This window comes from Cupressus sempervirens, chromosome 3, assembly GCF_028749045.1.
Source record: "Cupressus sempervirens isolate cs-2001-9-10 chromosome 3, ASM2874904v1, whole genome shotgun sequence".
Taxonomy (NCBI): domain Eukaryota; kingdom Viridiplantae; phylum Streptophyta; class Pinopsida; order Cupressales; family Cupressaceae; genus Cupressus; species Cupressus sempervirens.
This window is the reverse complement of record NC_143120.1, coordinates 412,834,036-412,895,692: the sequence shown is the minus strand read 5'-3', so window position 1 is coordinate 412,895,692 and position 61,657 is coordinate 412,834,036. Positions and strand designations below refer to the sequence as shown.

Sequence of the window (61,657 nt, the reverse complement as noted above, 5' to 3'; positions counted from 1 at the left end):
TTAAAAATTATCTCCAAAATATATTAAATTATTAAATTAAATAAATGTTATTGCACTCTCAAACTAGATTATAATTTTTTCTTTAAATATAATTCTTTTTATTTAATTAATTTCTCAATTAATTAAATATAATTAAATATTGAAAATATCATAATTTTTTTTATTAAATTAAATCATTAATTAATTTTTAAATTTGACTTAATTAATAGAAAAATCACCAAAGACCTATAAGATGAAATACAAAAACCCATCATAAAATACCACATAGAATATCAAACTCAAGGGTCATACTCATCAATTTATTTTATACAACACATTGGAAGGGTAATGATCTTAGAAACTTGTCCTAATTTTCTAGGACAAATGGGTTTAAAGGTTAGGATTTGGACTCAAGAATTTATCTCCGCTCTCTTACCATTTAGATATTATGATAGGGTACACTCATCCTAAAAATTCAGGGAAGTCGATACCTAGTACCTACAATCTGCATAAAATCCACACATGTACAAACACATATATACTAAACTAAATATGCAATGGCAGGAAGTGGTGCATTGTGTAGATCTTGACTACTAGGTGACTATGACTCCCTTCCTTCACAACATCAGAACTGTCATACATAAAGAAAACATACACACACACCATACACATGTAGTATGGGGTAAGTATCCATAAGAAAACATGTATGATAATCCATCTAACTAATATCATCAACTAACTAAAATCATTGTAATAATCATCATCAAGGTATAATCATGCATACATGAAGTAACTAGTACCAAGTAGTCTCATCATACAATCAACTAAGTATAAAATAATATCTGATAATCTAAAAGATAGTACTACCAATCATCAAGCATAAACTGGCCTAAAAGAGTTTGACAATATAAAAAAAATTTAAACTAGGCGCAGGCACTACATCCATTCCCCTAGACTTAGGCTTACTTCTAGAAGCCTATAAACAAGTAGAAATATAAATCCCATAGACTAGATGCATCCTCCCATGTAGTTGATGACTCATTAGTAGGTTCCTATTCAACCCTTACCTACTCTATGGTTTGACCCCTAAAGGTCAACTCGTACTACTCTAGAATGCGAACTGGCTCCAAAGCCAACTACCCATCCTCTACCTTAGATAGCTCTCATAGTCTCAACCATGATCCCCTAATGGTCTTCTTGATGGTTATCCACCACCACAAATACCCTGTGAGCTCTACCTACATCTTCGACCGTGGGCTCTGAAACTAGATGTAATGCCCTGCCAAGGGATCCAAATAATTAACCTAAAGTTTTACTAAGTTTGCTAAACATTTTTTAAAAAATAATAACATACACAACAATGATAAAGTAGCAATCAAATAATTGAAATCACTATAATAATTATTATCAAGGTATAATGATGCTTACATGAAGTAGCTAGTACCAAGTAGTGTCATCATAAAATCAACTAAGTCTAAAAGAATATCTATTAATCTAAAAGATAATACTACTAATCATCAAGCACAAACTTGCCTAACAGAGTTCAACAATTTTTTAAAAATGTAAACTAGGGGCAGGCACTACAACATATCATTCCGTCCAATAAGAATTTTGAGAGTGTAAAGGATAAGATTCCTAAAGACCTCTAGGAGAAGATGACAAATAGAAGAAAAAGAGTTGTTGAAGAAGATAAAAATATCAAACAAAGTCAACTCAACAAACTATGCCAAATTGACAGTGGTGAACATATGACTAGGTTATAAAAAAATCTAGAGCCATATCTTAAAAATAAGAACAGAATCATATTGGTAATGGGAGGCAATTATCATGAAGTCAATGAGAAATCTAAAAAGGCAATTTAGAAGATGATGAAAGATCTAAATAAAGTAGTAGCATCAACACCCTAGATCACAATTGGGTCTAAAACCATGAAAATTGGTGCCACCAAGGTTACAGTTGACACCACTGAAGATCCTTTTAAGGATCATGGGCAAAACATTATTGGAAATATCTCCATTGACCCTAGATTTGAAAAAAAAAAAGGTAAAGAAGTATAGAAAATAAAGATATAAGAGGAGAAGAAGAATAAGGAAGAATAGAGAAAGAAGAAATTGGAATAAGAGAAGAAGAGTGAAGAGAAGGAAGAGAAGAAAGAGAAGGAAGAAAATAAAAATAAAGAGGAAGATCAAAAGAAAAGGGAGGATGAGAAGAATAAGAAGGAAGAGGATGAGAAAAAGAAGAAGGAAGAAGAAGATGAGAAAAAGAAGAGGAAGAATAAGAGAAAAAGAAAAGGAATTAGGAAGAAGAATAAGATAAAAATAAGAAAGAGGAAGATGAAGAGAAAAATAAGAAAGAGGAAGAACAAGAGAAAAGAAAGAAAGAAGTACAAGAGAAAAAGAAGAAGGAAGGAGATGAAGAAAAGAAAAGAAAAGAAAAGAAGAGGGGGACAAGAAGAAAAAAGAAGAGAAGGATAAGTAGACAAGTGCACCAAACACATCTCTTACCCTTGTAGCTCTAATAGGCTCAAATGATGATGATCAAACATAGTTTATATCATCTCTATATAAGATATTAAACAAGAACAAACAGGTGAAAAGTTTGTAGAAAACTCTAATGGATCTAAGTAAAAGGTTATAAAGTGCACTAATAGTGAGATCATTAGATCCAAATCCAAAGGATAGAGCTAAGGTAGTGATTCAATAATTTTATTTTGGATTCACCAACTTAAGAGGTGGCAACAACATGGGTGCAAGAAGTGCATGATGCTCAGATGTTTGACACTGTATGTTAAAACATCAAGAATGACTTAGGAGCTATTGATGCATGAGTCAAAGAGTTGAGAGGATGCAATGTTGAAGGATAGAAATTATATGGTAAATGCACCATGTACTTCAACTTCACTAAGGATATTGATAAGGAGCTAATAGGAAATCATGATGAAGTCAAGGCATTGGCAAATCAACTCATCTAACCTGTTATTAAAGTTGAAGAGATTGAAAGGAAGGTCATAAACACTTATTATGGAATAAGTCTAATGGAAATTAGGAAAGAAAGGATTACAAAAAGGTTCTCACTTTTGAGAGAACATCTATTAGTGAAGATAATAATTCACAAGCACCAGGTAGAGGAATGTCTATTAGCAAAGACATCTTTTGATAAATTTATTTACACATACTTGAATACAATAGAAATTGAATCTTATGGGTTATGTGCTCTCCTCAGCATATTAGAGGGTGAGATAAGTACAAATTTTTTTTATAGAATATGATGTAAGTGGGAGTAATAGTAATATACTAAGGGGGAGTAGTATTATATAGTATTAAGAGTTATAAGGAAATATGGTTATAAATGAATTTTGAAGTTTTTGTAAACTTTTGAAGGCCAATTTTGAAGAAAGTTTTTTTGCACAACATTTTGTGACTTAGCCAATTTTCCCATATGTTGACATCAATGCCAAATGGGGAGATTGTGGGAAATAAGGCTAACTAGGACAAGTTATATTTTTCATTTATGACAACATATATCTTAGGATGAGAAGGCACAATGTATAGATAAAGATCTCATTGCAGTATAGAGAAAATTTTGGTATATGCGATCTGTAAAGTGATATTCAACATGTGTATAGTTGAATAAATATACTATAGATTATTTTGATGGTGTGTGAAAGAGTGCAGTATAGTAAGGATAATACAATATTAGATATTTAACAATTTTATTAATAAAGGCAGTGAATAAAGTATAATAGAGCATGCCAATAATTTGGTATTTATAGATTAAGGAATTACTTTGGAGAAAAAATAATTACTTAATTATTAAGGGATGATATCCTAGATGTTAACCCTAAGAGAGAAAGAGTTATTTTTGTAATATACCAAGCGTGTGAATTCTTGAAAGCTAGTAGGACAAGGTTTGTAAAATGTAAGGCTATAAGGAATCATATTATGAAAAGTTGTGAGTGTGATATATGTGATGTGTCAACTTATGTGAAGGATATATGATGTGAAATATGATGTATGATTAGAGGATTGAAAAGTACAACAAATAGAAGTAAGAGGTTTCTATTTCTAATTCTTTTGTATATATGATTTCCATTTTATAATTGCATGTTTGGAAAGTGAACTCATCTTGCATAAATTTGTATTTTTTTACCAACTACTAATAGGGTTAAAGAAACCCCTAATAGGGTTGAGGCTATTAATAGGGTCTAGTCATCTTACAAGGACCGAGACACTATATCTACTTCATAGACTCCTAACAGGGTCAATATCCTTAACTAGATTCTTTTGTTTAGTTAATCATCTTGTGGATACCATCCCCACTAAGGTTTTCCCTTGGCCAAGGTTTCCCTAGTTAAAAAAAAAATGGTGTTATTTACTATTTAGCATTGTCATTTTACTTTCATATGCATGTTATAAAGTAATTAATAATATTTAGTTTTGGGAAAAAGTTTGTAGAATGTTGATTCACCCCCCACCCCCCATCCCCTCTCAGTATTACCTATTTCTAAAATATCCCCCTAATAAGAGGGTTTTGGTGGATCAAAACTTTTCCATTCTTCTAAAAGGTTTGGAGGCATGTAACCAAGCTAGATATTATGCAATTGAGGATGCTTGTGTCAACTTGTACTCTAGCATTGTGACTATAACTACTCAGGTTGATGAGCTATAATCTAATCGCATTGGTGGGTATATGCTATGATCCTAGACTAGTTAATCTATTGATGCATCACATCCATACTATGATCCATACATTCATTATGATCTTCCTACATTGGATGAGATATCAAAGCTAGTTGAGGGTTGTTTATGCATGATGAGTAGTATTCTAGTCAGAGATCTCCTTCAGGCATATTAAACTATTAATATGTTCCATGGGAGTAGTCTATCTAATTTTCCTGACTTTATTAGAGGAGTGGTTAGGAGAACCTCCAATGGTAGTAGTGAGGCACATGGAGTTGAAAGGGTCAGTGGATCTAGACAGGAGTACATTTTGTTGTTTCCTATAACTCTGAGACCTCCTCTAGAGCAAAAACCTCTTACGGTATAGTCCATACCACCTTGAACATAGTCTACACCACCTCTAGCATAGTCTAGACCACCTCTAGTATAGCCTACACCTCCTTATCTATAGTACACAGCTAGCACCTCTCAATTCATGATTGGATTCATATCTCTTCTTATGGATGTTGCCATTAATCTTTATGCAATCTCCATACACTCTTCTGAGTTATTTGAGATTCAATGTTCATTCTAGGTATGAAACTAGTAATTGGGATTAAAATTTAAATCATGTTAAATACTTTTTGTTTTCTTGTATATATTATATATAAATAATTGGATATATGTTTTGTTCATGGAGGGTCATAGCCTAATGATTTCATTTGCATATGGATATTTATAGGGATCTGGTGATGCTATTGATCAAGATACATAGGTAAGATAATTAATTTAACTTATAAATTTATAATATTTTGAATCAAGATGTATTTATATTCTAATGTATATGTAATTTAGTTTTCAATATAATTGACAGATCCTTGCAACAGGTGCACCATTAGGTGAGGGTAACAAGAGACATATTGATTCTATTAACCAATTACACAAGTAAGTTAATTTTTATTTAATTTGATGGATTTTATTTTAACAAAAGAATTTAGATTGTTCTCTTATTTAAAATTTATTATTTAATGTACATATTTAATGTATTGAAATATATGGTTTATGAAGACCCCTATAGTAGGTGCACCATCAGGTGAGGGAGTAGGTGGTTCTAGGGCCACATGAGTTAGTCTGTACATCTAGAGATAACTTTAGATATATGTACTTAGATTTTTTACATTGGTGATACTTGTTGATACATTTCTTGTTCACATTGATGATACTTATTGATCTACATTTAGTTGTTGATGCATTTAGCACAATACTTGTAGGTCCATGTATTTAGATATATTTTGGACATTGGTCTTTTATAGTTGATACATGTATGCATATTTATTATGTATATATTTATATTTAGATCTATTTCATTTGTTGTAATGTATTTTTTTAATGTTAATGATTAAAAATTAATCTGATATATATCTTTCAAATTTATGATTAGACACATAATCTAAATATATACATTTCTAGTTTATTATTAGATGTGCATGATTGGTCCAATTTAAGTGATTTAAACTATAGGATTAATTGATTACATGTGATTGATTTGAAATTTTAGATGATTACAAATAAAATATAAATATTCATTGATTGCATGTGATTAATGATTCGAGAAATTCAATTGTTTCAATTGTAGATAATTTATAGGATTACATGATTAAATGAGATTCATTTGAAACTTTAGATCTAACATTGATAAGCATATAAAGGAAAACATTAAATAAAAATATATACATATATAAGTCATAAACATGAAATGAACATACACATAAGAGGAAAGTTAGAAATGAACATGTGTACATGTATGTCTTTAAGTCCTAAATAGGGCATTATTGGTTCAATAAGAGGAAAACATACAGATGTAAGAAGAAATGTGAAATGAACATTTTTTATGTATATATAATTCCTAAGAATTAAATAAAATTACTCATCTAATAGGAAAACAAGAAATGCACATGTGTACAAATACATCTATAATTCCTAAGTAGGGCATTATTGTTTCAATTTATGTGAATCAACATATATAAGTCCTAAAAATGAAATGAACATGTATACATATGTAAGTCCTAAAAATAAAATGAACATACACCATGTTACCCTATTTGTATCTATATGTGGGAAAAAAAAATATAAGATACATCCTAAACATGTATAAGCATATAAAGGAAAACATTAAATAAAAATATATACATATATAATTCATAAACATTTATAAGTCATAAAAATATATACATATATAAGTCATATACATTTAATGCTTTCTCTAGCAAAATATAAGATACATCCTAAAAATATAATTGACAGATCCAAGGAGCAATTTTGCACCAAGATTATAAAATGAATGCAAATCTTACATTGAATCTCTATTACTAATGGGTGTCAGAATTGACACAATATGTGAGCAACACTACTTAGACCATAGTCTAACTAAGTTGATGAATAAAAGAGATGCATGTTTATTGAGAAAAGATGTATTGAATGCATGGAAGAGAGTGTGATCCCTTCAATCTTAGAAAGATGAAGATGATGCTAAAAGTGTAAGCTTATGGCATGTAGAGGATAAAGATAATTTTTTCTACTACAAGAGGTCAAACAATATAGAAGATGTTCCATTTGTTATAGGCATCCAACAACCATGGACACGAGAAATGATGGTGACACATTCACATAACTCACTCATTGCAATGGATTCCAAATTCTCTACAAATAAATATGGTGTAAGTAAAACATTGATACCCTTATCTATGGATTATAAATTTATCATTGATACTACTTATAATTTATAAATTTCATAAGTATATTTTATTTATTGATATAGTTTAATTATGTGCAGTTTGAGTTATATATTTTACTTGTATTTGATGAGCAAGAGGCCAGTGTCCCTATTGAGTGGGCAATATCCTCAAGAAATAAAGTTGAGGATATCAATGAATGGTTAAGTGAGATTCATAAGAGAGAGAAATAGTCCAAAAAAGATTGGAATGTTAATGCATTCATGATAGATGATGCTAGTGCTGAGATTGAGGCAATCAAGTTTTTATTTCTTGATATTTAGTTTACAAAATTATATTTTCCATTTTGTTTGGATATTAAAATTTTATTTTCTTCAAATAATATTTATGAACTACTATAATTGAACTTGTAGGCTATCTTTCAATTTTTGAATACTTTTACGTATTTGGCATGTGCATAGGGTATGGTTGAAGAATGTGTATAAGTAAGTGAATTTTAAATTAGAATGCATCAATGCTACATGTTTGAACATCATATCTTGATATTTTACTTTATGATTTAGGCATGTAAGAATTCAGGACATTCTATAAAAAAATATTCAATAGATAGGGTAAGATTATGTATGCAATGAGTGACGATGAAGACATTACTACTCACCTAATAAAGAATTTCATGGAGGAATTCAAAGAAGAGAAGACTTCTATTGATTATTTTCAAAAAACTTGGTGTCATCATGAGAGTCATATTGGTAAGATCATGTGATTATTCATTACATTTATATAAATTTACACCGTGTTATCTTCTTCTTTTTTTGACATCATTAAATTTGTTTCTATAGAAATGTGGGCCAAGAATTTTTGAAACTTTTTTCATTCAAATCAAGAGACCAATGCTTGAATAGAATCATAACATTGTCACATCAAGAGTCACTATTTATGTGACCGTTCTAGGAATTGCACAAGAATGGACTGGCTCATCCATGTACTTCTTCATAGAGTAGAGCCATTCTATAAAAATAGAAGATTTCTACAATTATCAAGGTTTCTAACAAACTTCAAAAAATAACAATACTATAAAATTGCACTAGAAAGATTTAAAAAAATACCAAATACTAATTGCTATGCTTATGATCACCTCCATAATGTGTATAACATATGAAGCCAAACAATTCTAACAAAATGGTATGTTTTTAGAAAATGTGGACCTGATTTGCATGTGTGTGATTGTTAGTGGGGAAAAAAAGGAAACACATGCAAACACGTATTGAAGATTTTAGATCTTCTAGGGAGAAACAAAACAAAAGAGAAGGATCAAGTTGTAGGTATGTTTCATTTCATACATATGTTTAGTTATGAATTTTTTAAATTATCATTATTATTAGTGTCAAATGTAACTAGTTTAATGTCATATTTAAGCTATAGAAGCTGTTGGTCTATTGCCTAATGGTGCCCATGATGATAGAGGGAGTCTTAATAATGAAAACATCACTACTGGTAATCTCTACAATATCTTTATAGTTAGACATTGCATCATTTATTGGTTCTCAAAATTCATTATTTTGAATTATGAATTTATATAGATAGTTATGTTCAATTTGAAGATCATGATGCTCGTAGACTTATCATCAATGAAGACCAAAAAATAGGTAAATTTCTATATCACAATTTGATAATAAATTATTTATTCTTGTAAGTATTTTTTGACTTACTGCAACTTGTTTCTAATCCAGATAACATATCTAATGTTTCAAATGAAGACTTAAAAAATTTCACTAATTATCTAAGTTCATTGCTCCAAAATTTACCAACTACAGCAAATGAGAAAAACCATCTTAGTGAATGTATTAAGAGATTTAGAAAAGATGTTGAAACACCTCTCATTTCTTCCTCCAAATTTCAAGCAATACCTGGGTTAGATAACATTCCTATGAAACAAATACCACCATGGTTCAGTCCAAGAAAAATGTACAAATGCCATTCTACTCAACGAAGGTGTATTACAATTTCTCAAAACTTAAGTGGAAGAGTTGAGTAGGAAACCTTTCAATTCCCCACTAGAGGATCTAGAAAGAAAATGAAAAAGAACGAAATTAATCGCTCAGGTATAGCAATACAAAAAGAAACTCTTATTATTAGGAAACAAAAAGATGCCTACATTTGTTTAAAAAAACTTTATTAATTGAGTGAATTATGACTTTTTATCATTTCATATATTAATCATATGTTGGTATAGGTTTGTATGCTCAAGAAAACACTTTACGACATCAGTTACCTTTTTCTATTGATCTAAACCAAACAATAATAGGTGAAATACACCTCGTTGATGGTATATGCGAACTAATAAATTTCTTTTTCTTTAATATAAATTACTTTATTATGTATCTAACAAATTTTCTATACTAATTCAAACAAATTAGATACAATTTGTGGAGATCAATCATCAATGGTGAATGTTGCCCCTGACCAAACATTTCAAAAATCCATTTCAGGTAATTGACATTTTAAATATTTATGTAATAGTTACATTATATATTTTTACACTTAAAAATGTTTCTTAAGTTGATAAAAATGGAATGTGCACTTGTTTTAGTTTTAAATGTTAAAAAAAAAAATGGACCAATGTTACCCTTTTGCATGGATCTCAATGAAATACCAACAACAATGGATAGGATGCAAATTGGATATGGTAAGAAAATGATCAAATGAATTCTATTTTAATTTTTAATTTGTATTTGGTTCATTAAGTTTACATTATAAATGTGCATGTTTTTCTAGATTTAAATGATAAAGTAGAAGAGCACATATTTCCCCATTTTATTGATATCAACTATACACCAATGGATGATGTGATAGAAATTGGAGATGGTAAGAAAATTATAAAGTGAAATACTCATATTTTAGTATTCAATCTATATATTGGTTCTAATTAAGTTCAATTGTGAAATGTACATGTTTTTGCAGGCTTAACTAATCACCAAAATATTCAGCAACTATATTTGGATCTTAATCAAGAAACATCAACAACAAGAAATATAATGTGAACTAGAGATGTTTAAAACATTATAATATAAATTCATTCAAGTTTGAATATTTCTTTTCTAAATTAATTTTATAATTGGCTCATGTGTTTGTAGGTATGGATCATACTATAATGGAGGGTCATGGTCAATATCTTTCTGGATAATCAGTTTGAATTACAATAATATGAGTTATCTAATGAGTGTTTAACTCTATTTAAAATTTGATTCTCAAAGATAGTACCTTGTACGCGACTAAATATATTTTATATACTTTTGAGTGGGAGAAGTATTGAATCTTTTAAAATGTGTTAAAATTGCATAAGAAAAAAATTACAATCTAATTCCATGTCATGTTGTAAAAATTATATAAATAAAGTAAATAAAAAATAGTTTAATAATATGAAATTATATACATATCATTAAATATCTGAACAATATAAAAATGAGAGATATAAAGGTACAATTTCTTTTTTTTAAATATTATTACAAGTAGATGTACGATATATTGTTTGATATTTTGTATTGCCTATTATTTGATAAAAGATAATTCAAGGTGGACTTTAATGAGCTCGCAATAATAATGAATGTGAAAGGGGATTTGTTTTAGGACATTCTAATTTTGGGAAATTGACTAGATTATATGGAATGATTTTACAGCTATTAAATAAAATTATATTAAATTCTTATAATATTTAATAATTGATATACTCAAATTGTAGAAAACCTCAGACATACATAGATAAAAATAAATAGTTTTAATTTACCAACCAGGTGTATGTGCTTTTCTCCTTTGAATAACCTTTAGCCAACAATCACCCAAAATCCTAGAATTTAATAGATTTTATTTTAGGCATTTTAAAATACAATCTTGAGTAAAAAATCTTCATTTTCTATTGACTGTGAATGTAAATCCAAATGATCGATCCGAATGAATTAAAACAAGAAACTACATGTGGAGTCAAGAATTGTTCATATTGTATCAAAAAATAATATTTCACAATGCTCCAAAATCTTAAAAAATATCAAACCTGTATATTTTCTTCTTACTATAATTTTTTTATAAAATTTATTTTATCACAATCAAATATTCTTTATCATCATTGAATACAAAACATCATATATTTAACTCATTTACATTTTCAAAACAATCCAAATGTAAACATAAATCAAAGCTTTTAAAACCAAGATATATATCTAGCATAAACAAAAAAATCTAAATGCAAGAACAATATATAATAACTCAATCCAAATGTAAAGATAAATCAAAGTGTTTAAAACCAACGTATAAATCTAACATTAAAAAAAATCTAAATGCAAATATAATATATTATAACTTATTGAAACAAGTTATAGGAGCTCTATTCATCGCTGAAAAGTTTTTCTTAGAGAATGGAATTCTATTACAATTCAATCATTTTCGTTTCTATTTATTAAGATTTGTTATTTATTTTGACACCAAAATTAATTGCACATACAATCTTTGATGAGATTTTATCCAATATTTTTATGAGTTAACTCACAGCCAACTGGAAGTGTTTTTATTTCCCTTCTGATGTATGGCATGTATGGGTTGATGTAATATGTAAAAATGTTGGGAAATGCATTGGCTACATAGCCAACTCATTAATCTTGTAGCCCCTCAAAAAATTTCCTACAGGACCTCTTATACCTACTTGAAAATAGACTTGAAGCCCCCCCAAATGGGACCCCTGCCTTAGTATTTTCTATAGGCTATAATCTATTTAAACAAATCTATCACCATCTAATTTCTTTTTCTTTTTTTTAATAATATCATCACAATTATTTTTAACTGGTGTGAGAAAAATAATTTATATTATAATTATTTTTTCAAAATCTCAATATACAACTTTTAAAATTATAATAATTCATATTTAATTATAATATTAATAATATATATATGTGCAAATTTTACTTTTTTTATTTACCTATAAAACTTATAGATTTATACTTGTACACAAATAGTCATAATATTCTTAAATAAGTGTATATTATAATTATAAATTTCCTTTTTATATTTAGCTATAAAACCTAAGTACACAAATAAAGATTTATCATTATTATGTTCTTTGATGAATTATTATTATAATTTATTAAGTTGTAGATTCAAACCAAGACCTCCCACATAAGAGACTCACAATTTACCATTACGTTGAAGGCTATTGCCTTATAAATATTAAAAATTAATATTATATAATTTTGATTAATAAAATTATTATATAAATAATTAGTTTTATTTTAAATCAAATCATATTTTCCTTAATAAAATAATTCATATTTTCACACTTAAATTATCAATTTTCAAATTAATTATTTGATTTTGACTAAATTATTATATTTTGCAAACTTATATGTTACTATACTTAAGTAAATTATATTAAATATTATGACTACATGCAAAAAACAATAATATTAATTATTATTCTTTCATTACTTTTTCTCATGTTTATCCCGTCTGTGTTTTCTCTTTTGTATGAAAATTTTGTGTTGTCTCCACCCTTACTAATCATTAATTTATTCATATAATATAAGATGTTGTACTCATATTAATTATGACATGAAAATCCTTGCAATGTGTTCCTTAAGCCATTTCAGGCCAAAAAAGATGCATGCATAGTTACAAGGGCATTTCAAATAGGATTGTAGATATTGTTTCTCTACACTAGTCCCTCTATATATCTTGTGACCATTCTAAATTGAATTCTCTCACAATGGATACACTATTCACATTAAAATAGGTACAAGAAAGATGTCATTCTGGGGTGAACTTTTAATTGAGATTATAATTGATGATGAATGCAAAGCATAATTAAGACTAACACACATATTGTAGTGGTTTTTGTAACCACCATTCTACATGGTCATAGAGATAAAGTGATAATCTTAGAATTGTGTCAAAGTTTGTTCAAGAGACAAATATTAATCAAAATGAATTTGGTTATGGATAATGTAGATGAAAATATATGCATTACTAAGAGAAGCGATTATGGAATTTGAGATCCATTGGTGCCCAAATTGATTGGTTGCAAATCCTATGAGTTTTCCTACTCAATCTTGGGATCTTCCAACTCAATTTGGACAACAAACATGAATGATCCTCAAAGACCAAAATCCCTCTCACTTTAGGCTCTTAAAGGGTTAAAGGATTTTTTTTGTAGGCTAATCCATCAAGGATTTTTATTGTAGGCTTCAAATGATTTATCTCAAGAGGAAAATAAGTTCTCGAGATAAGTCAAAACCATGACTAAAATGCTTTTGGGATGCTTGATAAAAAATTAAGAGTATGAATGATAATGATAAAATGATATGAATATGCATAAGGTAATGATCTTGACCAACTACAAAGGTATATGTCAACTTAAATGGAATAGGCAAGACCGGTGCCTTGTCCAATTGTGGACAAACAAATTCTTTCTTACATGGACTTACTATCATCAACCTTTCGGAGACAACATGCACAACCATCAAAAACTGCCTGAGGAGAACTTAAAATATAAAACCCTAGTCTAAATGAATATAACTTTAACCAAAGAAGATTAATTAGATGAATAGTGCATAGCATACAACTTTCATGATCAAGAGAATATATTAGGTTAAATCTATCAAACAACAATAAGGAATACAAGAGGACAATATTTGATGCAAGTAATTGAAATTATTTTTCCCAAATTGAGATGAAAAGACTAGTCCTTAAATTGCTTCAAAATAAGGAAGTACAATTATGTGACGTTCAATTTCAATACATACCTAAAACTATAAAGTCATTTGTTCTTTATATGTCTATTATACTCTAATGTTGTGTATCTTTTTGTATCTCTATTGCAAACAGTCTTGGAAATCTTTATAGAAAATGAAAGGATTCATACAAGCTTTAGACCATTGTGACTAGCCTGACTATTAACTAAGTACAACTGAATCACATTAATTACAATGCAATTTAAACATCTTAAAACATTAATTCCAAAGATTCAATTCATGAACACCATTCTTTTCAATAGTGACATCCTTTAATTTGAGAATTAAATCTTTGATAATCAAATGTGTTTTATAATGTTTCTTTGATTCTCATTTATTTTATTCAAAAAATACTCCCATGCTCTTGATCACCTGAGAAACAAATCCTACACAAAAAATAATATAGTAAGATAACTTAATTTAAAATAAATCAAAACCTTACCTCAAGTTTTATGTTTATCCCAGATAATTTATGCATCCTTCCTACACACAAAACATTGTCAAAACAATTTATTTTTGATAAAATATTTAATTGGACTTTAAACATGATTTAAAGATATATTTTCAAACTAAAACTATACCCTAATATTGACTCTTATTAATTTAAGGTAGGAAAGAAATATCCCTTAAACATTTCATCATGAGGAGTGTATATTTTTAACCGTGAAAATATGTTCCTCATCTAAAGTTTTAACATAAAAATGAATTAGAATACTCTCTTTAAGATGCTCTAATACCCTCAAAGATATACCTTTTTCCTCAATTTTATTATTACCTTCAAATTTTATTTTAACAATAAATGCTAAGAGAAATGTATGAATGATATATAATATATGCACTTATACCTTTGAAATAAAAATGTAGCATTAATATATCTCCCTAAATAACTCATTTTTTCTCAATATTAGAGATTTAAAAACTAAATTCAAAAATAAATATTTTCTCACAAATAATGCAAAGTAATGTATAAAGAACATTTTTCCTCACTATATATAAATATGTTAAGTTTTAGTTTGATGGTATTATGTTTAAAATATTGCACTTTCATAAAGATCCAAAAGATTTCCATTAACTTGATTTCTCATTATCATTTTTCAAAACTTTAATATCTTCATGAAATATTCAAAACAATGTGAAAATTAATTTGAAGGTATTTTATAAAATTTCATTGCTTCAATGCTCATCTTTTATTTTGAAAATTGTAAAAATGAAATAAAGATATGACAAAATATTTTTGATAAAATAATCCTCATATTAATATTAAAAATATCACTTTCCTTCTACTTACCTTTTCCTTAATTCAAGAGGTAGTGTGAAATTCCTATTGCAGCCATTGATTATTAATCCCCTATTGTAAATGATTATTGAATTGCTGAAAAAATAATTCACATCTAACACAACTACAACTTCACCAATAAAATATGGAAAGAAATTCACAACACAAAGAACCCAATTTTTTGGACAAATCATCCCTGGATAAAACCCTAAGGGAAAACCACTTATGCAGATGGAAAATATATTAACTTTAGCAAACCAAGAGATACAAAAATTCCTTGCCTCTCACTGGCAAAATTTAGACAACCTCCCTCCTACTGATATTCCTCATTGCTATGCCCAACGCTATCACTATGCCCTTCCTAACATTGCAAGATCATTTGCTATCACTATAAATGCTTCTACAACTTGTGTTCCTATGTTATGTTCTCCAAATGCCCCCCCTGACCCCCCTTTTATACTACCTAACCAAGAGGTTTCTGGTTACTTCTTGATCAAGACAACCTAACCAAGAAGTTTCTAGTTGCTTCTTGATAACAACCCAACCAAGAAGTTTCTAGTTTCTTCTCGATTAAAACAACCTAACCAATAGGTTACTAGTTACTTCTAGAAGGAGTCAATCAATTAATAAATATTTGCTAATCAATTACATAAGGATGAATAGCTATCCAAGCTACCTAAAACTAATACTCTCTCTTAGCGAAGAAGTTGTTCTACATGACACCCAACTTATCTCCGAAGAAGATGAATTTTGCCTTTGTTAATGAGTTAGTCAAAATGTCTGCTACCTGCTCCTCTATAGATATGTATTGTAGATAAACAATCTCTCATTATACACAATCTCTGATGAAGTGATATCTAATGTCCATATGTTTAGACCTATCATGAATTATTGGATTCACAAAAAACTTGATGCAACTCTAATTGTCGCAGTGTATAATAGTAGTTTCAAATTTCTAACCAAACAAGGCTACTAACAACTTACAAAGCCATATAGCTTCACATGTTGCCATGCTAGCTACTATGTATTCTACTTCTATTGAACACAGAGCCACATATTTCTTCTTCTTGCTAAACCAAGATACAATGCCTGATCCCAAACTGAAACAACACCCTGAAGTGCTCCTTTTGTCCATTGTACTACCTACCCAATCTACATCAGCATAGCTCATAAAAAATAGAAGCAATGTTAGTAATTGAATTTCCTATTGGACTACCATAGAAGAAGGACTTATCAGAGCACTAAATATCTTATTGAAGTAGCAAGAAAAGTCAAAAGTTAGCATTAGATTAAAGCAAAGAAGATTGTTCTAGAGGTTTAAACAAAAGGATGAAATCATGGTATTATGATTGTTGGAACTAGGTTTAGGTTTTTCATGACTCATGCTATACTTAAGTGAAAGAAAGAAGACAAGTTTTTTTATCATGACCTGAAGAAGTGTGGTTGGAAAAGGAAGAAAAGTAGAGGTTCTTGACAAAGCTATGTAGAAGCAGTAAGTGAGTTATGATCAAAGTTGAAGGCATGATGGTATATTATTATGTTAAATAGCTTTAAGGGATCTGATATATCAAGGAAGTGAAAATTACAGATCATTTTGTTTATGTTACCTTCTTCCCATTGTAATAGTTGAAATCCCTTGAAAGGGTGACCCTAACAAGTCTATTGCAAAACCTTTAACAGGGTAAAATTCTTAGATTATAGTGTTGAAATCCTTTAGAAAGGTTACTCCTAATAGAGTAAATATCATAATATATATAGAGGAAAATTCTTTAACAAGGTGTATTTGACAGTGTTTTGTAACCCATAATCAAGCAAGCTCCTAACATAGTGTATTCCTGAAGAGTGTAGTGTTTGGGAGGATTATTCTCACACTATGCTTTTCACCTAAAATAAGTTTCCACAAGATAAATATTGGTCTTACTATTTTGTGTTTGCTTTTATTATTCTATGTGAATTTTAATGCATGTAATCAATAATAGTATTATATGTAGAATTGAATCTGATTGGTAAATAATACTAAAAATTATAAGATCTGAAAATAGGTGATTACTAATTCACCCCCCTCTTAATAATCAATCCTATATCTAAATAAGTTACTAATTAGATAAATATGTATAAAAATATAAATAAAAGATAGAAAAAAATTGATATTGAAAAAAAAGTTGAAAATATAAGAGGTAGGTCCAAGTACTATCATATGGGCCAAACATTAGCACAAAATGCTAAGCCTCCTTTTATAGATGTCAAGTCTGACATATCTGTTTAACTCCTATCAAGAGGGGAGGAGGTGAGATGGAGCATCCAATGGGAACTGGTAGGGAGGGAGATGATTGATGTCTATCCCAACCGATTTCAAAAGCATAGCAGCTTGGGTGTACCAATAGTGGGCCTTAGAGGTGGGATAGGAGTTTGTAATAGCAACTAAAGAGTAGTATGCCAAGTAAGGGTATCTATGTCATTCTTCAATTGAGCTAGTAACATTGTGGGGGGTGGATTTTTGGCATCTAATAATCTGATGGAGGAGAAAAATATGGATACTCTTGATTGAGGCCCTATCTAAGTTTAAAATAGAAGGCCCCCATATCAGTAAACCATAGAGCGATGTAGGTCTAACTAAGGAATTCAAGAGGGTTAACTTAGTTGAGGTGTCCGGAAAGTGATGTCTAAAGAATTGTCTCTCGAGCATGGCAAGGGAACCCAATGCTTTACAAATATGAGGCTAAATGGCTTGTCGTAAGCTAAAACAAGGCCCATAAAACTTAACCTCAATGTATGTGTAAGATTAAGCAATCTTGACTTCTCAACCTTGGGTGAACCCACAATAATGGGTTCCACTCTTATGGGATGAAGGAAATTTTAAAAAAAGGCAAAATTCGCATATCAGATTCACCACATGTTTGTGCAAACATTCAAGTTATGTTCGTGCAAACATAATTATAATATATGTTAACGCGAACACATTTGATATATATGGGGCATATTTGCACAGACATGCCCCACTAATATGTATGCCATTTTCTCCATTTTACTATTTTTTTGCATGGTAAACTTAGCCCCACAGGTTCCCATAAACATATGTTTGCGCGAGCACCTTTAACATATTTGTGCGAACATAGTGTTCACGCGAACATGTGATTTTAGAAATTTTTTACCCTCTTTTCTAAAAAATAAGTAAAATTGGCTCTTTTGATGACAAAAATTGAAAATGAATGATCTCCTACTATAAAATAAAAAATACCAATTTGTGCTGCTTGGAGAAAGCTTTCCAATGACTATAATTGTAATACATATTATATTCATTAAGACTTTCAAATATGAGTTTGAGTCATTATAGGTTCATTACCGATTGAACATCAACTAACTTTGACACTTCGAGAAAATTAGTAAATTAGGTCAAATTTTTTTTGAAAAATATCTAGGAAAAGAGTATTTGAGATAAATTTCTATTCAAAAAAAAAAAAAAAAATTATGATAAATTGAGTTCAAGTTATCTATGTCAAAAGGAATGTATGTCTGAATTATGATTGGTGTCACTTCAAAACTTCATAAACTATACAATATTCAACCAAATTGAATAAAATCAAATGCATCCTCTAGATATTGATGTTACAAATCCAACGCCAAAAGAATTATCTCATTATCTTTTCTAGAAAAAAAGTTGTGTGTCAAACAGACTGTCACTCTTTAAAAATATTGAATTTTAATATGTAACACTTTTTAGAGGAGAAGAAAAAATTGACTTCAATCTTTTTTTTAAAAAAAATTTAAAAATGGTTAGAAAGTAGGAATAGAGTACTAGAAATCACTAGTTTACATCATATTGAAATTATTCATAGTTTTAGAGATATAGTCACTTGAATCTAAGGTTTGTTTCAAAAATATTGATTTCAGTGTCAAATTGGTCAAAAAGTGGAACTCATTATTGTGGCATCACCCCCTTAGAAGTGAAAATGGAGATGAAAGATCTCCAAACCGTTGAAGACCATAACACAAGTCTTATCAATGTTCACAACCAGATATCTCAAGTCACAAAAATATGTGAGGAGAGAGAGAGAGAGAGAGAGAGAGAGAGAGAGAGAGAGAGAGAGAGAGAGAGAGAGAGAGAGAGAGAGAGAGAGAATGATAAAAGGGGAGGGAGACAATAATGCAGGAGAGAGATATATAGAGGAGAGAGAGGGTATTAAACAAGTGATTGCAAAGGGTTTATATATTAAAAAGCTATAAAAGTTTGTTACACCTTTAATAACGATATTAAATTATGTCAAGTTAGGCTTTCACACTCCATGCATAAGTCAAAATCCTCTATATTCTCTATATTATTTCTGCTTCCTCTCTGGGTTTATACTCATCCATATCTAGCATAATTTCTTCCTCCTTTTCCCCTTCTATATATGTATTAAAGAGCATATAGAAAACTTGATGTTATTGTATTTTTGTTTTTCTTTATTAATTTTTTAATGTGTAATGAGGTGACTATTCAAGATTGTTAATTATCTAAGTGATGACTTTTTACATTTAATATTTTATTCATTCTCCCCACTCTCAATATTGGACATATTTTCAACAGATACATCTATGTATACCTCACACAATTTCTCTTCATTTATATACAGTGTAGGTGATTAGAGAAATTTTTGTGCATATGGATGACTTGCATTATGAAATTGATTTCTCTATTGATAGATTCTCAAGTGTGGGAGAATGTGTTGTCTATGTGATAACTACCATTGAATTGTAGGGGTGTTCATATTGGTTACAATTATACATCGACATGAGATAATAATTTTGCTCCAAGTTTATGAAATGCGAAATTTATTCAAAGAGTTTGTGCATGCATAATAATGCTCTCTTCATTGGCATAGGCTTATTAGTATAAGTGATTTAGGCATCCTTGAATATATGGACATATTACATCTTCCTAATTATCTTCCTATTAGTAGGTTACCAAGAGTAAGTAATGTGGGGTTATGTAGTTAAAGTGTAGCATATTTAGTGTGATCTTTTGAGCATTATACAATTTTTCACGTGACTTGGATGATACATTATACATTATACATGATTCTCATATGTGAGAATTATTTTTTCTCAATCTAGAATAGTGAAAAATTAAGTCAATTAGATCCCTTATACCAATAATTGACTTAATGTAACATATCTCTATATAGAACTCAAGTGGAAGTACTAGAAATGTATATTCAACCAAATCCTACCTTTTCAAATTATCATTAATATGATCTAAAGATAATGTAGGATAAATATAATTTTTCACATAGTAGACTCATCTAATCCTAGTAAGAAAAAACATGCACACCTTCGTTTTTATTATCCAAAAATCTACGAGTAATATTATGTATTAGATGAAAAAATGTGAATATTAAATCAATAGTTACTATCACAATAATTAAAATATATTCAAGTATTTAATTCTTTCAACTAGACCATATATAACCTTAAGAAACATAAGTTGTATGATAGATAAATCTGCAAAGTTTACAAGATTAATAGGACATGTGAAAGGATACATAAATGTATATCACAACTTTCATTGAATTGCTTTTGCAAAATTTATCCAATCCACTCATTTTAAGGATAATGAAAAAATATCAAGCATTCTTGTTCCAGAAACTTATTCAAACACCATATTAATATTTTTTTCTTGATAGAAATTTGAGTTGTGAAACATAACAAGGAGAGTAAAAGGAATAACATTTTATTGCTCTTTTACCATTGTAGATTAGGCACACAAGATTACGATTTATGAAAAACAACATATAGCTTAAGCAACACATTTCTATTGTTTGGAGCACTTAAAATCTGAATTAAAACAGTTCACAAGAAACAAATAAACACTTTCTTCTTTATAGTATTGTATTATTGTTAAAGTTAGCAAAACCTTTGAAGAAAAATGGAATGGCTAGAACAAAAGCTTGATATGATTTTGATTAGCATTGATCCTTCATATTATTGCAGAAGAGTTATTTTACAAAGAAAGTTATTCACATTACAATGATTAACTTAGTAGAAACAAAAGAACTGTGGAATCTAGATGAAGATTTTATATAACCCATACAACATTTGTTAAGATAGTGTATAAGCCACAAGGGCATATTTACAAAGGCTGCAGGTAGACTATCCAGAAAGTTGACTATTGTATGTCATTCAATGAGTACCGATTCAAAATTTTAGTGAGGCAGTGGAGCATGAGGCGTGGAACAAGTCCAAAAAATCAGTAGTCCAAATGTAATCTTCACTTATAATCTCCATTTTCATTCTTCAAAGAGCGTGCAATTTTAGTGAAGTTGTTTGATTTATATATTAAACTCAACATTTTCAATCCACCAATGTATAAGGAAACATTAAACCTGCACCTTCTCATTTGATCTCACAATGAAACCTACCTTTCCTAATGAAAAATAGGAATTCATTATGAAGTCAAGTAAAATCATTTTAAAAACAAGCCATCGGGGTCATTGGGCAGATCTATATTTAGAACCATGAAGAATCGTTCCTTCTCAAAACGCCTAAATCTCTCTCAACTTTTCCTTCTTCCTCTGTACACGTTTTGTCCAAGGCATTGGGCTTAACCATTGGAGATCGTAGCCTCAAATGGCTTCTGAAGTTGATGGCTCTCTCTATTTCTATGCAACAATAGAGAAAGAAAAAACATCAAAGCAGCATTCTGTTTCGGCAGGTGAAGCGAGTCAAGAGAAAATATTTAATAGAACTGAGCCCGACAAATGTATCGTGAGTGGCCTGGGCAGGAGACAGAGATTTGAAATTCAAATTCAAACGTAACCGCCAGCTTTAAATTTGAATGGAGTGTGAGTGATAACTGGATGGCGTAGAAGTTGCAGTGACCGTCACTGTTAAATGTCAGACGAGGGCAGATGCAAACGGAACTAACAGAAAATAGAGAAGTGTTGCGGAATAAGTGGTCCGACATTGTATGACACACTCCAAGTCAAAGCTTCGAGTGTGCCGGTTAAGCCCGGCCCGGAATGACTATTTAAAGTAGCCGTAGGCACGTGAAATTACACCTGCATGTCTGCTATGGTTACATGCACCAGGGCAATATTTTAGTCTTACTCTTTATTCAATTCGATGCCCGATTATTGTAATTGGCAGCGACGAATTGCAGGGAAAGCCTTCAGAAGAATAGGGCTGCACATAAATATGAAATAGTAGAAGTGAAACCAGCGGTTCAAGGTAAAACCTTGCTTACAGAGGGAAAAATAAATTTAGAAAAAAAAAATCCATTTATAAGTTATGATACAAATGAATCAATGGATTATGAATAAGATTTCGATTTAAAATCCTGCCCATGTGATAATGTCTGCTATGGTTGCATCCACCATGGCTGTTGACAGGGAGCTCAGCAGCTATTTAAACGGAAGATATCCTCCTTTAGTTGGTATCTCTGAGATCATTAATCATCTTGCTTGTTTGCTTGTCATCTAACAAGATGAGGGGTTTAACTGTTTTCATTCTTCTCATTGTACGTTTTTCATTTCATAAAAATTCATGTAGATAGTTTGTAATTGATTTCTCTTCGCTTTTACGTAGTGTTGTACTTTTACTTTTTCTCCTAAATTTTAGTAATGTAAGTTTTCAAGATATGGGTAATTGGAATTCATTCATGATCATATTGACTGATCATGAATGCTTAACGATTCCTTGCATTTACCGATATTGGTAATTGGAATTCATTTTAAACCAGATTAACTGATCATTTAATTGTGAAGCTGTTAGTAAAACAAGTCATCTCTCTTTCATATTTTATAGTTTACTGAGTGCGTGAGTTGTTTGGAATTGACAGTGAGTAGCGGCGAGCGGAGCGGTGAATATTTTGGAAGGCAAAAGGAAAAGTGTAATAGCTCCATACTGACGGGAGAAGCTGCCTGCGACACCCATTCTACAGAGTGTTTGGGAACTTATCTTGGGTAATGATGAGAAAGAAACAGTGAATGAAAGAGTTGGAGTGGCATCTTTGATACGTTTGGTGCAGGAAATGGCAAGCATTCCCAAACATGAGAAGATGGATTCTCTTTTGCGCGTCGTGCCAGATGAATTGCCTTCCAATCCGGGCTCTTACGCTGTAGAATATCAGGTTTTAAACTGTGGTGGCTACATGAGCTTGTTTCTGCTAGAGAAGAATTTGCAGTGCAGAAACAAAATCTCTGTGAACTTTTCAAACAAGCAGAAGATGCGTCTTCTTCCCCGTGCCGTGGCAGACGAGATCCCCTTCTCCTCGGACAAGCTTTCTCTGGCGTTGAAGGAGGTCAACATTGCCCCCGATTCCCTCACCGCACTGGCCATGAAGAGGGCGTTACAGGCCTGTGAAAGACCTGCTGTGAAGGGAGAAACAAAGTACTGTGCAACGTCGTTGGAGTCCATGATCGACTTCACCGCATCGTTGGAGCAACCGTTTAACTGTTCTGGCGACGAATGTTCCGAAGATGTCAAAATCTGGGAAGCAGGAGTACACCATCGTTGGGGTGAAATTAAAGAGCGAAGCGAACAAGCCAATGACTGTTTGTCACCTCGTAAAGTATGCGCACGCGGTGTATTACTGCCATGAATTACACGGGACGAAGGCTGCAAGGGTTTGGGTGAAGGGGGAAGATGGCAAGGAGATGAAGGCAGCGGCCATCTGTCACACGGACATCAGCGCTTGGAATCCGGAACATGCGGCACTGCAGAAGTTCAAGCTGAAGCCAGGCGGTACTTCAGTTTGCCATCTTACTATCGAGAACCACCTTGTGTGGGTGGGAGCTAACTAGGACCCACACTATCACGCTTCCCTTGCTCTCCCAGTGTATATATAAATAGATAAATAAAGATGTGTTGTGTCGTAGGGGGTTGGCAGGACACCCTCTGTTGTAGTTTGTTGGTGTGAGGAGTAGCAGCTCTCTTTCTGTCATCTACCACTGTATCAGTGCGTGGCTGGCAGGGTAATATAGCTGTGTTTTTTCAAGTGATTTTTGTTTCTAGTACTTGATATTTATAATCTGTGGTGAACTTCTTTTTATTTCTACGTTATTGGAGCGGTTAGAGCATTATTCTAGGGCCGGTTCTATCAGTGTATGCTTTTATGCCATCCTGTATACTCTATCAGACCACCACCCTATTGTGCTCACTATCTTCCGACTTAATAATTCACTACTATATGTCACTACTACAAAGAGGGGGTGTTACTCTACCAGACCACCACCCTATTTTGCTCACTATCTTCTCACTTTTTAATTCACTATTATATATCACTACTACAAAGAGAGGGTGTTAAAGACAGAATTTTAGAGAATTTTTTTATAGATTATTTTTATCTCAGAGAAAAAGAAAGTTGTGTATCATCTTAGACATGTCTTTAACCGAACATCTTAATATATTATCTTAATCAATTATCTTTATAATAAGATAATAGAGAACAAAAGTATATATGTCTTATCAAGACAGTTTTCAAACAATATATCAAGACACCTAGTTAAAGGCATATCTAACTTTCTTTTTGTCTCACATGAAGACAATTTATTAAATATTTGTCTCAAAATATATTTTTCACATGTAAACTATTGCATTCCACTTTTTGACATTATTTCTAGCATCTTGTTCTACAAATAAAGATCACAATTGAGTAAACATTGGAAATGACAAAATAGCTACACACAACTAGATTGGAAGTGACCACAACATCTTTGATACCCATCCACTAAAAAACCCGAAAAAACTAGAATTGAATTAAAGGGATTTAACTTATCCAAACAAATATTCATAGAAAGCTAGTTCACCCTTCTTCTTGAAACATAACATATATGAATCACTTAGAAATGCTCCTACTTGAGAAAACATGTAAGTTGCTTTAGTCAAATTTCTCATGTTATTTATTGCCGATACATGACTCCACTTTAGTACTCTTGTCAAAAACATAATCAAATTTGCACCAAATTCAAAGGATGCTAGTGTGTCAAATACTTCATTTTCTTGTAAACTCATGTAAAAGTAGAATGACTCAGTTTATCATGATGTGCAAGCCACATAACTTGTATGAGCAATCAACTTACAATTTTTTCTTTTTTGCAAGTTTAGATATATAAAATAGGAACATTAGAAAGGAACATGATCTCTATCCCATAATAAGCTATTGAGGAAGTGACACTTGGAAATGAAAGAGTATACACAAATAAACTTTGCAAAAACTCAATAATGAACATAAAAGTTAAGTAATTTAATCAAATTTTACATTATGACTTTGAAACTCAAAATTACACAATAAACTATTTATTCTTAGCCTCGAGCATATCTTTTGCATATGTTTGCATTACTACTGTTAAGTACAAAACCCATCATCTCTTGTTAATTGCAAATTTGTGTTTCAGTACATGTTTTATGAAGATAACTGCAAAAAAAATCATTTTCATCATGCTAGAGTTGTACTATTTTTAGCACGTTAGAGCTATTGTGTTTTCAGCATATCAGAGCTATAGTATTTTCAAAATCTCATTTCTAGAATGACCATTTAGAGATGAAATTTCTCAAGAATATTATTCAACTAAACAAGAATAATTTCATATTATTTTTGTTTCACCAATAACTTGAAAGAAAGATTACACAATAATTTTCAGATTATAAGAATAATGAATTTTGTGAAGAGAATGGCAAGAAGAATGAAGATATAGTAGTTTGCATATGCCAATGACACCTACTTGAAAGGAGAAACAAACTAGATGATAACAACACATAAGAAAAATGAAAAAGTGGGCTTTGTAAAAAGTAGAATTCAACTAAGTTCTATAGGAAAAAATCGTGACATGAATATTATAAAAACAAACATTATTTTTTTAATTCAACTTTAAGAAGCCAAAAAGTTGTCAAAAAAATATTTATTCTAGTAAAATCTTGCAACATAGGTTGTTTTAAAATTCAACATTATGCTTTTATCCATCCTCTTCCTTAGTGTCCTCTTTCTATGAGGCACTATTGTAATTGTGGGCATGGATTATTCATCATATTAATCATTGTCATTATTATTATTTCCAACTTTCTGAAACTCAAGGATGGTTTCATGTTTAGGTACTTGAATGATAATTGAACCATTGTGTGCAATAAATGATTCAACATGTTCCTCTAACTCCTCTTCATGCTCACTACTGAATGACTTTGATTGTTGAGCTCCCTATACACAACATAGTCTAACTTATTAAAATAACATAAAACCTTAAATAAATTTATTGGTGTCATAGAATATTGGAAAGAGCTTACTTCATATTCATGGCTAGTGACTAATTTCTCTCCCTAGTCTAGCAAGTGTTGCCAAAGGCCTTGGAAACCATGTAGTAAGGCATACTTTAAGTCCTCCTCTAAAGCATCTTTTTTAAATTAGTGAGCCTACATAAATAAATATAACCATATTTATAAGCCATAATGACTCATAAGATAGAATCAGCTCACAACTTTAGCATGTGTCATTTATGAAATATAAATTACTAATGATAAAAATATTTACATATCAAGCCGCTACAAATGTTATTTTACCCTCCAAACTAACTTATGGGATCTAATATGAACTATCCTAGCTCAAGTTGCTTTTGTTGTATCTCAAAGGTGTCATTTAGATCTTACTAGTGAAGATGGCTAATAACTTGGATTATTGTGTTCCTTCCTCTTAAATTTGGCACCTTTGATAAGTTCATCCCATGTTGCTTGGTCTGTGATCCAAGTTGGTCATGGATATCTCAAATATTTTGTCAACTTAGACCTTAAATTATCCCTTTTGGAATAAATGTTTCTTATTAAGAAAAGCAACAATTAACAGGTGCTGACCCAAAGTAAAAAATTACTAGTGCCTAGTAAAGAGAGATCCAAACAAGCCAAATCTCCCTCTGTCAAAGACAAAGGTCCATAAGTGACTAACTTGTAAACCATGGTCAATGTTGGTAATGAAAGACTTGGGACAAGGCCCCATAATAGTTGTAGACTTAACCCAAAACAACAACAAAGGACTAGAGTGTCACCTATAAAACTTTTAGCAATCACTCGATCACAGGAGAAACTAAGACAAGACATCATCATAAGAAACAAGTGAACAAACTCAGGACATCAACGCCTATTAGAAAAGTAAACAAAGAAATAAGACCATACTAGACTATACCTCTATCCTTGGTAAAAATAATGTATATCATCCAACCATAGGTTTAGGAAAGGCTCCAACCTTGGCAAACATAGTCAAAAGTCTTCTAGCCTACCACAAACTCCCAAAACACCACACTAAAAGGAGTAGAGAGGAGGAAGACCAAGCCCTAAAGGTTAGAGCAACTCTCCCTTCCTCCATTAACAACACTCCTAAAAGTAGCACAAGTATTTAGTATCTCAATAGGAGTACCCTCTTCTTCCCAATGCCCAAATATGATCTCCACCTCAATAGGAGATTGCTCCACCTCCATAGGAGTAGTAAACTTAGAAGCTAAGAGTAAGACCCAGACCATCTTTGTAGGATGTAACACACATCTCCACACCAAAGTGTTTAGCTGCAGAATCATCCTTTCTTCACCACTTGAAGTATATCATCCATGCATGCTCTCATCAATCAAATCTCTTACAATAGGAAAGAGATACTCACAACAATGGGAGAGTACCCACTGAACACATTCACAACCACTTTCCTCCAGCAACCAGCTACCTCCATATGCTTTTCCCCCACCTCAATAGGGTACTCCACCTCAATAGGAAGCTGGAAAGTGAGAGAATAGGATAGAGGAAACCTCCACCAAACATGCATCCAAGGCTCTAAAATGACTACCTTAATTAGATTCAAGTCCCAAATAGAGGAAGCATTCACCTTAGAGTATTAGCATCCAAAGTAATCCATAAAGAAAAAAACACTAAGGGGCAAGATAATCCTCAAATGATGAACAAAAATGCCTAGCCAGGGGGAGCTGTCATCAGTAAAACCTCTAAAAATGAAACCCCATCTAGGAAATCCCCCATCAATAGAACTAGCACCAAAGACATGGACCACATTTCCCCTACAGACCAAACCATCAATGTCCAAGTCCCTACAAACCCTAGGGTTCACATGGGCCCCACAAACCATAACAAGAGGCCCCAAGGGAAAGAATTGCTAATGAAGCTACTGCACATAGCCCTCCAAACCAAACCCATTTGTATCTTCATCTCCAAGAATCTCTAAATAAAAGAGAGCCCACTAGAGGTAGAGACCAACAATACACTTGGGAAAAAAGACCCCATACATCCAAAATCCAAAGTGGGGAACAAGGTTTCCAGCAAAAAACACCTCAACCCACAAACCCCAACTCCTTATAGAGGTCTAACCAGTGCACAACCCAACAACACCCCAAGCACTGACATGGGACCTTCCATCTCCAATCACCACCCATAAGAGTCAAACCCCTTTGGAGTGTGGAGACAAACCACTAGAAGAAAACCGTCTTCAACAACAAACACCCATTGAATAGAAAGAAACCACTTCACTATGCATCAGTGAGATCCAGCATCAAAATGTGATAGCACCCGACAAAGCTAGAGGGAACTAGCACAACGAAGACCCCCAATTCATCATCCTCATCCACTTTAGACTTGTCCCCCTCTCTATCACAATCATCCAAGGTAGAAACCCTAGCCCCTTTGTCGCCCACTCTCTAGCTCATTGTTCCTACATTCATTTTCTCCAAAATAAATTCTAGATTAAAACAACAACTTTTAAATGCTGCTATAGCATCTTTAAAAATTTGATCTTTGTTCTTATTATCTTCTCTTCTCCAATCCATTTGAATGGTATTTCCAAATAGATGCTCTGAATGAGGATAAAAAAGTGAGAGAATTTCATACCCATTTCATCTTTGAAAATATTTCCTCTAGAGGAGAGTAAGATAATAACTTCTAATGTCCATTTTGTAGTGACTGAAGCTATTATTGATGTCTTGGGTATTGAGGTAGATGCCCCTATATGTACGTTGGTAAATTATCCATATCTTTCTTTTATTTACAATAAGATTTTGAAATGTTATAAACTCAACCATAATATGTAAGTATTTTCATTTTTAATATAATACTTAAGTACATTTAGAATAAAAGGATTGTTGATAAATAAGGAAAATTTCTCTTAGTGGAGAAAAAAATTGAAAGGATGAGAGAATATATGCAAATGAAGAAAACAAGAGCTTTACTTTTTTTAATAGAAGATTGAATTAAGAACATAACAAGTCCATAAGGAAAGAGAGCATAATTTTATGAGTAAGAAACAACAAACATCATTAGAGGACAACATATGACAAGTTATAGGCAACGGACAACACATTTGAAGAAAGAAGTGCATTCTAGAATGCATGGACCAAGTAAAAGCAAGACAAAATTTTTAATTTATATTGATTCAAGTCAAGACAACCTATTTAAAGTTATGACAACAATAAAAAGTGAGAGTATTGTTGGTTGGATGATTAAAGCTAACTCTTAAATTTTAAAATTAATAAATATTCTTTAAGGGTGACATAGTGGGAGCTCTAGGGTTTGTTTTACTTAGGAAAATAAAGGGAAAGAAAATACATGAAACAATACATAGTCTATTTCCAATTAAACTTTAGGGCACTTCCTAAGGAATGAGAGGTAGGAGGGAGTAAAGATCTTCCTAAATTTTCAACAAGATAGTTCTCAACGTAAGTGGGTAAACAAATTACAATCATATGGGCCTAACTTAACCAAATAATTTAAAACTAGGGGATAGGTGTGATACCAATTGTTAGAATTAATAGTCCACCAAGATAATTGAGAGGGGGTGGGGGTGAATCGATTTTCCAATTAAACCATTTATCAAACTTAATTAATCTTAACCATGTAACCAAAGTAAAAAACAACCATAGCAAGATACACATACACAATTACACCAAATTTTTTAACTAGGAAAACCCTTGATCCAAGTGAAAGCCTAGTGGGAATGATGCCCACAAAGATGTGTGTGTGTGTGTGTGTGTGTGTGTGTGTGTGTGTGTGTGTGTGTGTGTGTATGTATTCCTTGTTAGAGGATGGACCCTGTTAGGAGTCTATAAACACATTTAGTACATAAGAGTCCCTATTAGGAGAATTGGAATCCTTGCTAAAAGATTCCAACCCTATTAGGAGTTGTAGAAGGTAGGAAACACTCTCCAAATAAGTTCTAGGGCAAGACCATTGAGCTTCACCTGTCCAACTGATCTCTCAACTATTCCTTGCCAAATAATTGTTTGTACTATACTTTATCCTTTTTCCTATGTTCTATCAATCAAATCAATCACTATTAGACTTTGTAGATGAGGTCATGAACCTTGAATCCAAATATAAAACCTTAGATCTCCAAATAAAACCCCAACAATGAAGTTTTCTCCAACTTTACTTTTCTCTACCTATCTTCACATGCCAATCTAATTCCTCTTCATTTCGCTTTTCTTCCTTTCTCTCTTCATCCATATGTATCAAAGAAAAATGTCCTTCATTTATACAAAGTCCATAAAACAATTCCTTGAGTTGGCCATTACACCTTCTTAATTAATTATTATAGGACCTTATAAAGAACATATTTTACTTAGCGATAACATCAAACTTTCACCTTGTAACTTGACTAACTTTCCATACATGTGATATTATTGTTGGTTTAAATAAGTATTTACTTATTACACTTTACTCAAGTTTACTTAGGTTAATGCATTATTTTATTACTATGCATTTCTTATTATTTCTTAGGTGAGACACTTAGGAGTTTGTGTACTCTTATGAGTTATTATGTTGACAACACTAGTGTAAGAAACTCTAATTCAACACATGGTGTCTACAACACTAGAGTTTGCATAATTAACTGAGTTGTCATGTAGACAACATAGTTATTTGAACTCCTATTTTAGCACATGGTGTCTATAACATAATTTTGTGTGCTACACCTTTGTAGGCTTATCCTCTCATCATCACACTTACTCCTATGCTTAATGGAGGATAACCCATATCTAGTGCACATGTGCTTGGTTATATGACTTATCATGTTGCTAATTCTTATGCATTCTAGAAGCATTCCAAAGGCCTTTATATATAGGAACTCCTAGTGTACTTACATCCATATTGAATGAATATTATATCATCATTTTGATCATACTCTCTTTGGTCTACCGTTGTGCTTGTGTTTGAGTTCCTTGGTCTTGGGTGAATTTTATCCTAAGAAAAATTCTTACATGGTATCAGAGCTTGGGAAGATTCTCTTCCCATAGCCATTCGAGACCTTTCTTGCTTCAGCACCTTGACCAAGATCCAAAAAATTTGTAGAAATTGGGAGCATCCCGAGCCAAATCAAACCTCACCATTGTGTTTGAAATGTTGGTTCGGTGAAAATTGACTATAAATTCACCTATACTAGGCCAAAGTCAATTTTGAGGCAATTTTTTTTTGCAAGCTAGCACCCAAAGGCCCGATTTACAATCTAGGTATGGTCATTTATTTGATCTACAAATTTTATTTTCAGATCTAAATTTTTAGTCTCTACAATTATTTTTCAAATTTCTAGGTATTTTTTGGAATTTTTTCCAGCCCTATAGGCCCCTAGAGAGATTTCTTTTTTGTATAGGCACCAGGTAGTGACACCCTGGCCTTGCACACTACACATCATAGAATATTCCATTGGCATCCGACGGGCATATTTCAACATTGGCGATCTTCAAATTTTGGCATTCAATTTAATCTGGCAAGTTTAATCCATACTAACAGACACAATTTTCTGAACCTGGCTAGTGAATCAAAAACTAGCCAGCAAATTAACACAAATTTGGCATATATTTCCATGACTAGCAGCCTTGTTGTTTGCTTGTGCTTGCGGTGGGCTTTCTTTATAAAACATGGAATGTTCCTTATTTGCATGAATATGGGACTAACCCACAATTTTTGGGTGCTTGAAAAATCTACTCCGGTCCTTGTCAAAACTTCTTGGCCTGGTGAAACATCTTTTAGCCCCATTGTTGCATAAATTCTGTGCCACGAGACAATGTGCCCTTCGTCCACGCGGTGATAGAAACAACGAGATGTGGACCAAATGTCTCTATCGACATGTCCATGTCACACATGCTATGTGGACATTAGAAAATTAGTAGTATAGTTAACGTACAACCCCCTCTAGGATTGACATGTGGTGCTACCTAAAAACCCACAATGTATCCACCTCAGTGCACGATTCACTCAGCCATAGTGCTATGTAGCCCAATCTACTTCAGCCACATCAACACCCGTGCTAGCTTAGCCAAAAAGGCCATGTTAGACTAGCACAACTCAAAATTCTATACCATCTATGGTGTCATATGGTGCTAACATCATCATTATGTTAGTGTGACATCACTAGAGGGGAAAAAATTATTGACATTATCAATTCTGCTATCCTAAAATTGATGGCAATCTAACCATCATAAGGAGATAAAACAAAAATACTGGGATGGTTGTATGATTGTCAAATTTAACCCTATATTTTATTGATCCAAGCCCTCTTTAGATTGATTTTTGATTTTGCAGTTCGACTTTGGGAGACCATATCTCAATCATCCAGACTCCAAATTAGGTGCAATTTTTTTTGATGTTGGATAAAATTTCCTAAAATTTTTAGTGGTGTAGCTAGTTTTGTTACATAGATTTTTTTAGAAATTACATCTTTTGGTGACTGTAACTGTCCAATCTTGCATTTTGCAACTTCAAATGCTCTGTTAGGCTCATTTGGACGCGAAACAAGTTCCACTTTTTTTGAAAGTGTGTTATTTTTTGTCTACTTTCTAGATCTATAATTAGATTATAGGGTTGTCTGGAAAAAAGTATCATTTTTAGAATTAGGTCCTTTTCTACATTGTAATGCTTTGATATATCTTCAAAATTGTTGTATATCTGAGATATATTGTAATGTTCCAGTTTTGAACTCCAAAAAGAAATTGTAAAAGGCAAAATTTGAAGTCCACTAAGGCCAAAATTAGTAAGTGGTCATTGTAAATGCACTACATATAAAGTGCCAAAAGCATGTTTTTTGGTAGGGTTTCTTGATGGTGTGAAAAGGGAGAGGGGGGGGGGAGGTAGGTGTTCTTGGTATTCTGTTTCTCTTTTTCTGTAGTTTTCTTTCATTTTCTACATCACGGAACATTTTAAGTTTCCAAAATTAACTCCACATAACTATGCTACATGGTCCATTAAAATGTGGTGTCATTTATTGCATAAATGAGTTTCTCTATATGTAGATGGTACCCTTCCTAAGCTAATAGGTGATCAAGTTGTTGGAAATATAGATGGAGTAACTAAGAGGGGGTTTGGGGGGGGAGAGCGGGGGTTTGGGTGAATTAGTTACCATAATAATATTTCAGATCCCTTGGATGTTAACAATAAAACTAATTATTGCTATAATTCGGTAAACACACAGAAAATGTTGTAATTTGGTAAAACTAGTGTGATTTACTTATTACTAATCTTAAACATTCATAGTGATTAACTTGCCAACATAAAAGAAATAACATGAACACATGAGACACTAGGATTTAATGTGGAAACTCAATATTGGAAAAACCACCAACTAGCTACTAATTTTAACTCTTCTAAAGTGAGCCCTGTTAGGAGCCAACCTAGTTAAAAGTTACAAAACACACTGTTAGGTGTGACCTTGTTAGAGGATTTAATCACCCTGTTAGGAGTGGCCTTGCAAGAGGCCTTAAAACAATTCAATAGAACTGTCACCTTGTTAGAGCATTTACAATTGGCTATTAAACCAACTCTGGTAAGAGATTTTGGAATCACTATTATGATGGTAAGAAAGTAACAATGAAGTGATCTAAATGAGATGCAACTGAATTGCTAATTACAAATCTTTATTCTGCTTCATGCTTGATTGTTCTTGATCGAATATTACTTTGTTGCTTCTTAAGGATCTATGACCATCCTTCAAATTCACTCACACTTGCCTTCTTAATCAATCAAAACACTTACATACTCGCTCATAATTTAAAATCTCAACTTGGGCTTATATTTATACCATACAAATTATAAAGTCAACTCAATTACAAATTACAATGACCAATAATCATTACCATAGTCGGCTAGAATCAATACTTGAAATAATTAAACTTCATTTCTCAAATCAACAAAATCCTTCATTGGCTGACCCTACTTGGTAAACATTAATCTTGAAATGATTTCCTGTGTTAACCAATAAAAGCTTGGTTAACACTACAAACTTGCAAAATCCTTTAGAAATCAAGTGAATTCAATGAATACTAACTTTGACCAACTTTCCTTCATTAACCATGAGAGCTCAGTTAACACTGCTTTCTGCCATAACTTCCTTCAATGGCCGAGTGAGCTTGGTAGACACTATCTTTGTAGAGTAATCTCCAGGAATACTTAGTAGACAAGAAAATTTTTCTTGCTAACCAAGTGAGCTTGGTAAGCACAAACTGACAACTGATATGACATTTGTGTAACATCAAAGATAATACACAATTAGAAAATTGTATCCAACAATATCCCTTTTTGACATTGATGGCAACACAACACGTCATCACACAATAAAATTTGAAAACAAGTCTTTCTCTGATAGAAAGTTTCTTCCTCTTAGATTTATGCCACAAACATCTCTAATGCAGTAATCTCCCTCTGTGAAGGAATTACATAGCTTCTTTTCCTAACAAATTTGAGAAAGATATGACAATAAACACTCCCTCTTTGACAACACATGCTAAAGACAACACATAACATATAAGCATCACTGTACCTTGAGTACTGATTCATATGAAATGTTCTCTTCCCTATGCTACATCAACTAATAGATCTTCAACTTGGTTCCTATTGATGCATCACTAAGACTTTATTTTAGTGAGCTTCAGATAGGGAATGACCCCTAACTTACCTCTTAGATACAAGAATGCATCCTTAGGTAATGCCTTGGTAAATATGTCTACAATCTATTCTTTTGTATGGACATATTCCAATTTAATTTCTTTATCCTACACCAATTCTCTTACAAAGTGGTATTTTATGGTAATATGCTTGGTTTTGGAATGCATCACTAGACTCTTTGATATGTTAGTTGCACTTTTATTATCACAAAACATGACAACTAGTTCTTTGATCTCAACCTTCATGCCTTCCAACAACTATTTAAACCAAACAATATTAGAACAATTTACTATTGCTACAACATATTATGCTTCTACCGTGGATTGGGATATGTAGTTTTTCCCTTTACTTGTCCAAGATACCAACCTTTTACCAAGAAAGAATGCTCCACCACTTGTACTCTTTCTATCATCAATTTTTCTATCCAATCAGCATCAGTAAACACTTTTAAGTCCAGATTTCCTCCAATTTTATACCATAAGCCATAATTTTTAGTACCTTTCAAGTATCTCAAGATTCTTTTGATTTCCATCATATGATTTTCTCTAAGTTTTGTCGAGAATCTTGTCACTATATCAAAGACAAGAGCAATATCAGGCCTTGTATGAACTACACACTATAATTTTCCAATCATTGATTTATATAAGTTCTAATCTACCTCTTTTGAGTCATCATCTTTGGTAAGATTAAGTCCAATACACATGGGGGTTCCAATTGGTTTTGAATCTTCCATACCAAACTTCTTGAGTATCCCCTTGATATACTTAGACTGAGTGATGTAGATACCATTCTTATTCTGTTGAATCTAAAGACCAACAAAGAACTTAATCTCACTAAACATAGACATTTCAAACTCTTTCTTCATTTGCTCTAAAAATTATTTGTATAGATCATCATTCCCTATAAATAAAGTATCATCCACAAATATTTCTTCCAAAATAATCTTGTTATCTGGTCCTTCCTTGATGTACAAACTATTGTTATCATTACTTCTCTAGAAACCAATCTATATAAGGTAGTTATGCAACCTCTCATACCATGCTCTAAGAGCTTATTTTAGACTATACAATGCTTTGTGTAATTTTTAGACTATGTCCCTTTTGTTTGGATCAACAAAACCTTCAAGTTGTTCAATATAGACTTCTTCATCAAGAATACCATTAAGAAATGCAGATTTAATATCCATTTGATATACCTTAAATCCCTTATATGTTGCATATGCAAGTAAGGTCCTGACACCTTCCAATCTTGCAACAGGAGTAAAAGTTTCAACATAATCAATGCCTTCTTCTTGAGAATATCCTTTACACACCAATCTAGGTTTGTTTCTTGATACCTTACCATCTTCATTCAACTTATTCCTGAATATCCATTTTGTTCCAATCACATTTTTATCTTTAGGCCTAGGTACAAGAGCCTAGGTTTTTTTCTTCTCTATTTGCTCCATCTCTTCATTCATAACCTTAATCCAACTTTCATTTTCCAATGCATCTTTGAAATTTCTAGGTTCAAAATCAGCAAGTAAACATGTACCTTTTAGCTTAATTCTTATCATAGTACGGTCTTCTTATTTATCTCCAGTAATCTGATCTGGTGCATGATAAATTCTAACATACTTGGCTAATATAGGTTCTTTGCCTTTTGAATGAATTGCATTGTTATCCTCTTGAACTTTAACTTTAGGTTCTGGTTGTTTAGACTCGGTAGGTATTTTCTCAATAGCTTCAAACTATGACTCGGGTCCTTGTGACTCAATTTGAACTTCTTGCAACTCGATGACTAAGGAAGACTCAGGAGTAGAAGTCTCTTCATTGAAAAATGTGTCTGGCAATGTATCAGGTTCAATTTAATCAAATCTCCTATAATCCTCTGGTTCCTTTTTTCTTTCTTCTTCAATCCTTTTTTCAAACTCATCAATTCTCACATGTGCACTTTCTATGATTTTATGAGTAGACAAATTCAAACACCTATATGCCTTACTCTTGCAAGAATATCCTAAAAATATACCTTCATCACCATTCACATCAAATTTTCCTTAGATTCTTCCAAGATATAACATTTACTTCCAAATACTTTCAAGTAACTTACATTGCATTTATAGCCATACCATAACTCATAGGAAGTTTTATATGAGTCCTTCTTCAACTATACTTGGTTTAAAGTATGAACTCCAGTGCTGATAGCTTCCTTCTAGTATTTGATAGCAATTTTCTCATTTATTAGAGTCCTTGCATAATCCATGATAGATCTATTTCTCCTTTCAGCTATACCATTCTTCTTGGGAGTTCCAAGGGCTGATACCTATCTTTTGATTCCTCTTTCAATCCAAAATTTATTGAAGTCATTGGAGATGAATTCACCACCTCTATCTAGCCTTAAGCATTTCAATCTTTTCCCTATTTCCTTCTCTACTCTTTCAAAATACCATTTGAATTTCTCAAATGCTTCTAACTTCTCTCTTAGATACATAACAGTCATCATTCTAGAGCAGTCATTAACAAAAAAAATGAAGAATTTTTCTCCACTATAGCTCTCAATTCCAATAGGTCTACACAAATCAGTATGCACAATTTCCAAGATATTTTTAGATTGATAGTTTTTTCTTTTAAAACTAATTTTTCCCATTTTACTAATCTGACAATTCTTGCATAGACCAACATCAAGTTTCTTAAAACTAGGAATGCCTCTTACATTGTTGAATTTTCTTATTTTCACCATGTTATCAAAATTTACATGACATAACCTTCTGTGCCATAACCAACTTTCTTCAACTTGAGCAATAAAACATGCTCACCGAGATCAAGATAAAATAGGTTACCTTTTATTTGTTTGCTTGATCCAATTAGTTTTCCTTTGTCATCTAGCAGTCTTTCCTTCCCATGCATGAATTCCACTTTGAATCCAATGTTGATTATCTATGCCGCACTTGGAAAATTATGTTTTAATCCTTCAACCCAATAGGCATTGTCACATACAAGTTCTTTGATTAATGAGATTCAACCTCTCCCTTTTATGCAACAAGGTTTATTGTTTCCAAACCTTACACTACCACCATAATAGTCTTCAAAGTGTTCAAACTTTGTTTTGTCACCAATCATATGATATGAACATCCACTATCTATGATCCATGTATCATTTTTGCTCACATGAGAGATAAGTGTCATCTTATGTCCTTCATCATCATCAAATTCGTCTTTTATAGAAATGTAAACTATTTCATCTTCACTATTATCAAAATCCTTAGCTATAAAACATGTCTTCTTACCTTTGTCCTTGAACAATTTGTGGTTCTTTAAATCCTTCTTGCCATTGCACTTGTGACCTTTCTTCTCATCCTCGCTTTCTTTGTTTGGGCACCTAGCTGCAATATGACCAATTTCTTCACATGAAAAATAGATTAGGGAAACTTTACCTTTGTATTTTCCTCTACCTCTAGAATATTTCTTTGCAAGTAGAGCTTCAAAAACTTCAAGATCGGTGTTAGAACTTTCCTTTGATCTTTCTTCATTTTCTAACTGAGTTTCTTTTATTTTCTTGCCTTTTTCCTCAAGTAAAAGCTTAGCCTCAAATGCAGATTCAATATTCTTGGAAGCTAGAACATAATTGTCATAGTTATCTAGCTCAAAGGCTACCAATCTTCCTAGTAAGGTATCCAAAGTTATCTAATGATTTGTCTCACATATTCTTTCTTAAATTTTAGATACTCTAATTACTTAAATAGGAAGCAATGTTCTAAGGACTTTACTTACAACAATTTCCTCCTTGATCTCTCCTCCAGAAGCTTTAATTGCACTAACATTGGCCTTGATCCTTTCAACATATTTAGCAATGTTTTCATCTTCTCTCATTCTCATCTAATCAAATTGTCCTCTAAGACTTTCTACTTTGGCCCTCCTCACATTGTCATTAGCACCATAAGTGTCTTTTAGCTTGTTCCACATTTCAAAGGTAGTTTTACAATCCTTGATATCATCAAATTCCTCATAGCTTAGAGTAGATTTAATGTCTATCATCATGGTGTTATGAGTCTTTTTCTCAGCAATGTCACAAATAGAAAATGTGCCAGTGTGAATTGTGTATTCCTCATCAAGGTATTTTAATCCTGAATCACCAATGGAAGCTAGATGAAGTCTCATGAGTCCCTACCATGTTGAATTGTTATTTCTATTAAGCCTTGGAATTTCTCACTTGTAAGACATCATGATCTTTAGCTTAGGTCCTTGAAACCTTTCTTGCAAGCACCAAAAGCTCTGATACCAATTGCTAGAACTATAGATGGAGTAGCTAAGAGGGAGGGGGGTGGGGGTGGGGGAGGTGAATCAGTTACCACAAAAATATTTTAGGTCCCTTGGATGTTAACAATAAAACTAATTATTGTTGTAATTCGGTAAACACACAGAAAATGTTGTAACTCAGTAAAAGCAATTTGATTTACTTATTACTGATCTTAAATTGTAGTGCCTACCCCTAGGTCACATTTTTCTATCATTGTTGAACTCTATTAGGGCTAGTTTTATGTTGAGGATTATTAGTAACATCATTTTGAGACTATCAGATATTATTTTAGATTCAGTTTATTATATGATGAGATTACTTGGTACTTTATAGTTAATGTATGTATGATGATTATTCAAGTGATTTTAGTTATTGATGATGATTAGATAGATGGTTTACTCTGTGTTTTTTCTCATGGACACTTACCCCATACTTGCATGTGTATGGTGTGTGTGTTTGTTCTTGGATGGCGTTTCTGATGTGGTTAAGGAAGGGAGTCATAGTCACCTGCTAGTCGGGATCTACATGACGTACCACTTCTTGCCATTTCCTATTTGGCTTAGCATTTATACATATTGTATGTACATGCATGGATTTTATGTAGGTTGTAGGTACTAGGTATCAACTTCCTTGAATTTCCAAGATGAGCGTACCCTATCACATTATCTCAATGGTAAGAGAGGAGAGATAAATTCTCAAGTCCAAATCCCAACCCCTTAAGCCATTTGTCCTAATTTGAAATTAGGAAAAGTATCTAAGTTGAGTACCCTCTGAATGTGTTAGATGACATAATTCATGGTATTAACCCTTTTGGTTTGATTTTGTATGTGTCTTGCTATGATGTGTTTTTCGTATTTTACTTTAAGAGTCTTAAGTGTATTTTCTATTAATTAAGCCTAATTAAAAGATTTAATTAATGGAAAATTAATATGATATTTTAATATTTATTTTATTTAATTAGTTGGAAAATTAATTAAATAAAATAATTGAATTTGAAGATAAAAGTTATAATTTTAAAGTTGGAATGTGATAATATTTATTTAAGTTAATAAATATTTTATCAATTAAGTTTCAAAAATAATATTTATAAATGGAAAATAAATTAATTTATTAAAATTTCATGACCACATGATGAGTGCATGAGATTTAAAATTAATAAATTAATAAAAATAATAAATTAATGTGCATTATTTTAATATTTATTCACATAGGAGTATGCGAGCTCTTGGGAGTTGTCATGTTGACAACACAAGAGTTTGCATTCTATTTATGCATGTGTTGTCTACACTTAGGAGTTAGCATATTACTTGAGCACATGGTTTCTACAACATTCTAGAAACCTCATCATGTCTATCTTCTTGTCGTGGAAATTACGTGCTTAGTTGTCATGCTTATCTCCTAGTTCCTTCTAGACACATTCTAGAGGCATCTTAGAGGCCTTTATATAGAGGCTCTCCTAGTGTGTATGGACAAGTAGATATACATTTGAGAAGTTCTACATCCTCATATGCTTCTACATCCTGTTATGCTTCTACAAGCACTCTTAGTCACTTGAGGCGGTTGGTTCGGATCTTGGAGGAATTGTGAATGTTGGAAAAGGAAGGGATTTTTCTATGGACTTCTAAGGCATGGAAAATTAGCATCAGTGTCTAGGTGCACTCGTGATTTTTGCATATTTTATTTGCACGCTTTCTCTTCCTATCTTCATCGTGTCTGCTAGATGACTGCTTGGATAATTCTTGTGATGAATGTGTAATTCAGATTTGCATGTTGATTCTCTCCTTGTGCGAAGTAATCAATAGAGAGCTCAAGTAGGATAAACCCTAGTTCCAATTAGGAAAGAAATTAGTTATAAATAAGGTTTGGGGTTTGAATTGTAATAGAATTGAAGATTTGATTAGACAAGGGTTTTTATTTTAATGAAGAGTTCTAAGTTAAAATTCCGAATAGTTAATCGTAGTCATTTCATCAGATTTATATTTATAACAATATGATATATATATATATATATATATCAACTTTCAATATTGTAGGGAGGTTTTATTTAAATAAAACCATATTAAAAAATGTCCAAGAGCATAAAAAAATAATTAATAATTATCAATTTGGGGAGGGACGGACCCATAGCCCCATTGTTTCATGTGATGGCGCAGAGTACCTGCGAAGGGTTTTAACAAAAGAAAAAAAATATTAAAAAATATATGGGAGGGCAGGGGTTTTACCCCACCCCACCCAGTATCTTCTCCCCCACCGATATGCTATACTCACAACAGACACTGCTACTATGGTAGTAGGTACTACTGTTGACGCGGTAGTACTCTACTGCTGTAGCAGCAGTGCTGCTGCAATGCCGCATGAAGCAGACAGGCCATCGGGCCTTTATGAACGCTTAAAGTTATGAAGCGTTGGTTTTTTTTTAAAATTAAATTATTTTTTTTTATTAAATTTTATTTTAATATAATATGCTAGGTGATATATATATATATATTGATATAGTTGTAAATTAATATTATTTGATATAAGTTTTATTGTTAATAATTAATAAGTTTTATTTTATAATATACATATTTATTAAAATCAATGCCTGTTAGTCAATAGGTATATATTTATACATATATATTAAACGGTGATAATCAATGTTAGTACTATCTCAAAGAAAGATTTAAATTACTATTATAGTAAATCTTATTAATATGTTTTGTATGGTTAACTATTTGTTAATCGACCTTTAATTGGTTTCATATGACCTATTCATTAATCTAATTAAATTAGATTTAATTACGATTGGTTAATGGTTGAAGGAGAATAATTAATCAAATTATTAGTCAACGTTCATAGGTGGAATATTTAAAGTAATGATGTATCTATTATAGTCGATTTATTAATAAGATTTTTAATATAACTCATTATTATTAGCAAATTATTAAATTTTAAGTTAAATATTTTTGGATTTGGAGTATAGTTGATTTTTAATTTACGAAAATTATTAATCAACTGATATTCATTGAGTTGTTAAAATAGCTATGATATTAATAATTAAGTTATGTGATACAGTCTTAATAGAAAGAATTGTTGGTAATACAGATTTGTTAAGGAAATATTAGTATTCATTGAAAAGAATGAAGAATGTGGTCATTATAGATTCATTAGTAAGTTTCCCAAATATAACCTATTATTAAATATTAACAAGTCATTATTGAACTATTAATATGAATATTAGAGAATTGGATCACAGTTGACTTTTAAATTATAAAACTATTGTTAGTTATTAATCAACTGATATTCATTGGGTCATTAATATGGATATGTAGTCATTAATTAAATTAATTAATTAGAGTTAATTAAATTTAATTAATAATTAAGTTCTGAGCTTTAATTGATTTGCTAATATCGATTCTTTTAAGGAGGTTGTAAAGTATTTACATTGAAGTTGATAAGTCTTACTCTAATGACTTGAATAATGACCTTAGATATTTTAATGGTTGTTAGTGATGATTTAATTATTATAACAATTAAATTAAGAGACTTAAGATTTAGTGATATTTAATTGAGTTTTAATTAAGTACCATTAGAATGATGAAGAGTCATGGATTGTGTACCTATGTACATTATTAATTAATTTAATGATTTAATTAAGATTAATTAATAAATCATGGCGTTTAAAGTAAGTTTTAAGACCAGTCAATTTTGGTTATGTTAAGGAAGAGTTGTTCAGATAGTAACATTGATCTTAGCAAAATAAGGCGAATGATTTGATTAAGTGTCAATAAAGATTAGTTTAATGATTTAATAAGTAAACATGTATCCCTTAGTTATTCTTAGAATATTATGTTTAAATCGAGGGGACAAACGGGTTGACCTGTAGGATAAATGATAAATCTTTTACACTTGAGATATACCTAAAACCAAAACTAAAACCTTATACTTAGCATCACCATATGATGTCTAAAGCAAATCAAGACATGAGTTTCTATCTTGTTCTCTATGCTATCTGTGTTTGGGCTTGGGTGGTCCTAGAGCATTGCCTAGTTAGGATGTCTACCAGAGGCTTGGGAGTTATGCGAATGTGATGACATGTTGATGTTATTTGGTCTCAATCTTTTTAAAACCCAACCATGGTAATGTGATGGTATGCTCTATGAGATGTTTGTATTTACTGATTGTTATTACTCATTAGTCTTCTTGAATGAAGCTGAGTTTTATGTATCTCAGACACTTGAGTTAACCATTTTTGAGTCATCGATCAGTTATCCTTGGGTTACTTTCCAGTCACCATGATGGGACTGAAGTGTTGATTTATTTCCTGATGTTGTCATGTTTTGACATGTTTTGACTCGACCATTTTGGAGTCTTCGATCAGTATTACTTTGAGATACTTTTTGGTTGCTTGTTGAGAACCAATGGATATTGTGATTATCAATGATGCCTTTAGTTGCCAATAGAGAACTATTGTGGTCATGATTATTTATGGATGCTTTTCATTTGCTCATGGAGATTTGATGCTCTTTTGTGGATTATTTTTGGTATTTTTCCAGTCACTTGTATGGGACTGAGGTGATTTTGTGATTTATGATTCCATGAGCCTAGGGTAGATTATCTACTTGTAATGTCGGGAAGTGGCTTGCAATGGATGTCGCGGCCCTAAGAGGCTGCCAGGGTAACTCATTGTAAGTTTTATTAATAAGTGAAAACATTTACACTAAATGGGGATTAAATGAACCTAATAAGATAATTGTTTGATCTTGCCTATGCCTCGAGTGCTAGTACAAAATAGGATGGGAGTAGAGAGAATGCTTGGTTGTGACCTTGCATTCCACAGTATGCCTCATCTGTATGAGAGGATACTAGTGGTGGCACATGGATCACTAGGGGGCCAGGGTCTATTGAGAGACTACTAGGGTAACTCTAGCATGATCAGTGCAATGACACTTTCTCGCTTGCATAGTAGGTTTCCCACATGTCTTTGTTGTGCCTCTGGGATTAGATGTTGATTTGTGATTGGAACCTTTGAGTTAGTATACTTTTAGGATTCTTGGACTTAGAAAGTGTTTGTGCTATGTGGTTTGATAACCTATTTTGGGACTTGAGATTATCTCCTCAATGTGGTGGGAGTGGACCATTTAGGTTCCACGCGGTCAGATGGTAGTGCTTTTTCACTCTTATCATTTGAGATCTGTCTGAGACACCGTGGCTAATGCATTCTTTGTTAGCATCTATCTTCATTCTATTCTCAAATTATGGTGATGGACACATATCCTTTTATTGACAATTTGCATATGTTAGATGATGTTATCTTATGCTTAATTTTGTATGTTAGATATCTTTCTGCATATAATGTAGTATGTTTTTTAGGAGTGACATTCTTATTTGATAATACTATTGATCTCTTCAGTGATTTGGAATGTTACACATGGAGGGATGGCTAGGGCCCATGATGGTCTAATGATGCTATTTACGGTTGGGAGGAACTGTGCACTTAGTTAATTATGTTTGATGATATATGGTTATCTTTTATGATGGATCTTTTATATCTTCTATGATGATGTACCATGTATGACATGTGGTTTCATTTACTTTATTGCATCATGGATTAGAATAGGATGATGTACTTTAATTTCACATATGTATATTCTTTTAAGCCTTTCATACCCTGTGGCATGTACAGTGGATGATTGAGCTTTCTGTAATGTAATTTAGTATGGGACTTTTGGAGCCAAAGTATATTGTTTAAGAACATTGGACTTACCATTATTATTTTGTGTGGATGTAGTATAAGATGGATTCATTAATATTAGTTTATTTAGATGTAATTCAATGTTAAGGGATCCTTAAAGAATGAAACCTATTAGGTATGTTTATGTTTACTTTTAGTGGAATGATGTTATTGCTTTTGCTACTATGTGAATGTCGTAAATGGTTTTACTTTCATGTTTAAAAAAAAAAAAGTTACCAAACTTAGTGAAATTTTAGGTTAATCATTTGGATCCCTTGGCGGGGTGTTACATAAATATTCATAGTGATTATCTTGCAAGCATAAAAGAAATAACATGAACACATGAGACACCAAGATTTAATGTGGAAACCCAATATGGAAAAAACCACCAAGTAACTAGCTACTGATTTTCACTCTTCTAAAGTGAGCCCTATTACGAGCCAACCTAGTTAAAGGTACAAAACACACTATTAGGTGTGACCTTATTAGAGGATTTAATCACCCTATTAGGAGTGGCCTTGCAAGAAGTATTAAAAAAATTCAATAGAACTATCACCATGTTAGAGGATTTACAATTGGCTATTAAACCAACTCTATTAAGAGATTTTGGAATCATTGCTACAATGGTAAGAAAGTAACAATGAAGCAATATGAATGAGATGCAACTGAATTTCTAATTATATATCTCTATTCTACTTCATGCTATATCCTTCCTGATCAAATATTACTTTTTTGCTTCTCAAGGATATCTGACCGTCCTTCAAATTTTCTCACACTTGCCTTCTTAATCAATCAAAACACTTGCATACTCGCTCATACTTTAGAATTTCAACTTAGCCTTGCATTTATACCATACAAATTATCAAGTCAACTCAATTAAAAATTACAATGACTAATAATCATTACCATAGTCGGCTAGAAGCAATACTTGAAATAATTAAACTTTATTTCTCAAATCAACAAAATCCTTCATTGGTCGACCTTTCTCGGTAAACATTGATCCTAAAATGATTTCTTGTGTTAACCAATAGAAGCTTGGTTAACACTACAAACTTGCAAAATCGTTTGGAAATTGAGTGAACTCAGTGAACACTAACTCTAACCAACTTTTCTTTGTTAACCATGAGAGCTCGATTAACACTGCTTTTTGCCATAACTTTCTTTGACATCAAAGTGAGCTTGATAGACACTGTCTTTGCAGAGTAATCTCTAGGAATGTTCGATAGACAAGGAAAATTTCCTTGTTGACCAAATTAGCTTGGTAAGCATAGACTGACAACTGATATGAGATTTGTGTAACATCAAAGAAAACACACAATTATACAATTATATCCAACACAACTATCTACAATTGAAATTTTAGCTTGCAAAATAATGGATAGGAAAGCCCTAGGTGATATTTGTTTGGGGGTTAAAGACAAGATCATATATTAGATCCAAAAGTTTCATACATCCAAGGAAGCTTGGGATACCCTCCAAAACTTATATCGTAAAGTGTTTGAAAAAGATGTTTTCAAAATTGAAGATTAGCTTGTCTCCTTAGATACAAGGACATTTGATTCCATATAGGATTTTATCATAAAGGTGAATCAATAAAGAACAAAGCTTGATAATTGTGGGAGTCCTATTAAAGATGACAGGTTAATCTATCTCATTCATAATAAGTTGCCATCTAAATGGTTTGCATTTGTTTCTTCTTATAACACTTCAAAGACTACATTAGGGTCTACCTATCAAAAAGTCTCTTTTTATCACTATGCTATACTATTGGATGAAGAAGAAAAGAAGTTGAAATCAATGGGGATTCTCAATTCACTAAAGTCTAAGGCATTGGTAGCAAATAATGAGGGTTCTCAAAATTTAGCAGATCAATCTTCAAATAAAGGAAAGGGAAAGAATAAGAAGTGGAAGAATAGAAAATTAGAGGATGTAGAAAAGATGACGCCATCATCAAATCAATAGGGCAAGTGTTCCTTGAATTCAAACAAAAAGGGGGACACTAATAAAGAGAATAAAAAGTGTGCTTATTGCAAGAAATTGGGTCATGAAGAACATGACTGTTATCATAGAAAGATTAATGAGTTGATGAACATCATAAATAAGCATAATGTTCCACTACCTAATTCTTATAAGGAGAAAGGATCCTCATCTTTAGATTCAAAGGAAAAAGGGCAAGTACTTATGGAAAATTCATGTTCTACAGAGGGATGGATTCTTGACTCAGGTGCCTCATATCATATAAGTTCTTCAAAAGGAGATTTTTTTGCATTTAAGTAGTCTAAGGTACCACACATCTTTGTAGGAGATGATATCAAAATGGAAGTTGAAGGGAAAGGAAATTTGGAGATGAAAAATGGAGAGTTCAAAGATGTTCTCTATGTTCCTAACCTAAGTTCTAGTCTCCTCTCAATTTACCAAATCACTCATCTTGGAGATGGTCATAAAGTTGATTTCCTTCCTGACTCAATAAAGGTACATAGTCTAAAAGATGATTTAGTGGTAGCAGTGGGGAAAGTTAATCATGACAAAAGGTTTTATTCTTTCTCTCACTTTGTGCCTAAGTCTCTTTCACAAGCCTTGTTGGCTCAATCTAGTTCACAAACAAAATTATGGAATGAGCAGTATGGATATCTTGCCTTCCACTACCTTCAGCAACTTTTCTCAAACAATATGGTCAAAGGTCTCCCAACAATAAAATTTTCCCAAGGTGAATGTTCAACATGTTCAATGGATATGCGTCTAGAGGAGAAGTTACATTAAGAAAAGTCTTCAAGAGCACTAGTTGTTGTTTAACTGGTTCTCATGGTACTAGCAGGTCCTTTTTTAGTGGCATCATTCAACCAGGGTCACTACATATTTATATTCATTGGTGACTTTTTATAGTATACTTGGGTCTACTTTCTTCATCACAAGAATGAAGTGTTGGATACGTTTCTACCCTTCAAGACTCATGTTGAATAGAAATCAAGGAAAGCCATTAAAGTTCTTCGAATGGACAATGAAAGTATATATGTGAACAAAATACTTAAAGAAATTTGCAAACTTGAGGGTATTGATCTTTAGAATCCACTAGTATTCAGTCCACACAAGATAGATGTTGTAGCAATGAGGACACAAACTCTTAAGTACATGGCAAGTTGCATGATACAAGCCAAGTCTCTAGAACCATCACTTGAAGGTGAAGCAAATAGTACTACCAATCACATACTTAACAGGTCTCCTCATAATGCCTTAGTTGGAAAGACTCCTTTTGAAGCATGGTGTGGCAAAAAACCAGTTGTGACACACTTCAGAGTCTTTAGTTGTCTAGCATGGGCAAACATATCTTCCAAGGGATGCAAGGCACCACCACCTTGGCCTTGTACTTTCATTGGATATGAAGATGATGTTAAGGCATATAGACTTATGGATCTTGAGACACATAAGATTTTTGTAGAGAGGAATGTACACTTTGAAGAAAATTCACCAAGGATATCTTCTAATCCTCTCCACACTTCATACATTGTGGAAACTGATAGTGACACTAGTGATAGTGCTTCAATAGATTTAGATATGTGGGGTTCTATCAATAGTTGAAGAGAAATGTCATGACATCAGCACATTCCACATGCATATATTGCCATAGTGATAGGTCCAGCACAATAGGGTACACCTTATCTTCTAGCTCTAGTATCACAAGATGACTACATAGTAGATATTTCAAGTTTGTTTGTGGAGTCATATATAGCAGATTTAGAAGACATCATTGATGATATACATCTTCTCTTTGATGATGACAATGCTTCTTCAGCTGTTATGAGGGCTCACTATGACCCTCATGTCCATTCTCTACATGATCAATCTTCATAGGTTGTTATGATTGTTAATCCTTATGTACAATAGTTACAAGACATCTCTTTATCAGTTGAGGAGACAATATGCTCTTTGTGATAGGTTCTACATACATCCTTGCTAGATTCAACAGTGTTCTTTTCAATTGCATTGAAAGGGGCAATAGTTATTATTGACACTGGGATAGTTGATCAGATTTCAAGGACATCATCCATCATCGGGATTATTTCTACACACATGGGAAGTATCTCACTAGTACCTATGGTATTGTTTCTTCCAAAGGGGAGGAACATTATTTAACAGTCCTTGATCAGCTTCTACATTGAAGTAGCTATCACTGATCAACACTCTTCATTTGGGTGGGATGACTACCTTGTCTCTTTGCTTCTTCTCTCTTATGGGGGGGGGGGACCTTTTCCTCTTTTGGGATTGTGTTCTTCTCATATTTCTCTACTATATATACTTGATGTACGTCATAATAGGGGAGTCTTGATTACTCCATCCATCCATTCATCTTATTTTTCATCTCTCTTTTTTGGGGAGAGTTTTTCCCATAGGTTTTCCCTCTTTCTTTTCTTTATGAGAGATTGCATTTCATTATGTACATGGGTACCTAACATGGCCTAGTAGTTGGGACCTATCATGCATTTCATTTTAGCTTTCATAAGTTTAAGTGTGTTCCCCTAAGTTGCAGTTAAGGGGACATTAGTGTAAATAAATATTTACTTTTTACACTTTACTCAAGTTTACTTAGGTTAATGCATTATTTTATTATTTCTTAGGTGAGACACGTAGGAGTTTGCATACTCTTCTGAGTTGTCATGTTGATAACACTAGAGTTTGCATAATTAACTAAGTTGTCACATAGAAAACATAGTTATTCACATTCCTATTTTAGGACATGGTGTCTGGGTATGTGTAGGATCATGGTCAACCAAACTATGCTCTTAAGTGGCAATAAAAAAAAAATCAGGGTTATGTCAACTTGACCTACAATTTTCTACTTGTTATTAACTTTATATCAAAAAGTTGAGAGAAAATAATCTCTAGAAAATTTAATCTAGTTTCTAAACTACTAGGAATTATCTCAAAAAGGTAAAAATTGATTGGTCAAAATTTTTAATTTTAATGAAATATTACAAAAAAATCAAAACAAAAATAAGAAGTAGATGTATGTCTGACCACCTTAATCAAAATCAAATGATAATATTTTTTAATAATATTCTAGATATAAGTAGTAGACTCATCCCTGGATGTGACACATATTTTTGGGTTATTTTATTCTAAATAAATAATAATTAATTAATTTTTGACTTTAGTATTTTTGGAAATAAAAAACTCTTGGGTCTAACAACCTTAACTAATTCAAAACTCTACAAAATTTAATTTAATTTTTTTTTTCCCTTATAGTAGAAGACACAGAGAATGTGATGCATCTTTTGGATTTAAAAAATGTTGTACCATTTGAAAGTTATAGTTGTTTTTCAAGTAGTGTTTCAATCACAACTTTATACATAAATCCATTAGAAAATAAGTAATAATTACTTACTAAACTCATAATTTGACAAACCTTACATTTACATAAAGATAAGAACAATCTTAAGAAATTTTTTTCATTTCATCAAATTTTGGTGAAAAAAAACCATTAGCTACATATTTGAATTAAAAATCACATAAAAATGGGCCAAAAACACATTTTAGGATGTTTTTAATGTTAACCATATAGGGTTGGTATCAAAAGATGTAGTAGATCTTACAAAGATATTAATTTTTTTCATTTAGTATTAGAGTGGGTGGGAAAAAAGTTGGAATAGATTTTGAAATGGTTTGAGATATTTCAGAACTACATATTTTTCAGATTGCCACTTTTTGGCATGCCATGATCTTGCACGTACCTATCTACAACATAATTTTGTGTGCTATACCTTTGTAGGCTTATCCTCTCACCCTCACACTTACTCTTGTGCTTAATGGAGGATAACCCATATCTAATGGAGATGTGCTTGATTTTATGGCTTATCATGTTGTTGATTCCTATGCATTCTAGAAGCATTCTAGAGGCCTTTATATACAGGCACTCCTAGTGTACTTACATCCATATTGAATGAATATTATATCATCAATCTGATCATACTCTCTTTGGTCTACTATTGTGCTTGTGCTTGACTTCCTTGGTCTTGGGTGAAATTTTTCCTAAGGAAAATTCATACAATTATGATGATTGAGCTTAGCCACATCATCTCAAAAAATTCTTCTACATGCCTTTAACCTCAATTCTCAATATAACAACTTTGTTAAGAGATATAACGAGTTTACCAGAACATGCTTCTATAAACTCTATCTCAGAACAGTCCACCAAAACTTGAATAACATCTTAAAGACTTAATATTTCCACTTTTGATGTTAGCTTCATATACTCGATACTTAGCAGTGTCTCTCATAACCTTGCTTAATAAAAATACTCAATGATTTGTCCATAGTAGCTTAATCTTTACCTCTGTTCTTCTATTAGATACTATAGAAAACTGTTATCTTGACATTAATGACAAATACAATAATGAATGTAACATATCATCATGATAATGTTCTAATCATATTTCTACAATACTCTCCCATAGGAATGTCATCAACATTTATGCTTACAATAAGGTGTCACATTAACATTTTTTAGATAAATGCTTCATCTTAGTGGTTACAAGAAGAGGAGAGTTTGCAAGTAACTCTAGAAAGTTTATACTTCACTAGTGCATACCACAAGGATTGTGGGAAACCCCACTTGATTAATAAATTCCTTACCTTTCACTATTCAGGGTGAGATTGTATTTCAAAATATTAATATTTGGAACCATAGGACAAGACTCATTTTGGAACATATAATATCTTGGGTTGGGCCTCATAGGATACTATACCTTCTTGGGTAATTATTATTAAATATGGATGCCTAGTGCACTTAACTAAGAAAAAATGGTAATACCACATATTAGATAACCATCACTTACTGGTACATAAAGGTCCAAAGATGAGAGTAATATAATTCTCAAAGAACCATATATTGCAAGGCCAATGGTTGTTAAGAAGAAAGGATTATAAAAGATATTTTAAGGTATGCATGTGTTATACCCCTACTTATAATGAAAACATTCTTGTAGGAAGAACTTCGAATTTCAAATAAAATCTAAGTGGTTGACAGAATATATCCTTGTTTTAGTATAGAAAATGGATGAACCATTAGAATGGATACACATTTCCTTTCTTTTTGAAAACTCTATAAAGGATTTAAAAAATTGGAGTACTGTAGAATAAGAAGTGGGTAAAGAAATGGATTGAGTCCCTCTCTTCCTATTATATAGAAGTAATTGCTACAATATTTTGAATAGTTGAATAAATCCAATATATATAATCCTTGTTAATAGAATTAGCAAAAGAAATAAATCTTAAGAATGAATGAAGTCTTGTATACAAATAACATAATTGTTATGAGAAAATAGTTGAACATTTACTTGATATCAATAAAATCATATGTTGAGCATAAGTTTTAAACTTTGTATAATTTTTTAAAATAGTCCAAAACTACTTTGAGCTAGAAAAAAAAACTTTGGGACAACAATGACAACCAATTCTAGTTAGAGTAATATTTTGATACTAGAAAACAATAACAAAATTAAGCATAAAAATAGACTAGAAAGATGTATCCCACCAAGGGATTTGTGACATTTAATAGATAGAAAAATTAAAAGAAAGAAATCCTTATCTATTTCAAACTCAAGATATATATGTATATAGAATCTCTTTGAAACTATTTTTGATTTCCTCCTTGAATGGTAATGAGTATGTTTAACTCAGTAAGGTTTGTTCTATATAAAAATATTGCAATAGTAGATGACTACCCTAGTATAAAATCATATGTATAGTTACAAACTATCACATTTACTTTTGAAAGGAAAGTAAGATCTTGAATTTCACTTAAGAAAATCGTAAATACAATATCATACAAATACAAGATTAAAATTCTTTATCATACAAATCAATTATGAACATATACTTGTGAAATTTCTCTTCAACTATGAATAAAGTATTTCAAGAAAATGTAAAGGTAAAGTGAAGTGGTGCGTAATGACATCTAAAATAGAGAAATATTAGCGAAAGAACAAAATAGTAGAGACTTTCAATCTTAGGCTAAAGTTTTGTAGTTATCCCTTGTAAAGAGGTATCATGTAAGGTTTATACCTTACAAAGGTGTTTCAAAAATTAAAAAATATTTTTGCACTAAGAATTAAATATTCTAAAATTGTGAAAAAATAATAAAAAATTATGAAGAATAATATGAGCTACAAAAGGCTATTAATATAATAATTCAAATACTTTTACCTATTCAACTGAAGTAATCCTCTTGCTCCCAAACATTGTCCTTTCACATAAATCAATTTGTTTAAGTATTTCTTTCCTCATTTAAGAATTTTCAAGAGTATTTGATACCAACCATAACATTGTTGATTGTGAATCCATAACATTTCTTAATGAAACTTGTTTAGGTGTTGGTGCAAGAATTATGACTAAACCCACATTTGATTATTATTTATTAATTGTTGTGTACTTATAATAGGGACATTAATGACCATTTTAGTAGGGCTACTAGGAGCATCCATGCTTGATATAGATGGCATGCTTTGACGTATTGCACTTGATGCCCTTCTTGTTTTTGGTGTATCTAGTCAAGATGTAGTGGGCATGAAACATCTTCACATATCCTATGAGGCAAAAATATAAATCTTAAAGTGATATAAGAGGGTAGATAGAAAAACCAAACCCACACAAACATATTTTGAATCTTATCTTTTGCATAACATTGGATGTCTTAGATGACATAATCATATCTTTCATGCCAAATTCTCTCATTGGTGAAGCTACTATAGAAGTATCCTACGCTAAAAGAACAAATATTAGCAAAATATGAAAGGTCAAATAAGATAATCAAGTACAAAAATATCTAGATGAGATCTTGCTTTTGGTATAGTATTGGAGGAACTAAAGGGTTTAATAGGGTATTGAACAACTTTAGATATATAAATTAACATGATATAATCTAAAACATATAATAATTGAACCTATAAATGATCCTTCTAAAACTTAGCTCCTAAAACATCATAATAATGTTTTTGCCTTGCCAATTCCTTATCATTTCAACTAGAGTATTTAATATCATTGGATCCCCTACAGTAGATTTGGGAGAACCCATAGACACATCATTAAAGAAATACATAATGAAAAAATATTGATAAGAGAACATATATCAAGTGGTTGGGTTTGTATCACTGATCTAAAATAAGCCAAATGACCATATAAATAATGAGCTTTAAAGCCAACAACCCCCTACGACCCAACAATTAGTAAAAAAGAAATTATACGTATAATTTCTACACTAAATTATAGCATAATTATATGGCTCTTAGGTATTTTAGAAGGAAATTATATTCACTTCCATTAAGGCTTTCTACAATCCTCTATTCACATTTTAATGCAAAGAATCTAACAAATTATAAGAGAAACAATAACTAGTAACCCATATTGAAATAAAACTCATCTTTGAATGCATACCAAAGAATATACATTAGTAATTTGAATATTGAAAGAGTTGGAAACTTTTAGACAATTTTGACACTATTTATCATAAGTAGTAGATAATTTCCATAGCAAGTCAAAATGTAATATTGCTATCGCATGGGTCAATGAGTTTGACTCAAAAATCACATAGTTAAATCTTGATAGCAATACTAGAACTATTTATCATAAAGAAAGGTAAATTGGGATAAAAAAATTTATGTAATCATATATAAGTAATAATATGTCAAAAATGTCTAAAGAGTAGTCTACTCTTTAGACATTTTTGACATATTATTACTTATATATGTTTACATAAATTTTTTTATCCCAATTTACCTTTCTTTATCATGATATTGAATCAATCTTTTAATTTTATTGCTATTCATATGTAATATTTTTATTTTCTTGAATGTTTTAATTACATGTTTTTTTCATATTTTAAAATTTATGGTATTAAATATATTATCCATTTCATAACACTATATTTAGTACTAATTAATGGAAATGATCAAATAAATTACCAAATTAACTATCAAATAAATGAATAGTCAAATCATTAACTATCCATGCTATTCTCTTTCTCTAACATTTGGTTAGCTTTGTTAGGGCCCAAGTTCAACTTGACAAAACCTTTTTCCTGTAACAATGAGCATCATGGAAACTTGCTCTAAAAATTGAGGAATATGGATGTTATTAAGGAACTCAAAATGTAGAGTAATTTTTTTTGTTTCCAAATTAGGGTGACAAAAATAAGAAGTTTTAGGAGTTAAAATTAAAAATATCTTGCTAGAAATATTTATCTCGATCTTGGCTCCATACTTTCTTGTAAATTTGGCTCTCTCCATATTGTTGATGTGACCCATGTAGTAAATAATGCTGACATACAGAATAAAACATCTCAATTGAGTGGGGTACTTTCCAACTCAACTCCATAAATCTCTAATAATGATATACTCAATGATCTTGGGGAATAAAAGAGAGAGATATGGGTTAATATTCACATGAATAAACTTTATTATTAGAAAAATATGGATCATGCTTTTTACTTTCATGAGGGTTACAGCCTCATTAATGTGATTATTTCAAATAACACTTGAACACATCACAATAGTATTGTTTTCTTTAATGATCATGGGGCTTGAACCCTACAAACTAGGTTGCTTGGCTATCCATCTAGCGCATCTTATACTCCTACCACATACCTCTTACCATGTACCATCATATTTTTTGTAATCATTTAAAACTATTTGATTTAACTCTCATTTCCCCTTGATCTTAGTCACCATATTCCATTAATCATGTGGTTCAAACCCCACATAGCTAGGTAGTCTTCAGTTTTATTCCCCTCTCTAAGATTGTGTTTGATTAGCATACTGCTAAAGGATGCAAACTTTTTTTTGTAATCATCAATTATAGGGGAAATAACTTATGCGCATTTGAGTCTATTTAAAATATTGTCAATAATGAGCTTCGAGTCACCCTCTAACTCAAATTTTTTGACTCCTAAGTCTTGCTGAGTTTTAATACCGAACCATGTAGCTATGGTCTAGGCATAGTTATTGGACCTAATGCCCAAGAACTTGGCAATGCCAAGAATAATATCACCTTTCAACTCTTTGATAAGTCCTCCTTCTCCAACATCACTAGGATTTCCCTTTGAATAGCCATCGACATTACATTTCATGCATCCCTTCTTAGGCAAAATCTATTAGCACTTTTTCCTTTTCTTAATCTTCTACTAGTTGATATCTATCAAACTTTGTTTTATATTGTAGGTTTTTTTAGCTTTAGATCAAGAAGGTTGGAGAACATAAGGCTTTTTGAGAAATAAGCACAATTTCTCTGATGATATTTTTATGATGTGGAAGATGGAGCAAACTTCCCTATTTTTGTCTCTAAAGATTTTTTTGTTTCTTTCTTTCTAGACACACTAGCTAACCATAGGAAGAATAATTTCCTAAGCATTAGCTGAAATAGGGTTGGAGAAGGGAGGGATATTCCATTTTATCATCATGTCCTTGATTTTTTTTGTTAGAAAATTTGTAACAATTTTTGTTTTTTCATTGATGTCAAATCTATTTGGTATGACATATTGCTACCTAATCTAAATGACATATATATTTGATTAACAAAGAGGATTTGAGAAATTTCTCATAACAATAGCACCTAGAGAAAAGGTTGAGCTATGAAAAGGATATTACAATGGACATTTGATTAGATAGAATTTGATAAAGCAATGTGACTATTTATATAAAGAAAGTTAAGCCAAGCCAAGCAATAGAGTAAACAGCCAAGGAATGTCGAGTGATGCTAGTGTCAACTGAGCCATAGTAAGTGCCAAGAAAATCTAGTGTTGTCTGAGAATTAGTATCAACCGAGAAAGATAGTTGATTCCTAGCTAAAAGTTTTACAATGATCAAGTAATTTAGTGATGACCAAGTATTAGAATTTAGAGATTGTCAAGTAATAGTGTTGAGAATGAATTTGAGGAAATTGTGAGATCTAGCTGACTCAATTGATTTCTTGGGAGATATAAACCATGTTGAAGATAAAAGTGATGAGTTGGATCATTAAATTCAAGGTGATGATTAGGTAAAGACCCAATTGATGAATTCTAGAGAAGTTTCCACTACTAAAGGATGAAAACCTTCTTTTTCAATCATTAATTATAGGGGAAATACTTTATGGGAATTTGAGTCTATTTAAAATATGGTCAATAATGAGCTTTGAGTCACCCTCTAACTCAAATATTTTGACTCCTAAGTCTTGCTGAGTTTTAATACTGAACCATGTAGCTATTGCCTCAACATAGTTATTGGACCTAATGCCCAAGAACTTGGAAATGAAAAGAATTATATCACCTTTCAACTCTTTGATAATTTCTCCTTCTCCAACACCACTAGGATTTCCCTTGAAATAGCCATTGACATTACATTTCATCCATCCCCTCTTAGGAAAAATCCAATAACACTTTTTCCTTTTCTTGATCTTCTACTAGTTGATATCTATCAAACATTTTTTTTTATTCTAGGTTCTTTTAGCCTTAGATCAAGAAGGTTGGAGAACATAAGGCTTTTGGAGAAACAAGAACAATTTCTCTGATGATATTTTTATGATGTGGAAGATGGAGAAAATTTTTATCTTTTTGTCTCTAAAGATTTTGTTGTTTCTTTCTTTCTAGACACAACAGCTAACCATAGGAAGAATAATTTCCTAAGCATTAGCTAAAATAGGGTACAAGAAGGGTGAGATATTTCATTGTATCATCATATCCTTGATTTTTTTTGTTACAAAATTTGTAACAATTTTTTTTTGGTCATTGATGTCAAATCTATTTGGTATGACATATTGCTACATAATCTAAATGACATATATATTTGATTAATGAAGAGGATTTGAGAAATTTCTCATAACAATAGCACCTAGAGAAAAGGTTGAGTTATGAAAAGGATATTACAATGGACATTTGACTAGATAGAATTTGATAAAGCAATGTGATTGTTTATATCAAGAAATTTAAGCCAAGCCAAGCAATAGAGTAAATGGCTAAGGAATGCCGAGTGATGCTAGTGTCAACTAAGCCATAGTAAGTGTTGAGAAAATCTAGTGTTGTCTGAGAATTGATATCAACTAAGAAAGATAGTTGATTCCTAGCTAGAAGTTTTATAGTGATCGAATAATTTATTGATGACCAAGTATTAGAATTTAGATATTGTCGAGTAATAGAGTTGAGAATGAATTTGAGGAAATCGTGAGATCCAGCCAACTCAATTGATTTCTTGGGAGATTTAAACTATGTTGAAGATAACATTGATGAGTTGGATCATTAAATTCAAGGTGAGGATTAGGTAAAGACCTAATTGATGAATTCTAGAGAAGTTTCTAGAGGATGATCAAGAAGATGGACATATACAATGAATCATGTTGAACCTAACCATAAACCCTAAGATCTATAGTAATTGTGGAAAATAACAAGCAAGAATTGTATATTTAAATAACTATGCAACCAAACTTATGAGGTATGAGAGAGAAAAATAATAGAGAAAGGTGGATCAGAGATGCACAAGGGTGAACACAAGAGTGTGTGAGTGAATGCAAAGCCAAAGGAGATTTCTTGCACAGATGTTGTTGATATTAATAAGTGAATCTAAGAAGATGGCTTAAGTGTTTTTGAAAGGAGAAGGTTGATTAGTTGAAGGGTTTCCAAGTGAATCAAGAACAAATATGACAATGGGAAGCTTATTAGTGAATCAACACATGGACCAAACAATGATCTCAACTTGTAGAGTGAGTTGTAATCATACAGATCAAAACCTATTGTTTTCCTTCTAATCATTGTAAATAATTTGTATTAAAAATTCTTTTAATAGAGGTTGACATAACATTCATTTGGAAGACTTAACAATATGTATAAATCCTTTAACAAGGTGACATTCTAAATTGAATGATTAAATTCCTCTAAAAACACCACTTCTAATAGGGTGATTAAGTCCTCTAAAAAGATCGTGCATTTAATAATGTGTATTGTAAACCTTTAGTAGGGTTGGCTCTTAACAGGGCTCACTTTGAAATAGTCAAAAAGTGGTGGCATGTTGTTGGTATTTTTCCCAAATTGGGTTTCCACATAAAATCCTAGTGTCAAACATGTGTTGAATGGTTTATATGTTTTTACATTTCATAATGTTTTTATTAAGAAAAGCATGTTATGTTTGAGACAACAATTTACTCATTACAGTAGAGACTGAGCAACAATAGGATAAGCAAAATAGTGAGAGTTTTGTGTTTAATTGCTCAAATGATACTTATGGACCTTGAGTAACTGATTCACCCCCTTAGCCCCCCTTTCCCTCTCAGTATTCTAAACATTTCTAAAAAATTTTAGGAAATAACATGGCAAGATGACACTCCTTGAGCACCAGTTTCTAAATCTTAGTTGTGAATAAATAATGTAAGAGAATGTGATTAATAGACTCGACATTCTTTTCACATAGGGCACATTTGTTAGCCAACTTGAGCCTTTGTTTACATAGGTTGTCAAGAGTAAGGATTTTTCTGTGAGCAACAACCCACCAAAAACAATTTATTTTTGGTGGAAGATTATGGTTCCAAATGCTCTTCAGGAATTTATCTATTGTAAAATAATCTTGAAGTGCTCTATAGGCCAAACTAACAAAGAAGAGGCCTTTACTTTTATATCTCTAGATCAATTCATCCTCTCGAGCTTGATAAAAGAGATTAGGGCTAGGCAGAAAGTTCATAACGGAGGTAAATACCTCCTTACTAACATGCCTAATTCTTTTTGGCCTCACACTAGACATGCCACAGACTAATAAGATCCTTCTATCTAGCATTACCATTCTCCCATTCTAAGTATTTTTCCACTTTCTTCCCCACATTCACCTTCAACTACTTAATAAGAACCTAGTCACACACTACCTCATTAATAAGCACCTCATGATTCCCATTTTCTTCCCAAAATAGGCTTTTTCTACCATTTCCTATTTGGGTTTGACTACTTTTCATCAAGCCTTTGGTTGTCAAAATGTTCTTCCATAGAACAGAGCTACCATTGGGGTTATTCTTGCTATGATATGAACAATAAGGACCTAAGATAAGTATTTAGCCCTTAGGATTTTTTTCTATATCTTTAACTCCTTCTAAAACATAGGGACAAGAGCATTGTTCATACTTTTGAAATTTTTGACACCTTGACCACCATTCTCCTTGGGTTCACAAACCTGATTCAACTTGATAGGAGTCATTTTCTTCTTTTTCTCTACTCCCAACCATAGAAATTTCTTTTGGATTTTCCCCAAGATATCTACCACTTTTTTAGGCATTAAAGAAAAAGACATAAAGTCCACAAGGATACTTTGGAGGCATGCTTTAATAAGAATGTGCTTACCCCAAGAACTCAATAGTTTTCCTTTCCATCCAACCAAATTCTTTTGAAACTTATCAATGAAACTATTCCATTAATTATGGTTGTGTTTTTCCTCGGGAGAAGGGAAGACCAAGATACATATCTAGGAGACTTTGGATTTGGCATTCCAATTAGATAGAAATATTTCTTTGCATATCTTACTAAGTGTTAAAAAATAAGACGTTTCTCTTGTAAAAGTTAATATATTGGCCACACAATTTGGGTATAAGCAAGAAGTTGGGTCTCAATTATGCAGAAGTCCACAGATTGAGATCATGCTCTTTTAGAAATGGGTACTCATTTTTAAAAAATGGGCACCCATACTAGGCATAAATGCCTGATCCTAAATTTCAAATATGGGCACCCATATTTTTAAAAATCGGCCACCTTTTTTTTATTTTCAAAAAATGGGTATCCACTTTTTAAAAAATAAAAAAATTAATTTTTTTAGAAATGGGTACCCACTTTAAAAAAGTAAAAAATGAGTACCCATTTCTAAAAACTCAATTTTTAAAATTTTTTGGGGATTTTTAATGCATTTTAAATGCCTCTTTCTATTTTCTGAAAATGAGCACCCATTTTTGGAATTTCAAATAATTGGTGCCTTTTCCTCACAACATGGGGCAAGATTTTTTTTCCTTGCCTTAGATTTTTGTTTGGGATAGGCTTGGTGAGATGAAGTCTATGCTATGACCTCTCAAGATTTGGCTAAGGCATTGAACTTACAAATTCATGCCTTGCCATAATTTTTAGAGGGTCTTCTTGATCAATTTTTTTTATGAAATAAAAACCCATTAGATCTTTCACTATCCTAATTTTAGAAATAGAAATTTTATAATGTTATAATTTTATTTACTATCTTTGCATTATATTTTAATCAAATATGGTACCTAAATGTAAAATAGCAAGGTTCACTAAAAATTTAACAACTTTTTAATGTTTTTTCTTAAATTAATTTATATGTTATTAATCTACATTCAATTCTTTAGAAGTTAAAAAAAATTGAAAATGGTGA

At 31.7% G+C, this 61,657-nt stretch overlaps 1 pseudogene; it reads left to right on the top strand.

The window, feature by feature from the left end:
• The first annotated feature begins 23,426 nt into the window (after positions 1–23,426).
• Positions 23,427–24,198, top strand: LOC149566772 (BURP domain-containing protein 5-like; annotated as a pseudogene).
• The last annotated feature ends 37,459 nt before the right edge of the window (positions 24,199–61,657 follow it).